This window comes from the organism of the source record quoted next, unplaced genomic scaffold (genome assembly GCF_019419815.1).
Source record: "Pyrus x bretschneideri cultivar Hongxiangsu unplaced genomic scaffold, Pyrus_bretschneideri_v1 Contig152, whole genome shotgun sequence".
NCBI classification, from domain to species: Eukaryota; Viridiplantae; Streptophyta; class Magnoliopsida; order Rosales; family Rosaceae; genus Pyrus; species Pyrus x bretschneideri.
In genome coordinates this window covers 72569-144657 of record NW_025999449.1, presented here as the reverse complement: position 1 = coordinate 144657, position 72089 = coordinate 72569, and the positions used below count along the sequence as shown (strand labels likewise).

Here is a 72089-nt window from a genome sequence, read left to right as displayed (position 1 = left end):
TCTACTAATTAGTCTTTAGGTTTATGTAACGAATGAGATTTTAAAAATATGAATGCTAATTATGCTGTTGTTTAGTCTTTAGGTTTATGTAACAAATGAGATTTTAAAAATATGAATGCTAATTATGCTGTTGTTTAGTCTTTAGGTTTATGTCACGAATAAGATTAGTTGTCGCTAGAAAACCAGATTCCTTTCCATCAAAAAAATACGAAGTAACCGTACTATATCCTTACATTTTTATACAATATAAATTTGTTCATGTCAAAATTCATTGCAGGTATTTTAATAATAATTTTTTTCCCCTTGCCTAGTCTGTTTTCTTGGCAATGAGAAATTTTTGGTGTTCCAGAGAACAACTTTTGTCATCTTTTATTAATGCGAATGTAGACTGTATCCATCAAATCTTTTGTATGTAAAAATAACTTTTTCAATAATAACTTTTTTTTTATATCTTTCAACACAATCTTTCATACAATGTTTAATCTTGCAGCAACGTGCATGCACCAATTTCTAGTAAATACTAAATAGGATATTTTGGTCTAACCATTTAAGCAGTAATATATGTGGGACTCGCTGTTCAACGAGTCCAGCTAGCACTCCTCTCTTATTCTCAATTTACCTGCAAATATAACAGATTACATATATGATATATTTAAACAAGAAGATCTGACTTCCGTGTCAACTCAAACAATGTCAAATGCAATTTAAATCTTAATGAGTTGTTCAAGCGTGATGTTTGGTCCTCCAGTGGAAGCTGCAGTTTGAAATGATAACGACTGAGAAACCATGTGCATTGTTGGCCTCGACTGCGGTTGCGAGTGCCTGCATGCAATTGCTACCCTTGCAATGGTTGTCAGTTCATCTTCAACTTCAGGTGTAGGAGGTGAAAGTCGTTGGTCCAATACATCCTTCAGCAACTTGTTTTCACAATCGGATGGAGACGAAATGGACGAGATTAAATCGCCTAGTCGCTTTCCCATGATCACTTCGAGTGCCAGCACTCCGAAGCTATAAACGTCACATTTCTCAGTTACCTTCCTTGTGTAGGCCAACTCTGCATAAAAATTAAGGGAAGGCAAGCCATTAGCATACGTTTAACTTTATATCACCAAATTCAACATTATATATTTTAACTGTTTTACTTTACCTGGTGCTACATATCCATATGTGCCTGCAAGGCAGCTCCAATTCGATGAGTCTGGATTCAAAAGCTTAGCAGTGCCAAAGTCTGAAACACAAGGCTCGTAGTCGTAATCCAGCAAAATGTTGCTGCTTGATATGTCTCGGTGTACAATTGGCGGCACGCAATCATGATGCAGGTAAGACAGTGCATGAGCTACGCCTTTTACAATTCTCACCCTCTTACTCCAATCCAATTCTTTTGCTTCGTCTTCTTTCCTCAAGATTGAAGCCAGACTACCCTTTTCTAGATATTCATAGACCAGAAAGGAGTGCTGTGAATTTGAGCAAAAGCCACAAAATTTCACAATGTTTCGATGTCGTATATTGATTAGTGCACTTATTTCATTGTGGAACTCCTTCAGCGATGTCTCCTCCTCGTCAAGTTTTTGATGGAGTTTCTTCACTGCAACTATGCTGCCTGATGGTAGCTTTGCCTTGTAGACACTTCCAGATCCTCCCTTCCCAATGCAAAATATGGAGTCAAAACCATTGGTTGCTCTTATGATCTCCAAATACATTTTTTTTCCATCAAAAGGAGAGATTGAAAAAACTTCATCATGGATATCACTCTTTTTTGTTTCCGGCTCTCTCTTTCTTCTTGTTTTGATGAAGAAAATTGCAAGGAAAGCAAGTAAAACTGCTCCCAAGATAGGGAAAACAATTGCAAACACGAGTTTTCTATTGTTTTTTCTTTTTGAGACGTGCTTATTGCAGGATTCTAGTCCTACAACATTTCCGCACAATCCTACATTCCCTTCAAAGCTGTGAGCATCTTGAAATGCTTTGTTGTTGGGGATGGGACCCTGCAAGTGATTGTAGGATACGTCTATGTACAACAAGCTGCGCATTCTATCAAACGTTGCTGGAATGAGACCGGAAAGAGTATTGTGGGAAAGATTCAGCTGCTCCAAGCTCTGCATTTTGCTAATTTCTGATGGTATCTTGCCGTCAAGTGAGTTATGACTCAAATCTAACTGTGACAGGTGAAATAACTCGCCCAACTGAAGTGGAATTTCTTGACTGAAATTGTTGTTGCTCAAATTCAAGTAATATAAATGGACCAATTCGCCAAAAATGCTTGGAATTGAGCCATTCAACTTGTTGGTGGACACGTCAAGATATTCGAGTTCAGTGAATGCTCCAAATCCCGAGGGTATAGAACCAATAAGTTGATTGCCATTCAACTTTAGATCCACCATAGAAGTCAATCTCCCCAAATCCCTGGGAACCACCCCAACCAGATGATTCGAAGAAAAATCGAGTTCTTGAATTTTAGTTGCATTGACAATCTTAGATGGTATGCTCCCAGTAAGGTTGTTCCCTGCAATCCGAAGGGTTGTTAAGTTTGGACACTGTCCCCAGATGTCTGAGATTTCGCCATCTAAGTTGTTGTGGCTTAGGTCTACAAACTCAAGATTCGGATAGACACCAAAGTCTTCAGATATATTATTGCTTGTAAATTGGTTCCGTTGGAGACTGACTCTGACTAAGCTCTTGCAACCTTTCAAGCTTTTCGGGATTGGACCTGTAAATTCGTTCTCTTGTGCAGTTAACCTTTGTAGGAGTCCACCTCTACAAATATCTCGAGGCAAATAACCAGAAAATCGGTTAGTAGCCAAGACAAGTATGGTCAACTTCATTAGATTCTCCATCTCTTGGGGGATTGATCCAGATAGCTGGTTGCCGCGGAGGTATAGGTTTTCTAGGCTGCTCAAGTTGCCGAATGAAGAGGGAACGGTTCCATTAAGCAGATTGTTGGCCAAGTCTAGAGTCACAACAAATTTCAAGTTTCCAATATCTTCAGGAATAGTGCCGGAAAGTTTATTATCGTAGAGAGAGAGAGAAACAAGGTTTGTCAAATTGCTCAAAGAAGTTGGGATCGAACCAGAAAGGGTATTGTTGTACAACGTCATGATGGTTAGATTTTTCAAGTTTCCAAAACTCAGAGGGATTGGGCCTGATAAATAGTTGTTAAACAGGTAAAGTTTAACCAATTTTGAAAGGTTTCCTATTTCGGGAGGGATGGAACCCGAAAGTTGGTTTCCGGAGAGAATCAAAGAAGTCAATTGGCTCAAATTACCCACAGAAGCAGGAATTGAACCCTCTAAATTGTTTAAGTTTAGAGCTAGCTCATAGACAAATTTAAGTTGGCCTATTTCTTGAGGAATTGAGCCATTGAACTTATTTGCATCTAGGTGAAGGACCTGAAGATTTGTTAAAAGACCGATTTTGGGTGGGATTTTTCCAGACATTTGATTATAAGATACGTCAAAGTAGACGAGTTTGGTGAGGGAACTTATCTCAAGTGGGATTTGATCAAAAAGTTCATTGAAGCTTAGATCAACATATGCAAGATTGGGCAAGGACATGAATGGAAATTGAAGTAAAGTACCTTGTATACCAGAATTGCTGAGGTTTAATCTGTTGACCCTTCCAGCTGAGTTGCATGAAACTCCAACCCATGTACTGCATGGGGTTTCATTTGCATCAATCCATGAGGTCAGGTTGTTTTGGGTTTGGTTTTGAAAGCTAGCTTTCCATTTGAGAAGTGCTTCTGCTTCAGTGGAATTGGCAGAAGCAAAAGCACTTTTTGGTGATGAAGCTAGCTGAAGATATAAGAAAAGGCAGGCTAGAAAGCGTACTTTATCACAATAAGTTGAAAATCTCACCATGGTTTGTGTATACTTTTTTTAAGCAACTCAGGGCGTTATTTATAGTGAGATGCATTATTAATTTGCATATCCTTAATTTGTTTTTGTTATCTTTGACTTTTGATCCAAATGTTGTATTAAGATATAAATTGTATTTTTTGATACTTTTATGGTCTTTTTCTGCGAAGACTTTGAATTTTGTTACACTTTTATGGTTTTTGTCTGATAAGATTTTGAATTTTGTTACACTTACGGCGTGTTTACCAACCGGGGTTGGAATGAAATGAAAATGAATCATTCCCGATTGAAAGGATTCTAGTGTTTACTAAAATTTTAGGGAATCAAACACACATGGGGTCATCTAAAATCTGGAATCACACTCCGGAAATTCTCGGATTTGGATTCTTAGGAGAGACCTGGTATTTGGATTCCTGGAGAAACTCTTCATCTGGATTCTAACTTTTATACCGAAACGACCCTCATGATTTTTGGCTAATCCGAAAGTACCCCAACAACTTCACCTTTCCAGTCCATCACAGAGTCCTGGAATTTCATCTTTATCAACTCACGGTGAGCTTCAACGACGATCTCGATGCAAACAAATACAAAACCACATACAATGATACAAATCAAAACAATCATGAGAATCAAGTTTCTAACAAAACCCAGAATGATAGAGAGATATGGGTTCCTTCGCACGTCTGTTTTGAGAACCAAAGAGGACGGAGAACATTTTTTTTTTCCCTGAATACGGAGACCGTCCTGTTTTGAGAACCAAAGAGGGCTCTGACCTCTTTTCTTCTCACTACTTATTGCAATTTATTTTTCTCTTTAATAAATTATTTTATGAAATGTTTTGTTTATTCTTAAAATCAAATAGAGATAGATGTGCTTCTACAGGGTACTAAAATGTAAAAATATTTGTTAAATGTTTGCTCTTTGATCTTAACTCCTAATTAAAATGTTATTAAAAATAAATATAGGATAAAATAAAACAAAAAACAATAAGGGCATTTCAATAATCTTATTGATTTATATTCCGATTCATCTAAATTAGTAAACAACTTATATAAACTAAAGATCATTCATACTCCGATTCCAGAACATTTAGGTAAACAGTTTCAACAGTAATCCGATTCTGACTCCTCCTCAATCCAATTCCTCCTCAATTCAATTCCTCTTCAATCCAATTCCTCCATTTTGATTATGGTTACGTAAACGCGCCATTAGTGTTGAAGTCCTTGTCTCTTTAAAATAGTAATTGGAAAGTTTGCAGTGTGAACTTATATTATATTCCTAATAAGGGCTCTGTGAGTAGTGTTGGAACTAAATTTGTGCATTGCTGCGATGGTGAATGCACTAACTCAAGCTATCTGCAAAACAGAGAATAATTGTGATCAAACCTAAGACTGGGGTGGAGGGGTGTGTGTTGGCCAAAGACTCTTTGACAATCAAGTCAATAAGTAGTTTCAGACTCAAGCAATTTTAGAATCAAGTTGTCTTTGCTGCCCTCTTTTCTTTTTGGTCATGTAAAGGTACAAATCTATATTAAAAAAAAAAAAGAGAGAATAAAAAAATAGAAATATGTGGTAAACAATTGAAACTGCATTATTTTATAATCTAGACTATCTGTTAATAAAATTTTCTTTGTCAACTAAAAAAGAGTGAAAAAAATAATTTGGTTCTTTATTTACAATTCAATAAAAATATCACAAATAAAATCCTGAGCAGAAATATAAATTGGGAAAAAATTGTTGGTTTTTCTTCCCTTATCCACATGTGACCATAATTTTACTCTTCCACTTTCTCTCTCGCACTTCCTACTTTTTACCCTTTTTACTTTATTTTTCATTGAATTAAAACTATTTTATTTTTTTTAAACACAAATAGTATGTGACTTTTTATCACGAAAGGAGCTATGTGACTTTTATCACGAAAGAACCTACACCACATATCTAACCCCATTTTATCTGCCCAATTTTTATTAATACTTATTTGACATTGAACCGATTATTGCATGTTATTGTTAGTTCAAGGCAATAGGTAAAGTTATCAAAATGTAAATTTGTGGAAATATCGATAATATTGATATTGGTATCGGTTATTTTCGATGGAAATTATGAAAATTTGAAATAAAGCTTTAAGGAATGTCAAACACTGGTTTAGAGGAAATACAAGAATTTCTCTGATGTTTAACCGATATGTGAGAAATATTGACGAAATCTAAGTATTTTAGCTAAAATTCAAGAGTTTCTTCGATGTGGGGTAAATGTTTGACTTGACTCTCATTTCGATGTCTTTCTCTAACTTACAGATATTTTTACAAAAATATGAATCGTATTGAATAAATTTCAAACGTTGATTCAAGGTTCATGCATGGCCATTAAGTCATCTATGAGCGCCCCACTCAGATTTATGTCCAAACGACTTTTCACTTGCACCACATAATTTCGAGCTAACAAAAATGTCAAAATCACGTATTGATGAATTTATGGAAATTTCTTCTTGTTATTATGATTAAGGTTTTCAATGTCGAAATGTCCAATATGGAATTAAGCATGGAAGAAAATAAAACTAAAGTCTGCAAATTGGACCGAAAAATAGAATCCTGTCAATGTTATACTTTGAATCTTCCAAACCCCCAACTAACTCATTAGTCATTACTAATGCTCCATCTCAAGAAATGATTTTTCTTTAACAACTATATAGTTGTTAAATTGTAAAGTGGTTGAGAGTGCATAAAAAAGCCATACTTTGAGATAGTCTTTTTCAACATTTCTCTACTAATGATGTATAAATTGTAGGGTAATCTCAGTTTACTATCCTGAAGTTTATTAGTTTTCAACATTTGGTGCATCAAGTTTTTTTCGTTCCAGTTTGGTACCTAAAATCATAATTCTGGGACACTTTCATACCTCTGTTAATTTTTCTGTCAGAAGCCCTATTAACTAATGACGTAGCATCCACGTGAACAATGATGGGATGTCACGTGTCAATATAGGCCACGTAGATATTAAAAAAAAAATTTAAATGAAACAAATTGTAAAATAAGAAAAAATTTTAAATAACAAAAATCTAAAAAAAAAAAAAATTCTTGGCCGTCTCCTACCCCACCTCCCCCTCCCTTCTTCCTCCTTTCTCTCCTCTGCACCCACCCAACCCTCTTCTCCACTTCACTTCCCGCACATCCACCCTTTCTCTCCCTCTTCAACTCCACCCACCCACCCAAACCTCTTCTCCTCTTCGAGTCCCCGCACTCCGAACGCGACACCGTCTCCGTCCACACCTTCTCCCAATCTGACACCGACGAGATCGAAGCCTAATCAACGCCAACGTCCAATCGGGCCCCAGCACTATCCTCCCCGCTGTCGTCGATTTCGACCTTCTCTGCTTGACGGTGGCGTTGCAAACCCAGGGAAAGCTGGCGGCCAAGCTCTCGAGCTTCCACGGCGGAGAGGAAGACGGAGACGCTGGAGACTTGGGTGGCGACTTCAGGATGCGGGAAGGTGAAATCTGGGATTTGGGTATCCTTCTCTCCCTCTTTTCCTGTTTGGATTCCCGGAAAATCCAGACCAAAATCTGGGATTTAAGGGAGGATGTGCGGGGGAAGAGGAGAGGGAACGCGCAAGATTTTTTTTTTTAAATTAACTTTTATTAATTTTTTAATATCTACATGGGTCTATATCCCATAGATACCATGTCATCAGTTAACAGATCTTTTGACGGAAAACTTAATTGATATATGAAATTATTCCAGAATTATGACTTTATGAAGACTAAAAAACTTGATGTATCAAATGTTAAAAATAAAAAAACTTCAAATAATAAACTGATATTAACCCAAATTATAATTAGGAAATTTTGTTTACAAAATTATTTTTAGACACATCTCATTTCTTTGGCCATCCATATCCTAATTTTGAATTTATTTGGACACCCAACCAGTTTATGAATAAACAAAAATTAACTTTTAAAATTAAACTATCTACAAACAGATAAATTATAGTGACAGTAAATTACTCATGCGTCTCCTGATTACTCATGCGTCTTTTTGTCTTTGGAAGAACCAAAACATGCAAGAAACGAAAGCAACCCATGATTTCGATCTCTCTTTCTTTCCCTCCTCTGGGTCTCTCAAAGATTGTGTCTTTCTGCAAAACATGATCCAAACTTCAGTTTGGCAAACAATTATTCTCCGCTGGGCTTTCCCCTGACCTCTGTACTTGCCCATATTTGGTAAAAAACCAGGGTTCTGTTCACCTACTCACTCATAGACTGTGTCATTTCGCAACCCATGATTACGATTTGCTGGGTTTTGCCATAGAAGGAGGCGCGGAGAAACTGGGATTCGACCCAGAGGAGGGAGGGAGCGAGAGAGAGATCTCGAAATCATGTTCACCTGTTGGTTCTTTTAAGGGGTTTTTGAAATGGATCTAAAATAACTAAAAATTTGATCTATTTTAAAAGTTAAAAGCAAAAATCACTAAAAATTGGACATATTTCAAGAGGTAGTCTATAAAATTAGACCTATTTCAAATTTTCCTTTCTTTTAATTATATTCTACTTTAAAGATTCAAAACTTATTATTATTTATTTTTAATATTTAAGAGTTGTGTTTTATTTGAAAAGTCATAATCCTTTTCTAAAAAGGGTATGAGAAGTTCTTTAAAGGGACATGCTATACACACACCTAATTTTATTTCTTATACATCATTTGATAATTTATGTATGTTGATCTTCTTCAATTCATCTGATCTGAGGGCTGAAAATTAAAAAAATGTGTGAGAAGTAAAATAGGATGTGTGGATATCACACCCCTCTTTAAATAAGAAACCTCAGACAAAAAACATAAAACGTCAAAAAATTTTCTGTCTCCCTTAGTTTTCATATCTCAATTTACATTCCTACTTTACAATTCTTGGGCAATTGATCACTACTTGGCAATCCCGTCTATCATTGGGGTGCATAATGGATCAGACATCTTGTGAGGCTTTGGGTTGTATCTTGGAGTTATAGGCACTGCCATAACCTACATGTAGGGAGGTGTCTACGGCTTTAGTGTGACAACCTATCCCGAATTATTTGTACTGTAGATGTGAAATGACGTTTTTACCCCTAGTGGATATTTGTCATTTGTGTGGTTGTTTTGGGGGTTTGGCTGGTTCCATCTGGGCCACACAATTCATCCTCGTCTCCATCACCTTCTCCCGTATACCTTCGCTGTCCCGAAGAACCTCTTTCTTTCCCTCTTCTTCCTCTTTCGTACAGACAAGTACCAAAACCCTTGCAAACGTTGCAGATCTAGGTGGAAAGTTATACTTTTGTGTTCGTGAGGACCATACGAGTTCAACCATACCAATTTCTGGTAAGGAATCATTTGATTTCACGTTGAACCAGGGAACCCTGATTTTGGTCACTGTTCATGCACATGTGAAGTGTTGTATTTCAGGGAATTTGAAGCTTATAGTAAGCTTAGTGAGGTCCTTAGGAAGCTCGAGGTGGTTCGTTTGAAGGTTTTAGACGTCGGGATCATGAGTTGCAGGTTTGGCCGGATTTTGTGAAGTTTCTCTAACGAGATTCCGTGAATTTCAGTGCTTGAAAGTGGTAAGGTTTTGTTCTACTTGTTTTAAGCTTCATTTTGGTACCAATTTCATGGAATTTGATTGAAAAACGAGTGAGAAATGAAGGTTTGAAAATTTTTCAATTTTCCGGCGACGACAACGGCACCGGAGGTGTGCCGGAGAAGAAGACGAAATATTCCATCAGTTTGGATGGAATATTCTTAACGGCGTCAAGTTAACTTTAATGGAATCTGTTAGTTTTAACGGAATATTCTTGACGGCGTTAACTGACGCCGTCAATGTACCTGGCATGTAGCTACGCGTGGGGGGCGCATCTGGCCGTGCCTTGGCCGGAGTGTGGGGGCGTGTGAGTCGTCAGAAAATTATTTTAAAAATATGGGGATGTTCGTGAGGTTGAGTAGATCACGTTGGTGTATTCACGCACCTCATTTGAGCATTATATGAGATGTTATTGCCTAGTTTTGGTTATGTGCTTTAAATTAAAGTTTTTATAGTTGTTTCGTATATAGGTGAGACCTATCCTGAGGACGAGCGTAGTCACTCGAGACAAGGGGGTTACGACCCTTCCACATACCAGTGAGTGGGCTTTTGGTTTTCCATATATACCCATATACTTGTGGGTTTCCCAGAAAATGATATGGAATTTTTGAATGTTTTAAATGCCATGCATAGCGTTTGCCTATTTATTTATGCATTAGTAGTTGCATATATGTATGTTTGGTGCTGCGGACTCACATGTAAGTGCTAGGTAAGTTTATGGTTTATGATTGCGAATTAGTGGCTATATGAGATGCATATAGAGCTCATAACCTGCACCCCCGGTGTTAGTGCTCCCGCCCAGAGTAGGGCATAGTCCTTCAAGTGATGTTCACCTCCAGCACCACACACTCATCTTGGATCCAAGTTAGGTGCACAGTCCTGTCATACAGACCACTATAGGTGGTTCCGACTCGTAGGTGATCCGCAATTATTCGCCCAATCTTCACGTGATCATAGCACTTGAGCGTATTTATTTACACTCGGTCCTGTCGTACAGATCACCTTAGGTGGTTCCGACTCGTGTGCAGGTATAGTTAGTGAGTTGGGAATTTGAGCTCTAGATTCAGCCGTACAGGTCACGTTAGGTGACCCAGGCTGACACGTTATTTGAATTGATTGGCATTACCTGGTTTAATTACATGTTATGTGGAGGCATTCGACATGGCATATTTCTGAGCATGTTTTCGATAAATGTGCATATTTTATTTTCTGGGAACTATACAGGTTTTACGGCGAGGGGTTAGAACTTTTGTTAAAGAAATGATTTTGAAAAGTTTTGTTTTTGCCCACTCACACTTTCTGTTTTGCACCCTTCTATGTTCTAGTTGGGTTGCTCTTTTGGTGGCTTACGAGGAATCCACGACATATCTGACAGATTATCACCAGTATAGGACCACCTCTGGGTGTGTTTAGTTAGTGTTGATTCCTCTAGACTGTACTAGGCTCTCGGTGCTCTGAATATTATTTTGCACACTTATGCTTGCACTTGTATGTTAACTATTCTGTGTGTAGTTTGGTTTTTTTATTTATTCGTACTTTTATTATTATTTTTGCTTCCACACTGTGCACATGGCTACGTCACCCTCTTGTGACGGCCAACACGTCCTAATTTCGGTCGGGGTGTGTCATTTAGGGCAGGAACATCGCGTCTCTCTTTGATTCACAGGCTAGATATTCTTATTCCTTTTCTCCTAATTTAATTTTTCTTAATGATTATACATTTAATTTGATATATTTGATCATATAAATAATTGGTATATTTCTCCAATATATTTCACAATCTAAAATTGTACAAGTGTGATAATATAATTGCAAACTTTACAATCTGTTTTTACAATACCTTGAAAGCCCTAAGAAATTAAGAATTGTAGTTTTTCCTGTGTTGAAAGTGGAATTTTCATTCGGGTACTGTCGTTGCTTTTGGACTCTGTGCATTTGTTTTATTCGAGTCCTCGTCATTGATTTTCTGAGAAGGCAAACCTTGCCCTTCATTCATTACGTCCTGTCATTGAATTGTCTGCTTTTTTGACTCTTTGCATTCTCTTTATTTTATTTAGTACCAAAACATTTTAATATTGCAAATCTGTCAACTATTGTCTGGGGTTGATAATCTTCGTAAACTACAATTAATAATTAAATATTACTTGTATACTGCATACTGAATACTGATACTAGTAAACTGCAATTATCTAATATTGCTCGTAAACTGCAATTAATTATTAAATATTACTTGTAAACTGCAATTGTTTAATATTGCTTATCTGTCAAGTGATTTGACTACAATTGCATCAGTGCGTGATTATTACAATTTGTGTGTGATTATTCAGTACCAAGCACTTTGCATCTTCTATGCTTGAATTAAATTAAATCTGTGCTTGATTATTACAATTTGACTACAATTGCATACTCATATTTGTTAATTGTTTTAAGCTTTAATTAAATCTGTGAATGATATCATTATTAATTGATCTGTGGTTATTATATAGCAGTATAGTTTATCCTATACTTGTTAAAATTTTTGAGTGACAATTTGTTTTAATCTCTACAATATTATAGCAATCTTATATATCTCTCACTTGTTATTAGTCAGTATTACATAACAAATGGCAAGCCTAAAAGAAGCCAATAGTGTTAAGCCTGAAAATTTTAGTGGCCATAATTTCCGTAGGTGGCAAAAACAAGTGAAATATTGGTTAACTATCTTAGGACTTGTATCCGCACTTGAAGAAACTCAATCAAACAAAGATTCCTCTTCTAAAGAGTCATCTTCTAGATTAACCCCTGAACTAATAAAGTACCATTGTCACAACAAGTGCTCTTTCTGATCACCTCTGTGATGTGTATCATGCTACTATGTCCACCACCAAAGAACTTTGGGAAACTTTAGAAGCGGAATATGGAATTGTAGATGCTGGGATGGATAGGTTCACAGTCTCAAACTTTAATGATTATAAGATGGTTAATAATAAGTCTGTGGGGGAACAAATACATGAGTATCAAGAGCTATTAAGAGGTGTTGAAAAGAAATGAACGAAGTTCAGTGAGGACTTTAAAGTCTCTTGCCTTATTGATAAACTGCCTCAATCTTGGAATGACTTTTCTAGAACCTTAAAGCATAAACAAGGAGAACTTACTTTGGTTCAAGTCATAAATTCAATTAGGATTGAAGAGAAACATAGGTTAAGCCAAAAGAAGGAAACCGAAAAGTAAACAACTATGAACTTAGTTAAGAATGACACCAACAAAATTGGGAAAAACAAAAACAAGTTCTCCATAAATAATAAGAAGAATTTCAAACCTAGAAGAACAAATTTTAAATTCAAATCACGCAACTAAAATAAGAACTTCCACAAGACTAAGGATCAAGGGAAAGATAAGGGGTTTGCTTCATTTGCGGAAGAACCTATCACAAGGCTAAGGATTGCTTCTACAAGAAGACTAAGGATCAAGGAAGAGATAAGGGGTTTGCTTCATTTGCAGAAGAACGTATCATAAGGCTAAGGATTGCTTCTACAAGAAGACTAAGGAGGACAAGTATAAGTCAAATCATAATGGTCCAAAAGCCCAAGTGAATATGTTGATGGAGCAACAATCTTCTCAAACACATTTTAAGTATGATTCCTTTGTCAATTTTACTTATGAAAATAAGGATCGGTGGGTAGATTCTGGAGCTAACGTACATGTTTGTTTTGATCGTGAATTTTTTAAAATCTATCAGAAATCAGATGGAGGATGTGTAACTCTAGGAAATTACTCACTATCACAAGTTCTTGGAATTGGAGACATAGATCTAAAGATGACATCTGGAAAGGTCTTAATTTTGAAGGACGTGTGACATGTACCTGATATTAGAAGAAATTTAATTAGTGGATCATGCTTAGTAAAGCAAGGCTATAAAATTGTAATGGAATCAAATAAGGTTGTAATAACTAAGAATAATGTATTTATTGGAAAATGTTTTATCAGTGAAGGATTATTTAAGTTAAGTGTTTCTTCCGAGTGCAATAATATTCAAGAAGTTCTCAATATTGAATCTAGTAATGTTTGGCATGGACGTTTGGGACATGTAAACTTGCTCAAAATTAAGAAAATGATGGATTTGGACCTAGTGCCAAAGTCAAATATGAATCTTAAGCATAAGTGTGAAATTTTTGTACAAGTAAAACAACCGTGGAAAGGAATACCCAAATTTTAGAACTTATACATAGTGATGCTTGTGACTCAAATAGATTACCTACTAGAGCTGGTAATAAGTATTTTGTCACATTTATAGATGATTGTTCGAAGTATTGTTATATTTATTTGATAAAGACCAAGGATGAAGTATTTGGCAAATTGAAGATTTGCAAGACAGAAGTGCAAAATCAATTAGAGAAAGGGATAAAGAGACTTAGGTCTGATAGAGGTGGTGAATACACTCTTACCGATCTTAGTGTTTTTTGTGAGGAGCATGGTATTATACATGAAGTAATAGCACCATATTCTCCACAATCAAATGAAGTTGCAGAAAGGAAGAATATGACCTTATTGGACATGGTGAATGCAATGCTTTTAAGTTCTGGATTACCAGAAAATTTGTGGGGGGAAGCAATTTTGACTGCATGTTTTGTACTAAATAGAGTAATCATTAAAGACAACACTACTACTCCATATGAAATTTGGAAAAAGAGAACTTAGAATCCTCATAGCATTAGCTTCTATACACAATTTAGTAGTTCATCAAATGGATGTTAAAACAACATTTTTGAATGGAGACTTAGATGAAGAAATTTACATGGAGCAACCCAAAGGATTTATAGTGAAAGGCCAAGAACATAAAGTGTGTAAGTTGGTTAAATCGTTATATGGACTCAAGCAAGCTCCTAAGTAATGACATGAGAAGTTTGATAAAGTCATTTTAGAATATGATTTTGAAATTAATGAGCATGAAAAATGTGTCTACTATGATGAATGCAATGGACAGTGTGTTATTTTATGTCTTTACGTTGATGATATACTATTATTTGGAACAAGTCTGGAAATTGTGAAAGATGTTAAATCTTATCTATCAAAGAGATTTGACATGAAAGATCTAGGAGAAGCCAATATTATTTTGGGAATGAAAGTTGAAAGAACACAAGCATGTTTTATTATAAACCAAGCTAGTTCAATTGAGAAAATGCTTAAGAAGTTCAATTTTTTTAATTACAATCATGTCTCGACACCATATGAACCAAATGTGTGCTTACTTAAAAATAGTGGTGAACCCGTGTGTCAACTCGAGTATTCTCAAATGATTGGGTCTTTGATGTATATAGCAAAAAAAACTAGACCTGATATAGCTTATGTGGTTGGAAGGCTAAGTAGATGTACTCATAATCTAAGTAAAGAACACCGGAGTGCTTTAAGGAATGCTTTAAGGCGAGTGTTTAAGTATCTAAGAGGAACTATGGATTATTCTATACACTATAAAGGATTTCCTTATGTAGTAGAAGGGTACAGTGATGTAAATTGGATCACTGATAGCTCTGAAGTGAAATCTACTTCAGGTTATGTATTTTTATTGGGAGGAGCAGCTATATCTTGGGGATCTAAGAAACAAACAATAATTTCTAGAAGTACAATGGAATCTGAACTCATAACTCTTGATACTGTATGTATAAAGGCTGAATGGATTAAGAATTTTTTGCTTGATATCCCATTGGTGAGCAAGCTTATACCTGCCATCTTCATACATTGTGATATTAAGGCTGTGATAGATTTAGTGAGGCAGACACATACAAATAAGAAATTAAATAGACATATTAATGTTAGATACAAATTTGTGAGAAGCTTGTTAAATAAAGAAGTTGTTTCTTTGGACCATGTGAAGTCGGAAAAGAACATTGCTAATCAATTGACCAAAGGTCTATCTAGGAATGGAGTCCTAGATTTGTCGAGGGGGATGGACTTAAACCCATAAGGAAGTCACCTAGGGAAGAAACCCAACCTTTGTGATTGGAGATCCCATGAAGAATGTTCAATGGGTAGAAACAATCCATATTGCGTGACTTATATTCCAGCATTCTAAAATAGGAGATTTGAAATAAAATCCCTTGCTCATCCTTATGGCATTTGTGCTGATGATATGTGATGTTAAGGAAGGACATTGTCCTGAATGAGTTCCAAGGCGGGCAATCTCCCGCAAAGTATAGGTCACATGTACTCTTGGAGGACTCACCTAAGTGAGAGTAGTCATGAGGCCGTGACTGTGAGAATTTGGTTGTTCTCTAAAAACACTCATGAGAATCAAGTTGAGCACATGGCCATTAATAACGCTAACCCGCGCCAAGTTTTTGATCAATACTATGTGTGTCATATGTTGTAATCTGAATTAGAGGAGTCTAGTTCAAGACTTAGTTCACTACCCTTTAGATGAAAATTATGCATGGTATACAAATTGCCCAAACTTCCGTTTCTTCAATTGTGTCTATTTTATTCCTCATAGAGTTTTGAATCTTGTGGGGGATTGTTGGTTATTTTAATTATATTGTATTTTAAAGATTCAAAACTTATTATTATTTATTTTATTTATTTTTAATATTTAAGAGTCGTGTTTTATTTCTAAAAAAAAAAAACCTCAGACAGAAAACATAAGACGCCAACAACTTTTCTGTTTCCCTCAGTTTTCACATCTCTATTTACATTCTTACTTTACAATTCTTGGGCAATTGATTCTTACTTGGCAATCCCGTCTATCATTGGCGTGCATAACGGATCAGACATCATGTGAGGCTTTGGGTTGTATCTTGGAGTTGTAGGCATCGCCATAACCTGCACGTAGGGAGGCGTCTACTGCTTTAGGGTAGCGACATCGCACCTCTCTTTGGTTCATAGGCCATGTATTCTTATTAATTTTCTCCTATTTTAATCTTTTATGAGTCTGATAGTGATTATACATTTGATTTGATATATTTGATCATATAAATAATTGGTATATTTCTGCATTATATTTCACATCTCCCACGTCTGATTATCACTAAGGCCTTGTTTGGCAGCTCGGATTGTACTGACTATTTCTGTCGGTTAGGATAAATAGCCACCGGATAGTACTGACTAAATTAGTCGGGTGTTTGGTGCAGTATCAGACTAGTGACTGTATTATTTATACTGTGTTTGATATTATACTAGATAGGAGGAATCAAACTTAAATTTTTTTTTTTTTTTTAAAAAGTGAAATCATTTTTTTGTTCCCAAATCTCTCTGCACCCCCCAAACACCCTTCCTCTATCTCCCTTCTTCTTCCGTGACTGCAGAAGAATCCCAAATAATTGTTCCCCAGCTCTCTCTGCCACACCCCCCAAACTCTCTCACTTTCTTATTCTTCTTCCCCGACTAAATAATCCTGGCGTTTTGGTTGGTTTTATTAAGCGGGTGTATACTGTGTATCCCATTCGACCGGTTAAATTAATCCGGCGCTTATTTAGTACGAGTGAACGCCAAACACCCGAGTCCGTATAACTAATCCTATCCGATCTACCAAACAGGGCCTAAAGCTAGTAATCTGAACCATCCTTCCTGATTATGACCAGCACCATCGCTCCATCCAAATGCAAGAAGGAGATCGTCTGATCTCCTTTGGTTTTTTTTCTTTTATATTTAATTTATTTAAAAAGCAAAAATAATATTAAATTCCAACAGTCTAAAAATAATAGCAAATGTGAATGAAAGTATCACGGACGACGTGGTATTACAGTACTACCTGATAATTTCTCATATTAACAAGGAGTAATGCTATTCATACCATATTTTTATACCATCTTAGATGATATCTGAGGTAAATGGCCACATCATTTAAAAAATTTGCAAAACCCAAGATGATATGAAAATGTGGTACAAAAACATGATATGAATAATATTACTTATTAACAAGCCACTTATCTACAACATGACTTTGACCTAGTCTAGTGATATTTCTCCCAATAATTTCTCGTATTTTCTAATATTCCTCAAGCCCTGCAAATCTCTATCCCTCTAAATTTATACTACAGCAAAGTTGAATTTAAAGTGTTTTTCTTTAAAGTGTTAAGTTACTAAACACTTGCATGTAAAAAGCCTCGCAAAATTTAGCTACACCATGCCTAACATTGTTAACAAGAACAACTTTTTTGCTTAACTTTTTTTGCCGCATTCTGTTTTTTCCCACAAAGATTATAGCAGCTAGGTAACAACTCTTATTTTGGATTTACCTTTACTTATTTGGCTTTTCAACTTTCAACTAGTATTAAGGATTCGCTGGAGACTTTGGCTCAATTTGATATTGTTTTTTTTTTAATTAAAAATTACTTCATTTTAAAGTTAAATAGTAAAAAAATATTTGGTAAAAATAAAATATATTACTTGTTTTAAAAGCAATCGCTTGCAGCCTATAGGTTGTTTTTAAAAATCGCTTTAACAGAGTTGAGCCTTTAGAATATTTCTAATTCATAAGCTCATTACCTTTAAACAATTACATTATTTATCCTTCTAGACATTACTTTTACATTGCTTTTCATATCCACAACATTTTAAAAGATGTTTATCAAACTCAACTAATTTATTTTGCAGCTAATTCTTCTTAAAATACAATAGAAACAATTTATTAAAAAAATATAGCAATCTTAAACCCTACAAGAAACACTTTATTTATTTTTTATTTATTTTTAATTTTTAATAAACACTTATTTAAAAGTATGCTATTATAAACATGTAGAAAAATTTACTACAAACAAAGATACTAATCTTCTTGGAGAGATTCGCCCAACTACTTAACAAACTAAACACCGTTCCGTTAAGCTTGTTGATGTGACACTGCTAGCCAGTACAACAGGGATATATGTCACAATAGCTACTTTCACGATCCAGACGGTTTGTCACCTGGTGATACCATCGCACGAGGAGTTGGGAATCTTCCAAGTTTCCGTGCCAGAATCACCTCCATTTGCATTGGCGACATACTGAAAACCATCTTCCTTGCATCTTCTGAATTAACAAGAAGAAACTTTCATCATTATAGATGACTAGATGTTAAAGCTCATTCAACAACCATTCAATTTACAAATTTTAAACCGAAATCAAAGCATTATATTGAAAACACACTCACAAAAATAACTTTTAGCTTTTTATTTTTTATTTTAAATTAAAATTTAAATAGGTATCAAACAGCCAAAACAATCATTTAATGTCTACGAGAGAGAGAGAGAGAGAGAGAGAGAGAGACTGTGTATTTGATCTTGTGAAATATTGGCAAACACTAATTTTGATGATAACAATAGCAATACAAGGAAGGGAACCATTTTCATTAGTAGAGGTAAAGTTTGGCTCCTTCATTCCCCTAGCTAAGCAAGTAAGCTATATATATATACATACATACATACATACATACATACATACAGACACACACACACACACGCACGCGACCCACACACATATCTAAACGCGTTTTAGGTAGCCAAATGTTATTGCCAGGTCAAGGTTTCTGTGTGCCCATTAAGTCATCCATATAACTTCCACAGATACATATATATGGGACCCACACGCATATCTAAACGCGTTTTAGGTAGCCAAATGTTATTGTTAGGTCAAGGTTTCTGTATGCCCATTTAGTAATCCATATAACTTCCACAGAATTTCGAGATAATAAAACTGTCAAGACCACATGTAGGGATGGGTAACGGTTATGATAGGCAGGTAACCGTAATTATTTATCTATAACTGTTAATGCTTATATCCGTATAACCGTTTACCCGTTGGGTATTTGCCTAAAAGGTTATAACTATACCCATAACCGTTTATAAATGATTAAGCATACTCATAACCGCGTACCCATTTAACCGTAACCGTTTACCTATTTACCCTTTTTTAACCCGTTTATTCTTTCTTTTTTACCGTTTACCTTTTTTTTCATCTGTCTACATGTTTTTTTAACAACTTAAAAATTAACAAAGAAAAATTTGTCATTTGACAATCGAGGAGTCTACATGTTTTTTCAACACAAATATAATATGTTCCACTTTGCTGCAGAAAATCTCATCTAACTGTTATTTTGGCATATGGATCTAATGGATCATACCCATCTGCATCATATATTAATTGTCACCAAAATTTGAACAACTGAATTAAACAAAAATCTTAGAGAGAGAAAGGGAGGGATAGCTTGTCGCTTACATGATAATCCGAAGGAGTTGATGAGAGAGAAGATGAAAAGCAAGAGCAAGTTCATCTTTTCTCCAAATTAAAAATTTTCAATTGCACTGCAGCACTAGCATATATCCAGACACATGCAGTGAGATGATATATTCTCAAACTGGGACAGAGATCCGAGCCGGATCTCTCCCACCAAGTCTTAAGGATCCGAAGATCTGAACTCTTGAAATTTGATATAATGGCTACAAGTCCGTCAAATTGTGTTGAGTCTATATCATATTAACTACAGAAACCATGCATTATAGTCAATATCATTGATTTAAGTTTTGTCTGATAGGGAACATAGTTTGTGTTAATTTTATATATGTAAAATAAACGGGTAAATGGTTATCCGTTTATAATTAGGGTTAATACCCATAACCACCTATTTAAATTTCACGGGTAAACGGTTATACCCATAACAGTTTATTTATCTAAACGGTTACCCATAACTTTAACTATGCAATTTAAATGGGCTGATAAACTACCCACCCATTTAAATTTTACGATTACGGTTATGGGTAACCGGCGATTACCCATAACTGATGGGTATTTACCCATCCCTAACTACATGTTTTGAAATTAACGAATTTTCTTCTTGTTATTATGGTTGAGGTTTTCAATGTCGAAATGTCCAATATGAAATTAAGCATGGAAGAAAATAAAACTGAAGTCTGCAAATTGGACCGAAAAATAGAAGCCTGTCAATGTAATACTTTGAATCTTCCAAACCCCCGACTAAATCATTAGTCATTACTAATGCTCCTTCTCGATAAAGTTTTTTTGTAAGTATGGGTATTCAAGCAATACTCGGCATGTCACAATACGACTAAAGAAAATAAAATATTTTTTAATGTCTTTTCAATTTTTTTATAATATGTAAAGTACCTGCTTGAATATTGGATACTCGAAAAAATTTCTCCTTACTTAGAAAGTTCAACGATTAATATTATGTACTAATTATGAGTTGAGCATCTCTCATGTATAGAAAATACATTTGCAAGCATGGTAGGTCAAGTATTCAGAGATGATTTTCGCAATAATTTTTATCTTCCACATATTCCTTTTTTTATATTTAATAAATCAAAGATTAATAATGAGAAAACAACAGTGCGAAATTATCTTTATTGTAATTAGGGGCGGTTCGAGTCGGGCTCGACTCCATCGCGCACGATATTGTCCGCTTTGGGCCCCTACCACACCCTCACGGTTTTATTTCTGGGAACTCACACGAGAACTTCCCAGTGGGTCACCCATCATGGGAGTGCTCTCGCATGCTACTCGCTTAACTTCGGAGTTCCGATGAACTCCGAAGCCAGTGAGCTCCTAAAAGGCCTCGTGTTAGGTAGAGATGGGAATATACATATAAGGATCACTCCCCTGGGTGATGTGGGATCTAACATTTTATCCTCTTAAAAATGAGAGTAAAACCATTATAAAACACATTAAAAAAAAATATATCAAAAAATTTAAAAATCCAAACATATTAAAAATTATAATAATTAATTTACAATTGCGAAAAAAAGTGAAAAAAATATGCAAAAGCTCGTGATTGCATCACCTAAGCATTGAGATGGGTACATCATCGTTTGAATTTTTAAAACCCTACAAACCCTCATGAATAGTACTTTTAGGGGAGTTCAAAACAAATAAAAATTCATAATAACTAATGCAAGTGTAAAAAATGAGAAAGAATATATAAATGCTTGTGATTGTATCCATCAACCTTAGACAATAGTTCCAACTTCATTTAGATTTTTAAAACCCTCCAAACCCTCATGAATAATGTTTTTTGTTTTATTGCAAAATTAATAAAAAGTTCATAATAATTATTGTAGAAGTGTGAAAAATGTAAAAAAAAAAAAAATCAACATTCACTCGTAATGACAAGCTTTACAACTTTCATAAATATGTTAACTTTGAAATGCAACACCATAATCCATAAACTTTAGATTTATATTTAACCATCAATTGTCGTTTACGCTTTTATTCTTCTTATCGAATTTTGCTTTTCAAATTTTGTTTTTTTTTAAAGCATGACCTTTTGCAAAAGTAAAATGGAAATCTCTTTTCTTAAAAGCCCCCTATATATATATATATATAATGCGACGTACACCACATATCTAATTGCATTTTATTTTTATTAATACTTATTTGACATGGAACTGATTATGCATGCCCATTTAGTCATCCATAAACGCCCCCACGCAAATTTATATCAAAAACGACTTGCACATAATTTCGAGGGAAAAAAATAAAACTGTCAAAGTCACCTGCTGACAAAATTATGCAAAACGAAATATCTTCTTTATTATTATGTGTGAGGTTTTCAATGTCGAAATGTCTAAAGTGATCACTAATGCCAATGTCTGCTATAGCATGGAAGAAAATAAACGTATGATTGGACCAGAAAATAGAAGCATGTCAATGTCATGATTTGAATCTTCCAAACCCAACTAACTCATTCTTAGTGAATGTTGTTCAATGAATCCGGATCTTCGCCGAATTTTCTTTGTGAGAAACCCAATAATTCATGAATCGTGTTTGTATATCGTACATCGTGTGATAAAAAATTATTTTAAATATTTTTATTTAAAATTAAACACAAACAGTACCTAATAAAAACTGACCGCAAGATGTACACTGAACGGACACAATTCACGAATCCTCAAGATCCTCATCAAAAAGATCTAGAGATGATCCTGTTGGCTGTTCAATAACTTATTCAAGCGATTAGCTGTCATGATACAAGTACAGAAATAATATATTTTTAGTGTCCTTTTACTTACTTTATAACTGTAGAGCAACTGCTTGAATACTGGATGCTTAACTTACAAAGTTTAAAGATTAATATCATATACTAGTTTCTAGTCGCACATATCTCACTAGTAGAAAGTACAATTACAAGTTTGGTAGATTACTTATTTAGAGGTGATTTTCAATTTTGGGAACCATCTTGATGGTGAAGATCAATTTCAGGAACCTTTTTTTTTTATAAAAACTCTAAATGTTTTATCCTCTTAAAAATGAGAGAAAAAACATTGTAAAACACATTAAAAAAAAATGAAAATATCAAAAAATTTAAAAATCCAAACACATTAAAAAATTATAATAATTAATTTACAATTGCAAAAAAAAGTGAAAATTATGCAAAAGCTCGTGATTGCATCACCTAAGCTTTGAGATGGGTACATCATCGTTTGAATTTTTAAGACCCTACAAACCCTCATGAATAGTAATTTTAGGGGAGTTCAAAACAAATAAAAATTTATAATAACTAATGCACAAGTGTAAAAAATGAGAATGAATACATAAATGCTCGTGATTGTATCCTCCAAGCTTAGACAATAGTTCTAACTTCATTTAGATTTTTAAAACCCTCCAAACCCTCATGAATCATGTTTTTTGTTTCAATGCAAAATTAATAAAAAGTTCATAATAATTTTTGTATAAGTGTGAAAAATGTTAAAGAAAATCTACAATCACTCGTAATGACAAACTTTACAACTTTCATAAAGAGGTCAACTTCGAAATGCGACACCATAATCCATAAACCTTAGATTTATATTTAATCGTCAATTGTCATTTACATTTTATTCTTCTCGTCGAATTTTGTTTTTGAAAACATTATCTTTTGCAAAAGTAAAAAATGGAAGTCTCTTTTCTTAAAACCCCCCTCTACATATATATATATATATATATATATATATAATGCGACGTACACCACATATCTAATTGCATTTTATTTTTATTAATACTTTCTTGACATGGAGCTGATTATGCATGTTATGGTTTGGTCAGATTTCTGCATGCCCTTTAGTCATCCATAAACGCCCCCACGCAAATTTATAACGAAAACGACTTGCACATAATTTCGAGGGAAAAAAATAAAATTGTCAAAGTCACCTACCAACAAAATTATGCAAAACGAAATATCTTCATTGTTATTATGTGTGAGGTTTTAATGTCGAAATGTCTAAAGTGATCACTAATGCCAATGTCTGCTATAGCAAGGAAGAAAATAAACGTATGATTGGACCAGAAAATAAAAGCATGTCAATGTCATACTTTGAATCTTCCAAACCCAACTAACTCATTCCTAGTGAATGCCGTTCAATGAATCCGGATATTTTACGAATCTTCTTTGTGAGGAACTCAATAATTCATGAATTGTGTTTATATATTATACATCGTACGATCATAAATTAGTTTAAATGTCTTTATTTAAAATTAAACACAAATAGTACTTGGTAAAAACTAACCGCAAGATGTACACTGAGCGGACACAATTCACGAATCGTCAAGATCCTCACCAAAAGGATCCGAAGATGATCCTGTTGGATGTTTAATAACTTATTCAAGCGATTAGCTGTCATGATACAAGTAGAGAAATAATATATTTTTCATGTCCTTTTACTTTCTTTATAACCATAATGCAATTGCTTGAATGCTGGATGCTTAACTTACAAAGTTTAAGGATTAATATCATATACTAGTTTCTAGTTGCACATTTCTCACCAGTAGAAAATACAATTACAAGTTTGGTAGATTACTTATTTAGAGGTGATTTTTGCATTAACTTATCTCTTTAACATACTCCTCCGTTTTGTAATCTTTTATATATTGAGTGGCATTCCTCTTTATTTAAGTGACTTTTTTTTTTTCAAAAGAAAAAAAAAAAAAAAAACCCTCCTCGATAAATATAATACACACACACACACACACACTATTATTAAGAGGACCCTCTTTGTCAACTTTTTGCCACTTTTTTTTCCTATTTTGCCCTCACTTTTAATACACATTATTGACAAAAGGAGGACAAAATAGTAATTTTATACCTTTTGACAAAATGACAATCATATCCTTATTTTTCCTATTTTACCATCATTTTATACTTATTTTTTCAATTTTGCCCTCACATTTGATACACAATATTTAGATAAGGAGGACAAAACAGTAATTATGTAATATTAAGAGAAAATGTTCACACACAAAGTATGTGCTCTCTGCTAGTATTTGTATAATTTAATGCGACCTACACTATATATCTAAACGTGTTTTATTTTTATGGGTAAATTACACTTTCATACCTCAGGTTTTGGGTCTATTTCAATTCCTTACAACATCTTCAAAATGTTTCACTTTCATACCTTAAGTACTATTTTATTTCAAAATAATACATCCGTTACTTTTTCCATCCATTGATCCATTAAGCGCTGACATGGCTAACCTGCAACCTAGAAGAAGAAGAAGAAGTAGGAGAAAAAAAAAAAAAAAACCATCTTCATCTTCCCCGACCCCCCTTCCTTGCAACCCACCCCTTTCTTCCCCCTCCCGTCTTCCCCAAACCCACCACACCCATCCTCCACGTCCTCCTCCGCACCTCGCACCCACCATTGCACCTCACCTTCTTCCCTCTGCTACACACCCCACTCCTTAAATCCACGCCCATTGGGGAAGACATGATCTAGGTTCAAGGAAAGGGAGATGGCGTTTTTTCCCTTCTTCTTTTCTGGGTTGCAGATGGGAAACATGAATTGGGGGCTGCGCCCGGGGGGGGGGGGTGATGGGATCTGTAAGTTTTTTTTTTCGTTGAAGATTCAAATGGGGTTTTGGCTGGGGGGGGGGGTGATAGGATTTGGGTTTCCTAGGTTTTTTGTTTATTTATTTATTTTTGTGTTGAAGATTCAGGTTTTAAAAAAAAAATTTAAAAAAAATCTTTTTTTTTGCCACGTGGCACACATTTGGCAGTCACTTGGTACAAACGTGGCAGCCACGTCCAATGCTTAACGGATTAATAGATAGAAAATGTAACGGAGGTATTATTTTGAAATAAAATAGTACTTAAGGTATGAAAGTGAAATGTTTTGAAGATATTGTAAGGAATTAAAATAGAGTCTAAAACCTGAGGTATGAAAATGTAATTTATCCTATATTTTTATTGATACTTATTTGACATCGAACTGATTATGCATGTTAGGGGTAGGTCAAGATTTCTGCATGCCCATTTAGTCATCCATAAATGACCCTTCTCAAATTTATATCAAAGCGACTTGAACACAATTTCGAGATGATAAAATAAAACTGTCAAAGTCACTTGCTGACGAAATTATGCAAAACGAAATATCTTCTTTGTTATTATGTGTGAGGTTTTCAATGTTGAAATGTTTAAAGCGATCAGTATGTCAATGTCTGCTATAGCATGGAAGAAACGGAAAGTATGATTGGACCAGAAAATAAGAACCTGTCAATGTCATACTTTGAATCTTCCAAACCCCAACTTACCCATTCCTAATGAATGATGTTCAATAGTTTATTCGAGTGGTACTCTACATGTAACAGTACAACTAGAGAAAATAATATATTTTTTATATCATTCTATTTATTTTATAATAATGAAGTAACTACTTGAATACTGAACACTACTTACAAAGTTTGAAGATTAATATTATATACTAATTTCAAGTCGCACATCTCTCATTTATAGAAAATACACTTACAAGCTTGGTAGATTACTTATTAAAGGAGGTGATTTTCGCATTCACTTATCTCTTTCACATACTACTCCATTTTGTAGTCTTTTACATATTTAATAAATCAATCTCCTTGTTGTAAAGTCAAATATTCAGCAGCTGTCTTTTTTCTTTTTTATGTGGTCATGTAAAGGTACAAACCTGTATTAAAAAAAGAAAAAGAAAAAAAAAATTATGTGGTAAGCAATTGAAATTGCATTATTTCGTAACCTAAAACTATTTATTAATGAAAAAATCTTGTTAATTAAAAGAGAATGAAAAGATAATTTGGTTATTTATTTACAATTCAATAAAAATAAAACAAAATAAAATCATGAACAGTAATATAAATTCGGAAAAAAAAAAATTTGTTGTTTTTTTCTTTCACATATAAACATAATTTTTCTCTTCCATTGTCTCTCCCCCATTTCCTACTCATTACCTTTTTATTTTATTTTTCATTCAATTAAAACTGTATTTAATTCCAATTTTTTTTTTTTTAAACACACCGATAGTGTGTGATATTTATCACGAACATATATAATGAGACCTACACCACATATCTTTGTGCATTTTATCCAATTTTTATTAATATTTATTTGACATGGAATTGATTATTGCATGGTATTGTTAGTTCAAGATAGTGTTCAAAATATCCGCATAGGTAATATCGCATGGTATTGTTATTTTGTTTCTTCTGACCAGCGGGCCCGCCACTCCCCCTTCATGCGTTGTTGCAACTTGTTGTCCCCCTCGGCCCACTTGCCTTTCTTATCCATTCGGCGTGCATGCAAGATCCAAATATACACTCAAACCCAAATTCCTACTTTTCCCACCTCCTAAATACATCCTTTGGAGATAATTTGGACCAAAAACTTAGGTTTTATCCATAAATGTCCCACTCAAATTTATGTCAAAACAACTTGCACTTGCACCACATAATTTCGAGATGGACGGTATTTGGCTGTTGAAAAATCAATATAATTCGAGATAGATGGTAGTTGGCTGCTGAAAAATCAGCAGTTCTTACGGCTAGCCAATCACAAATGAACACGTGTTTATTTTGTAATTAAAAAAATTAATTACTCAGACGCATATCTGTGATAGACAGCAAAAGAATTTACTGTTGATTTTTCAACAGCCAAATTATGTTCCTTCGAGATAACAAAACAGTCAAAATCACGTGTTAATGAAATTGTGGAAATTTCTTCTTGTTATTATGCTGAGGTTTCCAATGTCGACATGTCCATATATGGAGTTAAGCATGGAATAAAACAAAACTAAAGTCTGCAGATTGCACCAGAAAATAGAAGCCTGTCCATGTCATACTTTGAATCTTCCAAACCCCCAACGAACTCATTACTAATGCATGCTCCTTGCATTATTTGTGAGGATGTGAGGAATGTCTTAGTGAGAGATTTCTTTAAAGGGATAAGATTAGGGAGATCAAAATTTTAAATCAAATGATGTGGTGGTGGATGATTGGATTATTACTTAAATATTTTTTACAAATGATAGTATCTATACTAAGAGGGTGGGGAGTGGATTAAGCCTCACAATGGACTTGCAATAATGTGATTCAAATTCGTTTTTTACGAGAATCAAATCTAAAACCTCTTATTTACCAGTGAAGTGGAATGTCATGACGATTATTACTTAACCGTTGATTAACGTGCTTATTTTCTATTAGTGACATCATTTGGTTTGCAAGTTGGGTTTAAAAATTTGGTCTTTCTAGCATTATCATCTTTTAAGTATAGGATATTTAAGCAATACTCTGCATGCCATAATACAAGTGAGGCAAATGATATATTTTTTGTGTCCTTATTTTATAACACATGGAGTACTACTTAAATATCGGATAATCAAAAAGACTTCTCTTAACTATGAAAGTTCAAAGCTTAACATCAAGTACTAATTTTAAGTCGCGCATTTGTCACTTATAGATAATACATTTGCAAGCGTAGTAGACTAATGATTAAGAGGTGATTTCCTCATTAACCTTTATCTTCCACGTACTCCCTTTTTTTATAGTCTTTTATATATTTAATAAATCAAATCAACGAAAGAAAACGGCAGTGCAAATATATACTTGTAATTAGGGGTGGTTTGGTTTAGGATAACGAACAGAAATGGTCTGTTAAAAAACTGAACCGAAATTGTTCGGAAAAAGAGGGCGAAAAACCGAAACCAAACCAATATTTCGGTTTTCTCAAAATTCGGTAATATCAAAATAGTTTCTGCTTTTTAGGCTCTAGAATGGGCCTTCAGGTCAAATTTTTTGGGCTTCTAATTTCAAGACCAACAAAACCCAATTTTGCCCAACTTTTTGAGCCCCAAATGTTAAGCTATGGGCCTATGCTCAAGTACTCTATTCCTCTACATTTCCTAAGCAAAAGTACTCTGATTATTAGAATTACATCAATTTAATGAAAAAGTTTGTATCGTACAACGATCACATCAATTCAAAAATTTCTATAGAAAGGAAACGAATTGCTGCAATTGCATTAGTACACCATTACAGTACAGACCTCAACAATCCATAATCTCAATAATCCCCTCAACCATTACACGAAAGGTCTGATCTCAACAATCTTCTAATCTCAAATCAAAATTCGAAACCCAAATAGGAACTCTAATCCCCATTTCAAAATCGCAAATCCAAATCCTAATTTAAATATGACGAATTAAAGGGAAAATTTCTTACGTTGAGTAAGACTTGATCGAGAGAGAGAGAGAGAGTCGAAGAGGAGTCGAGAGAGAGACATGTGGTGTTGTGGGTGTGATGTATTGGAGTTGAGATCGACTGAAAGAGAGAGTCGGGGGAGGTGAAACACAAAGAGAGGTCGAGAGAGAGGGTGGATGGGGCTAGAGTCGAGATCAGGTGGTTTGGGCTCAAGTGGGCTGAGTCGAGAGGGACAAAAATGGGGTTACTGGGGTAAGGAAGAAGAGAAGATGAATTGAAGAGAAGAGTCTAGAGAGAGAAAAATCGAGAGACAAAGAAAGGAGTTTCAAAAGAGAGAGTTGTGGAGGTCATTGTGATGTGGCGTGGGTGGCCAAAGTGGGAAATCGGGCGACGGAGTTAGGGGAGGAGGAGAGCTCGGGGAGCCGAGGTTCAAAGTTGGGAGGAAGAGTCGAGAGAGAGTGATCTGAGTGAGATGAGGTCGAGAGAAAAAGGTTGGTTTTGAGTGAACGGTTGAGATAATATATTTAGGTTCGGTCTGGTCGTATTGAACTAATCCCAATTTCAAGCCAAATTTTTTTATTTCGGTTCAGTTTCGGGTACCAAATTTTTGGTATTGTCCATTCGGTTCAGTTCGGTTTCGATAGGTTCGGTTTTTTTGGTATTTTATTCCAACCCTAGTTGTAACATCACAGATTCAGCGGCTGTCTTCTCTCTCCCCTTTCTTTTTGGTCATGTGCCTACAAACTTATATTAAAAAAAAAAAAACTATGCGGTAAACAATTGAAACCGCATTATTTAATAATAAGTCCCAATGAAAACTACTAACAAACATAAATAATTCCCAATGAAAACTAGTAACAAACACAACCCCAGGCAGATGGAAGCTCTCATGGCAACCAACAAAATGCCAGAGAACCGTTTGAGACCAAAACTTCCGCTGCTCAGAAAGACCCAGTAGCAGTTTGACAGGCTCGCCCTTGTTACTCATGCTAAATTGACGATATCAGATGCAACATGGAACACGGAAGAGTTCCCAATTCCCCAAGACAGCAGTCACCAGCAGGAATGAGAAAAGCTGAAAAGATATAACCATCAAAACGATTTCTTCTCGTAAGAAACCAGACCATGAACGTCACCTTCTACTTGTGCTGCTCCTGTTCTTACCTGCATAGTAAAATACATTGTCAACTGATTGAGAAACCATATTAGTTCTTGATACGACCATCATTACATCTCAGATTCCTTGAGCAATAACAAGGTAATCGTGGAGTGCGCTTTTACTTGAGGTAATATGGGGATGGAAAACTATCTAAGAAGTAAGCGGGGTTTGTTACAGGTTTCTTTTTTGTAAGTAAATAACTGTCTGAATATGAGTGACACAGAATGGCAATACTCTGGGTTAATAGGTTTCTTCCCCACTCCTTTCGGTAGTTTAACCTAAGATTGTTGAACAAGAATACAACATGGCATGGAACAGACTACGAAAGAGTAAGAAGTAAGTTATCGAACGAAACATTGGCTACAATATCAATTCTCATTTAAAGCATAAAACTAAAATGACATCCTTAATAACGATGTTATGAGTATCACAACGATGTCTACAAAATGGTCTACTTATCTGTAGCCTTAAAACGCTTGATTTTAAGAGGTCATGGGCGGACTGCAATGAAAAAGCACCAAGATCTTGGAAACCTTGTTTCACAGCTTGCATTGTGTATGGTATGAACTTCAAAGCAGAACCTTTGTCTGCAACCGCCCCAACTACCCCCGTGCAATTTTCAGCTTAGCTATCACCCAAGTACCTCTGATCACTCCCATATGTCATTGCTTCAAGAGATCCCATGCCTCGATATTTTTTGACTCGGCAGCCATTCTAATAGAAAACATGAAATCATTTATATCAAACTGTTTCCTTAACAGAGGTTAAGCAAACAGAAATCTAATTAACAATGACAAAGAACTAACAAACAGCATGTTGCTTATAAATGACAAGTATACTGAAAATCTAGTGCAATTTATATAGACAACTTTTGCTTTTGGTTCAGAAATAAAGCAAGATACATCATTTGGGTCGTAGGATAGATTAGCAAAGACCCTCTGTTCAAATTGGTTAATAAGCTAATTACCATAAAAAAATAAAAAAAGGAAAAGACACAGAAATGAAATCCTATGTCCAATACAGTTCCGCATAATTTTAGCTTTGACATGCATCCATGAAAAACCCAATCACAATTTCAGGGAACTGGACCCTTATTTAGCCTAATCCTAACCCATTTTGCCACTTACTCTCACCACTTGGGTTAACCCCTTACTGTATGTGGGCTTCAAACATACCAATGGCACTCCTAATGATGTATAAGCATTAAATTTTGATGGCAAACCATGACACATCAATGACTGATCTGTCGAATGGTATTGATGCAGTCCAAAAAGGATGAGAAATAACTCAGGATGTATAACAAACTTAGAAACACATATCTTCTTGGTAAGTTTCTTTACCAATCACATCTGCAATTCAGTATTCATAAATCTGCCTAATAAACTCCTAAAACCGCTCAAAAAGTTGTCAAAGAACTAGAAAAGACATATGTAGTAAACACTCATACAAACGAGAAGAAATGTTCAAGTAGATTTAATATCTTATGGTATGAGCAGTATACCTGTTCCAGCAATAAAAACATGCGTAAGTCCCAGACATACCTGATACACAAAAACCCCGGGAGCCTCAGTGCTTCCAGCTAAGAAGCTTCCCATCATGATGGTAGAAGCCCCAAGGACCAAAGCCTTGACAATGTGTCCAGAATTGGAAATTCCACCGTCAGCAATCACAGGCACACCACTTTGTGAAGGAAGAGATGCAACCTTGTAAACAGCAGTTGCCTGAAACATATCACCAAAACCAAGACAACTTTGGTCATAAAATGGTATAGCATTCAGCAACCTGTAGAACAAAACGTCAAACAAAGTCTTCAAAAAGTTCCAAAATGTAATTATATATTTTTCATGCAACAAACTACACTGTTTTACTCCATCAAAGGGTTGTCACTGCCAGAAGCTAAAGTCGAACCTTTGTTTTCTACGTTCGGACTAATAACTAAATAGTAAAACACCCATCAAAACAACGATTGTTAGGCACAATGTCATTGATTAACAAATCCTTAATTAAATATTTTTCATCCACAAAGAATTCAAGAAATTAAACCGATCACTACAAATATCATAATTTTCAACACCTCCAGGTTCTACAAATCCTTAAATTAGCCGCCAACAATGAGAACACAAACTAAAGCATCAATCACAAAAGCAACAACTAACAAAAAGAAGGCATCTTTATACCTGCCTGCAACTGACAGCGCAAACCTCTTGAGTGGTACAAATTGAGCCAGACCCCATTCCAACCCTCAACCCGTCAACACCAGCCTGATTCAAATTCTGCGCCTGACTCACTGTCACCACATTCCCGCCAACTACATCCAAACTCTAGTACATTTTCTTCACATACTTTATCATCTCAATCTGATAAATGGAGTTCCCCTGAGAGCTATCCAACACCACTGCATCCACCCCTGCCTTCACCAACTCCTCCAATCTCTACTTATCCGACTCCCTTGTGCCGATCGCCGCCCCGACCCGCCACTTCCCGTCCGGGCCCACCGTCCCAACCCCCAACTTGGGGTACCCTTTGATCCTCTCCACTTCCTCCTTCGCCACCACATCCATAACCTCATTGTCCCTCACAGTCGCAACCACATCTAGCTTTTTCTCCTCCATGTACTCCCCAATCGCCCCCCAAATCGTAACTCCACGGCACCGTGAAGTCCGTACAGTTCACCATGTAATCGTAAATCTTCACCTCCTTGTCCCCCAATTTCACCCAATCCTTGCCCGCCACGTACCCCAAAAGCTTCGAATTGGGGCTGCCACTCTCAGTAACCAGGACATAGGGATTCGAAGCGTCGAAAGCGCCGTCAGATTGGATTCGATCGCTTGGGGATTTGAAGAAGGGGTTCGAAAGAAGCGGGACCCGACGTGACTTGACGGACCGGACCATGTGGGCTTGCTCGGACGACGTCAAGTTGGAGTGGATGATGCCTATGCCGCCGAGTGCGGCCATCGAAATGGCCATGTGGGACTCGGTGACAGTGTCCATCGGGGACGAGACGCAGGGAATCGAGAGAGCGACGCGGCGGCTGAGGTTGGAGGCTAGATGGACGGAGTCGGTGGAGAAGTCGATGTAGTGAGGGAGGAAGATGACGTCATCGTATGTGTCGGAGTAGCACTGGTTGAAGAGCCGATCGGAGGAGAAGCCGTCTTCGAAGATTTAGGCCGACATTACGGTGGCTGTAGTGGGCGCTGAGGGTGGCGGCGCCACCTAGAGAGAGAGAAATGGTTGGGAGGGAGGCGATGGGTTCAGGGTTTTTGCGTGAGTTGTTTTGCTTGCTTCGGAGTTTGGAAAGGAAGCAGAGTAGTGGACTTCTGCCAGTGAGCGAGCCGGGTAATGTGGAGGGAAACGTCCAAATTTGTTGGCTGGGTGTGGGCGGGTGCATGAGACTTAGCCCTGTTGCTTCTTTCTTTTACTCTCTTTTAGAGCAGATCCACCCCACATTTTTTTGCCCAGCACCCTGTCCAATTAGCAGCCCAGCACCCTGTCCAAACCCTCCAGCCCGTGAAACAGCCTGGCACCCAGCCCATGTCAGGCAGCAGGCCAGCCCATTTCGGACAGACCCAGAAGCCGGTCCATTTCCCTGGCGCGTGCACAACACTCGCGACTGGGCGCGAGTAGCCGACATCGCTGTAGCGCGCGGGCCCCGCGTGTCAGCGCAAGTGGGTTCGAACCGGTGAGGGCCACGTGGCCCTCCTCAGAGTCGTTGGATTTCCAATGGCTAGTTTTTGTAGGCCGTTGGATTTCCAACGGTAAAAAAAAATTAAATTTGACCTTTAAAATGGACCGTCCGATCACAGATCAGCGGTCCACGTTTTTTTCACCAAAAAAAAAAAAAAAAAGGCCCAACGGTCAGAATTTTGACCGTTGGCCACGTGGCAGCTTATTGGCTGTTGGATTTGATTATTTTTCAAATCCAACGGTCCAGATTAATTACAACATTAAAATTTATTAAAAATTAATTAAAAATTGTGAAATTTTTTTAAAAAATACAGAAAATTTTAAATTTTTTTTTTCTATAAATACCTAACCCTCATCTTCCACCTTACACCACATTTCAATATTTTCTACACGTTCTACACTTTCTACATTTGAATATTTTGTACACTTTGAGAGAAAAAAATGACTTCGTGGAAGCTTAGTGAAGATGTTACGTTGTGTGAATGTTGGGTTCGCACTACTCATAACCCGATTACGGGTAATGAGATGGATAAGCGAGAAATGTGGAGTAAAATTACGAAAGCGTTTTGCGATGTACATGGAAAAGATGCCAGATCTAGTCAAGGTCTTCAAGGTCGTTGGAAAAAACTCAACGCATCCTTTACTTGTTGGAAAAACGCCATCTCTCATGCTTCTGGTAATCTGCGTAGTGGGACAAGTTTAGCGGATGAGGTAACAATATTTTTATTTATTTATATGCATTCCACCCACATCAATATTTTAATTTATTTAATTTCTTATGTAATTTCTATGTAATATGCATTCTACGCCCATCAATATTGTAATTTATTTATTTGTGTTACACCCACATCAATATTTTAATTTATTTAATTTCTTATGTAATTTCTATGTAATATGCATTTCACGCCCGTCAATATTGTAATTTATTTATTTGTGTTACACCCACATCAATATTTTAATTTATTTAATTTCTTATGTAATTTATATGCATTCCACGTCCATCAATATTTTAATTTATTTATTTGTGTTACACCCGTATTTTTTAATACTATCTTATCCCACATTTTTATAGACACTACAAGCACAAGCAGTCTACAATGCAAAGAACCATAACAAATCATTCAACAAATGGGAATGTTGGCAAATTGTCAAAGATTGCCCTAGACACAAAATTGTGGCAACCGGTCCAGAAGTTGTCATGCACGGTATAGGTCTACACAGTTCGCCAGAAGCAGACACAGCCGAACAAGAAGCCAACACATTTGAAGACACGGAAGGGACGCCTGAACAAGTGCCAGAAACCCAACCAACTCGACAGTCCCTCAGGCCTCAAGGTAAAAAGGCATCAAAGAAAAAAGGTAGTTCTTCCAAAAATGACTACAATGAATATATGGAGGAACTTACTCGTCAAGGTGAACGGAACATGGCATGGGAAAAGGTTAGAGATGAGGAAAAAACTATTGCTATGGCATCAATAATAGCAGCTACTGAGGCTCGTGATGCGGCGGCTGAGAGACAAAGAGAAATAGTTAATCGAGAGAACGAGATGATTAGAGAAGCACTTTATCGAGAGAATGAGATGCTTAAAGAAGAAAGGATGGCTCAAACAGATCGTGACACTATGAACAAGTCTCTAGTAGGATTGTCTCCAAATTCAAAATATTTTTGGACATCAGAAAAAAGAGATGTCGTGCGAAGAAGGCGCGCAAGAGATGTCGAAACAAGTCAAGGGGGTTCCAGCTACAGAAATCTTAGCAACCAAGATCTTAGCACCACATATCCTAACTCCACAGACTTTGTATAATTTCGCATTTATTTGTACTACTGTATGTAATTTCTTATTTATTTTTAGAACTTTATTTAATTTCTTAATGTAATTTCTTATTTACTTTTACAACTTTATTTAATTTCTTATTTATTTTTAGAACTTTATTTAATTTCTATTTCTTATTTATGTTTAGAACTTTATTTAAAATTACACCAAATAACATTACATAACCTCACCATTTAAACTTAAAAAAAAAAAAAAAAAAAACACACCAAATAACATTACAATACACTTTATTCTTCAACCACAAGCCTTATTTTAATTATCTTCGCCTTCGTGCAATCTCTACTGATGGTCAATCAAGTCATTCTGGCGGGTTATGTGCCAGTATGGCTCTTGCAATGAAGTGTACCGTTGAACGATCAATTCATTGTAATGTCCATCCCGTTCCAACGGCTCGTGTTGCACGGGATCTTCGGTTCGGTCATGAGCATAGTAGATTTGTGTTCTTGAGTTGTTCATCGGATCCGGCTCGTATTCATCGACGGCATCATAATCATACTCGTCTTCAACAATCATGTTGTGGAGAATAATACACGTCATCATGATGGATCGAAGAGCCTCGACATCAAACATTCTAGCTGCAGCCCTGACAATGGCCCAACGAGCTTGCAGGATACCAAAACAACGCTCAACATCCTTTCTACACCCTTCTTGACACTTTGCGAAGTGTTTCTCTTTTTCACTCTGCGGATGTGGCACTATTTTGACAAATGTTGACCACCTTGGGTAAATACCATCTGCAAGGTAGTATGGTCCCTCGTATTTATTACCATTAACCCAATATGTGCATCTCAGCCCATTTCCTTGTAGCAGTTCGTCAAACACTGGAGATTGTGCAAGGACATTTAGGTCATTCTGAGCTCCTGGAACACCAAAAAAAGCATGCCAAATCTATGTATCAAAAGAAGCCACCGCTTCCAAAATGATGCTTTTGGCTCATTTTCTGTCGCCATAAGCTCCTTGCCACGCACTTGGACAGTTTTTCCATGTCCAGTGCATGCAGTCGATGCTTCCAATCATGTCAGGGAAGCCTCGCATCTGACCCTTCCTCAGAAGCCTTCGCATGTCCCTTGGCGTGGGTTGCCGAAGGTACTCATTGGTGTAGAGGGCTTCAATTGCAGAGCAAAACCGCATCAGGGACTCTAGAACTGTTGTTTTTCTCATCCTTGCGATCTCATCCACTTGATCTGCAGATGCTCCATATGCAAGCATTCGCAAGGCAGCCGTAATTTTTTGCTCAGGAATAAGACCTAGAACATGAAAAACATCCTCTTTTTGCACAAAATATGGATCATGGTTGCAAACATCACTCATGATTTTATCGAACAAACTTCGTTGCATTCTAAAATGACGTCTAAAAACATGATCAGGGAAAACGCTGTTGGGAATAAAATAATCTTCCAATAGATCTTTACCTCGTCTTTCCCTTCTTTTATCGATGTTTGCCGCACGTCTAGGTTTGGCTATCTGACCCATAGCTTCCATGATACAGCGGGAATGTGAGGCCCTCCGCCTTCTATGGTGATCATCCTCATCCTCCTCCATTGCGAAGGCCTCATCTCCACCTCCACCTTGGTCAAGATTGACCAATTCTTCCTGTTGTGCCAACAACCTTTTTTGCTGCTCTTGCAACTGTTTATACGCTTTCCTTGAAGAAGACATTGTAAGAACTCAAGATTTGAAAACGATAAAGAAGAATTTTGAGCTAAAAAAAAAGGATTGAGTTTAGTGTGAGGATGGATGTAGGGATGTAGGGTTTATATAGACAAAAAAAAAAAAAGATGAGGTTCTGGACAATGCCACGTGGCACTACGTGATTGGTTGAAAATCTTATCGAAATCTTGGCTAAATTATTGTAAATAGGAAGTGATACGTGGCGTGTCGGGATTGGTTGAAAATCTTATAAAAAATCTATCTACAAAATAGTATGTTTGGATAATGACACGTGGTGTGACAAGATTGGTTAAAAATCTTATCGAAATCTTGCCTAAATTATTGTAAACAGGAAGTGACACGTGGGTTGTCGGGATTGGTTGAAAATCTTAGCGGAAATCTATTAAAAAAATAGTACGTTCGGATAATGACACGTGGCGTGACGAGATTGGTTAAAAATCCTATCCGAAATTAAAACTATTTTTTTTTATTATTTTATAAAAAAATTATTTAATATTTAAAATGGACTGGGTGCCAGCGCATTTTGTAGGGGTGGAGATCGTTTGTGACAGCGCATTTTTAGACTGGGTGCCATCACATTTTTTATGGGGTGGAGATGCTTTGGCCTATTACTGTTCATTGGGTCTATGACTGTTCAATTAAGTGGATAAATGGGCTGGGTGCTGGCGCAAAGTCTTTAGGGGTGGAGTTGCTCTTATCCTCTTTGTTTTCTGGTTTTTATCGGTTTTCATATTTTCTTATGCATTTTTCAATTTCTTTAGTATTATTTTTTTATATTCTAATTCTGAATTTATAATTAGTTTCAAACATTTATAAATAATACAAATTTTTTATTATTTTTTTGTCCACTTGGCAAAAATTTGGCCTCCACATCAATAAGGAGTAGGTTCCGTAGCTGTGATGTCAACATTTAACAAAAAAGTTAACATATGTCGTAATGAATTTGTAAATTAGGGTATGATATTATTGCTAGATCAATAACTAAGGTAATTTTATGTAATTTATCTAATTTTTTATTATAATTGGTTAAGGAGTGAGTTCCGCTTCTGTTATGTCATTATTTAAGAGTCAAGTCAACAGAAAATTTAACGGATGGCTGACATTGCAATGAATTCATAAGTTAAGGTATGATATTACAATGTTTAAAACATGAGATTATGGTTTGACCCATAATTGAGGTTGTTTTTTTATAATTTACCCTTTCAAATATTTCGTCTGTTTGCCTTGCTGTCAAATGCAGCAGCATTCTTCTCGACACTTTGCTAGACAGTTCATACAGATCATCCCGACACTTCCATTTGCTAGGCAGTTCATCCAAATCATCACCCACTCTCGACTTCTCTCAAGAATTGCGCTACAACACCAGTCGACATTTCAGAGCCTGCGCCTTGAACTCTCTCTCACGGAACCATGATGTGGTAGAAACTAACACATAAATTAAACCCTATAAATTATGCAATTGTAGTATGAGTAAGTATGGATCGTTCTATTCTGGGGATTATAAGGGATGCTAATCAACACAAATTAAACTTATAAAACTGAAAACTAAGTTAAACTAACAACAAAACAATGAAGGGGGAGATTTTGGATGAATTTGACTACAACAAAATTAAATGGCAACAAGTAAATTAAGTTGTGAATGAAATATGGATGAAAGGATAGCTCAAGGATTCTTCTCCACACATGAAACATATGCATACAAATCAATTTCCAGTTATTCTTCCTATAAACGATGAATGACAATGTCTCAAATTAATTGTGAACAACACTAATTAAATCTTAGATTTTCTTAATTTTATTGAATTAGACTCAGCGACGCAACCAAATTATTCTTCTCAAGTTCCTTAACTATGAAAAGCATGATAGAGATACATCTCAAAGATCATTAAGTTCAGTGAAAATCATAAGCATTGACAAAACATTCGTAACTATGAAAAACATGATACTCCTACCCAAAATTTACTTAACTCAATCATGACTAGTGACTTTTACTACTTACAAATATAAGTTCATAACGATTAGGTGAAATTCCTTTATATTCTAGCATCAAATCAATGCATGCAAACTAAGTGTGCACCCTTAATAAACATACAAGAATAAGTTCTCTATAAAGTAGATAAGTAAATCGCATTCATGTTTCATGAAACAATAACTGGATGTAATCAATTTATGTAAAACATATGATCATGACTTCGAATTCACCTCTAACTAAAAAGAAACTTAGTTACACATGTTCAACATAACTGAAAAACAATCTAAAATAAACATTGACACTTAAAAAAAGATAGAAAGAACTCTGAAAATTCCAACAACTTCAATGGATGAATGGTAGACATGACACACTCTAAATCATCGCAGGAATTTCATATATATAGGGGGAACGGCTGAATCCAAGAAGGAAAAGGTTTTGGCATTTTGAATTATTTTAGGACTCTAAAAATTAGGTAGAAAGTGTTGGAATGTGATTAAGATTTCTCTTTGCAGCTGGATATAAGAGAAGATAAGATAAGATAAGATTGGATAAGATAAGGTAAGATAAGGTTGGATAAGATAAAGTTCCTTTCCAACTAGGATTCCTCTTTCTTGTGTAATACCTTGTCTTCCAAGCCTCAATTTTATTCTCACCAGATTTTAGCACGTATCTAGCACCATTTAAACACCAAAAACATCAGCCCATATGCTATCCAAGCCTGCTGTCCAATCCAAGTCCAAAACTGCTCCAAATTGCTCCATTTTTGCCATTTATTGTCATCTTTACCAATTGGGCCTACAATAATACGAAAATAACATAAATTACCAAAATAAATGGAAATTAACGAAGAAAATTCAACGAAATAAGATAACAAAGTCGCATAAATATGCTTCTATCAAATTTCTCCACATTTAGCTTTTGCTAGTCCCCGAGCAAAACAAAGAAAACAAAACAAAAGCTAAACCTTCCAACAATTGCCTCAGGGATTTCCAATGAAACATGACATGTTAAAAATCATTACTTATATAGATTTTAGCAATCCTTACTCTTGAGCTTTTACTTAACCGCAGTAACCACTCACTAGCTCGCATTTAATCAATTAAAACAACATTTGAAAGTAGTAACATGTCTTAGAGAATTCACTCAATTCCTCACCGGATATACTCTTTATTTTCACACAGATTTTCTGACTACGCGCCCTAAACTAAGTATATGTGAGAAGATTGATGTAAACATTTAGACTTGCACTCACATGTTATAACAAAGAAAACACTTTCTGGAATTATTAATACAAACATGTATATGATTTCATGAACGAAATGCCACTACTTAGAAGTGAGAACCAGGGATTCCATATGCTCGGACCAATTTCAAACTTCACATATTGAATCACATAACAATCAAGATAAAAGTCTAAGGGTTGTAATGGGGCTAAGGTATTGGCTAACAAAGAAAGGTTAAGGATAAACAAAGGTTCTTAAAGCGATAGTAAACAAAGTAATGAAATCAACACTTAGAATTCAACTTTTGATTACAGCACCCAACTTTAAACACAAAAGGGAGATTCGTACAACTTTAGGGTCAGATTCACTTTTTTGGACCTTTCTTCAACAACCAACACTTATGAACTCATTCTAATTTCTTTTCAACCTCTTTTTTTCTTTTCTCAACTTTTTTATTTTATTTTATTTTATTTTTGCTTTCAACATAAAACATGTGCACTACTTCACCGGATTCAAAAGAACAAATTCTTCCCCCACACTTGTTTTTCTGCAATTCATAGATCAAAAGGAATTCCCAACAAGTCATGCTTAGAACAAGGGTATGGATATTTCTACACTAGGCTAGGTAGGGATAATGCATGCTAACAAAAATAGGCTAAATATATAAATGATTATGGTGTGTTTAAATTTCTTTCATTAATTACTACATATTTTCTACACTCACAATGTTTGCCTGCTCGCTATATAATTCACTTAAATCAGTTAAATCCATCATGCAATGCATTTTCTTCCAATTTTTTGTGATAAACTAAAAGATAATTGACTAAATAAACATCCTGCAAAGTTTCAATAAAAATTTCCAAATTTTTTTTACAATTTTCGTGGTTTTTATTCAATTTTTATCGATATCGATAATATCCCGATATTTCCATCGAAATTTCCGTGTTTTTGGACTACCGATATGTCCGATATCATCGATATTTTAGACCTTGGTTTGGGCTCAAGTGAGCCGAGTCGAAAAAGACAAAAATCGGGTTATTGGATTAAGGAAGAAGAGAAGACAAACTGAAGAGAAGAGAGTCAAGAGAGAGAAACAAACCGAGAGACAAAGAGAGGAGTTTCAAAAGAGAGAGATAGTTGTAGAGGTCATTGTGATGTGGCGTGGATGGCCAGAGTGGGAAATCGGGCGACAGAGTTAGGGGAGGACGAGAGCTTGGGGAGTTGAGGTTCAAAGTTAAGAGGAAGAGTCGAGAGAGAGTGATCTGAGTGAGAAGAGGTCAAGAGAAAAAGGTTGGTTTTGACTTTTGAGTGAACGTTTGAGATAAATTCGATGACTATAAAAAATTAATATTACAAATTAAAACAATATATCGGTTCGATTTGATTTGATCTTATCGAACTAATCAAATTAATATTACAAATTAAAACTATATATATAGGTTCGATTTGGTCTTATCGAACTAATCTAAATTTCATGCCAAATCTCTTACGGAATTTTTCAATTTCGGTCTAGCTTTGGGTACAAAATTTTCTATATTGTCCATTCGGTTCAGTTCGGCTTTGGTAGGTTTGGTTTTTTTGGTATTTTATTCCACCCCTATTTGTAACATCAAATATTCAGCGGCTATCTCTGCTTTTCTCTCCCTTTTCTTTTTGGTCATGTGCCTACAAACTTACATTAAAAAAACAAACAACTATGTGGTAAACAATTGAAACCGCATTATTTAATAATAATTCGTAATGAAAACTAGTAACAAACATAACTAAATAAATTCTAAATAGTCATATGTCACATTTTAAATGCATTGTCAAACAAATGCAGGCAGATGGAAGCTCTAATGGCAACCAACAAAATGCCAGAGAACCGTTTGAAACCAAAACTTTCACTGCTTAGAAAGACCCTGTAGCAGTTTGACAGGCTCGCCCTTGTTACTCATGCTAAATTAGCGATATCAGATGCAGAACGGAGCACAAAAGAGTTCCCAATTCCCCAAGACAGCAGTCACCAGCAGGAATGAGAAAAGCTGAAAAGATATAACCATCAAAACGATTTCTTCTCGTAAGAAACCACACCATGAACGCCACCTTCTACTTGTGCTGCTCCTGTTCTTACCTGCATAGTAAAATAAATTGTCAACTGATTGAGAAACCATATTAGTTCTTGATACGACCATCATTATATCTCAGATTCCTTGAGCAATAACAAGGTAATCGTGGAGTGCGCTTTTCCTTGAGGTAATATATGGGGATGGAAAACTATCTAAGAAGTAAGCGGGGTCAGGGAAAACCTTGAGAGGTTACAGGTTTCTTTTCTGTAAGTAAATAAGTGTCTGAATATGAGTGACACAGAATGGCAATTCTCTAGATTAATAGGTTTCTTCCCCACTCCTTTCTGTAGTTTAACCTAAGATTGTTGAACAAGTATGGAACAGACTACGGAAGAGTAAGAAGTAAGTTATCGAAAGAAACATTGGCTACAATATCAATTCTCATTTAAAGCATAAAACTAAAATGACATCCTTAATAACGATGTAATGAGTATCACAACAATGTCTGCAAAATGGTCGACTTACCTCTAGCCTTTAAACGCTTGATTTTAAGAGGTCATGAGCGGACTGCAATGAAGAAGAACCAAGATCTTGGAAACCTTGTTTCACAGCTTGCATTGTGTATGGTATGAACTTCAAAACAGAACCTTTGTCTGCAACCGCCCCAACTACCCCCTGTGCAATTTTCAGCTTAGCTGTATTGCCCAAGTACCTCTGATCACTCCCTTTTGTCATTGCTTCAAGAGATCCCATGCCTCGATATTTTTTGACGCGGCAACCATTCTAATAGAAAACATGAAACCACTTATATCAAACTGTTTCCTTAATAGAGGGTTAAGCACGCAGAAATCTAATTAACAATGACAAAGAAATAACAAACAGCATGTTGCTTATAAAAGACAAGTATACTGAAAATCTAGTGCAATTTATATAGACAACTTTTGCTTTTAGTTCAGAAATAAAGCAAGATACATCATTTGGGTCGTAGGTTAGAATAGCAAAGACCCTCTGTTCAAATTGCTTAATAGCTAATTACCATAAAAAATAAAAAAAGGGAAAGACACAGAAATCAAATATTATGTCCAATACAGTTTAGCCTAATCCTAACCCAATCACAATTTCAGAGAACTGGACCCTTATTTAGCCTAATCCTAACCCATTTTGCCACTCACTCTCACCACTTGGGCTAACCCCTTACTGTATGTGGGCTTCAAACTTACTCAGTTCAGGCCATCAGAGAGAGAGTCCATGCAAACATATCAATGGCATTCCTAATGATGTAAAAGAATTAAAGATTGATGGCAAACCATAATACATCAATGACTGATCCATCGAACGGCATTGATGCAGTCCAAAAAGGATGAGAAATAACTCAGGATGTATAACAAACTTAGAAACACATATCTTCTAGGTAAGTTTCTTTACCAATCACATCTGCAATTCAGTATTCATAAATCTGCCTAATAAACTCCTTAAACCGCTCAAAAAGTTGTCAAAGAACTAGAAAAGACATGTAGTAAACACTCATACAAACGAGAAGAAATGTCAAGTAGATTTAATATCTGATGGTATGAGCAGTATACCTGTTCCAGCAATAAAAAAATAAGTAAGTCCCAGACATACCTGATACACAAAAACCCCGGGAGCCTCAGTGCTTCCAACTAAGAAGCTTCCCATCATGACAGTAGAAGCCCCAAGGACCAAAGCCTTGACAACGTGTCCAGAATTGGAAATTCCACCATCAGCAATCACAGGCACACCACTTTGTGAAGCAATAGACGCAACCTTGTAAACAGCAGTTGCCTGAAATGTATCACCAAAACCAAAACAACTTTGGTCATAAAATGGTATAGCATTCAGCAACTTGTAGAACAAAACGTCAAACAACGTCTTCAAAAAGTTCCAAAATGTAATTATATATTTTTTCAAGCCACAAACTACACTGTTTTAGACCATCAAAGGGTTGTCACTGCCAGAAGCTAAAGTCGAACCCTTGTTTTCTACGTTCGGACTAATAACTAAATAGTACAACACCCATCAAAACAACGATTGTTAGGCACAATGTCATTGATTAACAAATCCTTAATCAAATATTTTTCATCCACAAAGAATTCAAGAAATTAAACCAATCACTACAAATATCATAACTTTCAACACCTCCAGATTCTACAAACCCTTAAATTAGCCGCCAACGATGAGAAGACACACTAAAGCATCAATCATAAAAGCAACAACTAACAAAAACAAGCCATCTTTATACCTGCCCGACCAGCGCAAACCTCTTGAGTGGTACAAATTGAGCCAGACCCCATTCCAACCCTCAACCCGTCAACACCAGCCTGATTCAAATTCTGCGCCTGACTCACTGTCACCACATTCCCGCCAACTACATCCAAACTCTAGTACATTTTCTTCACATACTTTATCATCTCAATCTGATAAATGGAGTTCCCCTGAGAGCTATCCAACACCACTACATCCACCCCTGCCTTCACCAACTCCTCCAATCTCTCCTTATCCGACTCCCTTGTGCCGATCGCCGCCCCGACCCGCCACGTCCCGTCCGGACCCACCGTCCCAGCCCCCAACTTGGGGTACCCTTTGATCCTCTCCACCTCCTCCTTCGCCACCACATCCACAACCTCATTGTCCCTCACAGTCGCCACCACATCTTGCTTTTTCTCCTCCATGTACTCCCCAATCGCCCCCAAATCGTAACCCCACGGCACCGTGAAATCCGTACAGTTCACCATGTAATCGTAAATCTTCACCTCTTTGTCCCCCAATTTCACCCAATCCTCGCCCGCCACGTACCCCAAAAGCTTCGAATTGGGGCTGCCACTCTCAGTAACCAGGACATAGGGATTCGAAGCGTCGAAAACGTCGTCAGATTGGATTCGATCGCTTGGGGATTTGAAGACGGGGTTCGAAAGAAGCGGGAACCGGCGGGACTTGATGGACCTGACCATCTGGGCTTGCTCGGACGACGTCAAGTTGGAGTGGATGATGCCTATACCGCCGAGTGCGGCCATCGAAATGGCCATGTGGGACTCGGTGACAGTGTCCATCGGGGACGAGACGCAGGGAATCGAGAGAGGGACGCGGCGACTAAGGTTGGAGGCTAGATGGACGGAGTCGGTAGGGAAGTCGATGTAGTGAGGGAGGAAGATGACGTCATCGTATGTGTAGGAGTAGCCCTGGTTGAAGAGTCGGAGGAGAAGCCGTCTTCGAAGATTGAGGCCGACATTACGGTGGCTGTTGTGGGCATTGAGGGTGGCGGCGCCGCCTAGAGAGAGAGAAATGGTTTTTGCGTGAGTCGTTTTGCTTGCTTCGGAGTTTGGGAAGGAAGCGGGGTAGTGGACTTCTGCCAGTGAGTAGGCGGGTAATGTGGAGGGAAACGGCCAAATTTATTGTTTGGGTGCATGAGACCTAGCCCTATTGCTTCTTTCTTTTACCCTCTTTTATCCTCTTTTGGTTTCTGGTTTTTATCGGTTTTTGTTGAGTTCTTAACTAAATTTAGTATGATACTTATAAGACACAAACAAGTTCTCTAAAGATATTCAATGAGTACAAGGCCCGGTGGTGATCATCAAGTGTTTGATAAAATGTCTGATCGGCAAATGTAGGTAGGGATTGACAAGTTATGCCCAACAAGTTTCGTTAGATATCAATAAACTCACTAAATATTCGACAAAATGCTTCACTGATAGAAGTATGCATTAAATCAACTGAAGTCAAACAATTTGCACGCCAAACATTGTTTTTATCGTGAAAAGTTTTGAACTTTACATTAAGAACTCATAAGATGTGATTTCTAAATATGCTGCTAACCCGACTTTGTCTTAATTATCTGTTTTGGTTTCACCATGTCAAATTTTATTAGTTGAAGTTTTTCTTTTTATTAAGTGGTGGCCATAGATATGGATAAAGGAGTATACAATTCCAAACATAGGGAGTCATATCCTAGTAGATCAACAAATTAGAACATTATCATAATGCTAAAAGATGTTTCCAAATCTTAGGATAATAATCCATGTTAATTAATAAGTGGATTGCAGCTGTTTGGCACTAACAAAAGCACATTTGTCATGATCAGTTGAGTCATTGGCTTTGAACCAAACAAAGTTTGCATAGAATATATATATATATATATATATATATATATATATAAACAATTTATAACATGAGAAATTATTGAAGTTTGTATTCATGATTGAACAAGAAGTTATCTCTACATTGTACTTACAAAATTCTTGTTCAAATTAGGGTTACATACATTGAAATTTTGTACTTTTCTTGTCGAAAAGTTTAAAAGAAAAAGAAAAAGAAAGAAAAAAAGGATCTGAATTGCCATTATGATCGAGTTTATTTTGATATCAATAATAAACAAATTGACACCCATCATAACTTAAGACATCACCAAGATAATGGATCTGTTTTCTATATAAACTAAAATGCAATATGGAAAAGTATTGGGACTAAACAAGAAATGAGTGTTAGTGAAATTATTGAAAAATGTACTCTCTTACTTGGATATACAGTAACTAGCATAGACAAGTGCCACCAGCAACCTTCCTTTGCCAGTAATGGGAAGCATGACCCATTGGGTTGGATGGAAGCACAATCCGCTCCCAACCCACAAGCGTAATTCATAGCTTCTTGGATGATGGGGTCGGGCACAGATGGCCTAGCCACGCACCACAGGGCCACCGTCGGGCCTCGTCTTGGACTCGGTGACGTAGTGGGCGGAGGGAACACAATGGGAGGTAGGAACACCGGCGGGCTTGGTTGATGGAACCGAAGAATGCAGGCTTGGAACAAGACAGGGCGGGCTAGGCTCAAAATAAGGTGGGCTTGGGATGTAGATATTAGGACTAGGTATAAAGCCCGGCGGGCTTGGAATGCTTTCGGGCAGGCTTGGGACACTTTCGGGCGGGTTGGGTGTGGGGATGAATGGTGGTGTGCCGGGCACCAAGCCCGTTGGGCTTCGAACGGTTTCGGTGGATTAGGAAGGGTTGGGGGAACGTAAACGAAGGGTGATGAGGGACTTGGTGGTGATAACACAATAGGTGTTGGGGCAAGGCCGGTCCAAACATTTTGGATGCCCTGGGCAAAAACGAAAAAGGGCCCATAAACCTACAATACGCGCAAGAACATTTATGTTTTCATGTGATTTTTTTCTCCTTTTCGATTAGGTATTTGAAGGTTTTTAAATAATTTGAATAAGTATTTTTCTTTATCGGACAATAAGTTCGTCATACATAAAAAAAAAAAGTTACACCATAATACTTGGTCAATTGGTCATAAAGAAAAGAACATTGTCATATGGTAAAAAGGACTAGTCTCTCTATTAGTTCGTGTGATCGTCATTTCGCGTCTCTAAAATAAGGTATAAATAAATTATATTCTTCATCCTTAATATTATTTCCAAATTATTTGCTAAGACTATTTTATGTGTGAGTAGCTTTTTCTTTCTCTTCCTTCACACAAAAAGACAAAAGCAAACCAGAAATCCAAGAAGGCCAAACATATAGAAGCCAAAAATAAACAAGCCACATAATAGACGTGTATCTGCATCGTTCTCTTCTTGTCTGCTTCTTATTTTTCTTCGGCATCTTCGTCTTCTTCCTCTGCCTCTATTAGTTGTGGTGTTCAAGTTTTGAATCACTTAGGAGTAATCTACCTCGAGAAATACTAAACTCAATCGAGCAATACTTGACATCTAAAAGGGGCGTTTGTTTGCCCTCACTAAGTTGGACTGGACTGGATTGGACTAGCTATTAGTCCAATACTGTGTTTGTTCCATGCTGGGACTAACATTAATGAGACTAAATGGGACTAGCATGGACAAAACCCTTCACTAAGAGGTCTTAGCGAGACCCCCCAATAACCATGGGACTAGCTAAGACTATATTCTCTTTCTCGTCCTCGTCATGCTCAACGACCACTCTCGACAGACTCCTTGTCATCTCCGGTCACCTAGATCAATCATTAACTTTCTGACTCCCTTTCAGATCCATTTCACAACCAACTTTCATATAAAATATACCAAATTGAAGCTGGGAGTGACAAGATTACGATTTTACCTGAATAGAGGCCAAAATGTGGTCCAATGTGGCCGGAAAATGGCCTGGAAGTCTCGGCCTGTTTGGGCTTGTTCAAATCCATGACAGATTCGAGCATTCAAAGCTAAGATCTCGGTCTAGGGATGGTGATGAATTTTTTGGTGGTGCTAACTTCATCCAATTTAACGAGGGTTGGTCGGAAAACATATCGGGAAACCTGCAACTCGTCGGGAAAATTGGAGCCGTGAGGTTCCATTCGAACAACACATAGCTAGAGAGGGAGGGAGGACAGAGAAATAGACACTGGAATCAATAAGGAGTTTGACCAGGAATGAGAAAGAGACATGAATTGAGAGGTCTAAGAGGAAAAAAAGAGGGAGATGTTGGGACGATGAGAGAAGAGGAAAAGAGTGGGACGAAAATGATAGGAAAAGATGAAGAAAAAGATAAGATCATAATAAAATATTAATAACTTATATATTAAATAATATAATATTAGAATTTGTTATTATCCAGCTTCTTAGTCCAATACTGCACCAAACGCTTCACTAAGTTAGTTTAGTTTAGTCTAGTCTAAGCCAGTCCAGCTTAGTCCTTCAAGCTAATCCAGTCTGAGATAGTCCGGCGCAACAAACGCCCCCAAAGTGTCTTAGCACAAGACTTTGACAATGCAATTTTTTGAGCAAAAGCCTTGTAGATTTGGTAGAGAAAGTTCCAATTTTTGCAGCTGTCTAAAAGTGATCTTATTTTTTGAATAATCTCTATACTTGCCAAATTAAATTGGTAAAGACATACATATATTATTTTGTTGAAGGTTAAAGTTGAATTGGAATGAATATCAAAAACCTGCGCCGTTAGTTAACCTTCTTGACCAATAAACTAAATTTTAATAGTCTTAATCAAAGGTAAAAGAAATTAATCATCAAACACAAAATAGTAAAAAAATTGGAAAGAAAAAGGCGGAGGGACTAGCTCAAACACGGGACCTCATTATTACTGGCAACAAAGGAACCAACGTCTCCAGTTAACCTCCTTGATGAACCAACCAAATTCTAGTTATCATAATCAGATAAAAGAAATTAACAATCTAACAAAGTAAAAAAATTGAAAATAAAAAGACGTCGATAACAGTTCGACCACAGTATTACTAGAAAATAACACCACTAGCACCTCTATTTAACATTGTTGATTAATTAACCAAACTTTTTAATTTATATGCTTATAGAATCATATATGAATACAGTACTATAATAATTTTTGTGCCCCATTTTTAGGGCCCAACGGTCACCCAGTTGGCACTGGGTCAGGACTAGCCCTGATAATTTGGTTTTAAAAATAGGAATGTCAATTATGCTACTGATAAGTCTTTAGATTCATGTTATGGAACTAAATTAGTTGTTATTCCATTATTCAGTAAGATTATTGATCACACCTCTTTTGCAAAATCATTAAAACTTACGTATTCTAACTTAAATCATGTCTTTCTCACAAACATACTTGATCAGAATTCCGGTTGTACATTTTACACTGCACAAACTTTTTTTCTTTTGAAAGCATGAACTATTTGTTGTGATAGGAAGGAAGGTGGGTACAAAGTGATCAAATTGCTGAAAAAAGGTCCTCTCCAACTGATAGAAAACCAAATTCCTTTCCACCAATAAAACGCGAAGTAACCATACTTTATAATTATTTTTTATATAATATAAATTTGTTGAAGTCAAAATTCATTGCAAGTATTTTAGTAATTAATTGTTTTCCTTGCCTAGGCTGTTTTCTTGGCAATGAGAGTACTGCTGGGAAATTTTTGGTGTTCCAGTGAACAACTTTTGTTTTATTAATGTAAATGAAACAATATTCCTTAATATTTCTGTTATATAAATAGCCCCAACGTTTCATAGTCTTTTGTATATCTCCATCTAATCTTTTTTTGCATGTAGATAGAAAAAAATCTATGATCTTCTGTATGTAGACTGTATAATCTTTTGTATGTAAAAATCTTTATAACTTTTTCAATATAAATAGTATTAAATGACATAATTTTTATTATATCTTTCAACATAATCTTTCATACAATTTTTAGCCCCGCAGCAATGCGCGTGCACCAATTTCTAGTAAATACCAAATAAGAAATTTTGGTCTAACCATTTAAGTGGTAATACATGTGGGACTTACTGTTGAGCGAGTCCAGCTAGCACTCCTCTCTTATTCTCAATTTAACTACAAATATAACAGAGTACATATATGATATATTTAAACAAGACGATCTTAATTTCGTGCCAACTCAAACAATATCAAATGCAATTTAAATCTTAATGAGTTGTTCAAGTGTGATGTCTGGTCCTCCAGTGGAAGCTGTAGTTTGGAATGATAACGACTGAGAAACCATGTGCATTGTTGGCCTCGATTGCAGTTGCGAATCCCTGCATGTGATTGCTACCCTTGCAATGGTTGTCAGTTCATCTTCAACTTCAAGTGTAGGAGGTGGAAGCCATTGGTCCAATACGTCCTTCAGCAATTTGTTTTCATAAGCAGATGGAGACGAAAAGGATGAGATTAAATCACCTAGTCTTTTTCCCGTGATCACTTCCAATGTCAGCACTCCGAAGCTATAAACATCACATTTCTCAGTTACCTTCCTTGTATAGGCTAATTCTGCATAAAAATTAAGGGAGAGCAAGCCGTTAGTATATGTTTAAATTTATATTATTAAATTTCAACATTTTATATTTTAACTGTTTTACTTTACCTGGTGCTACATATCCATATGTGCCTGCAAGTGAGCTCCAATTCGATGAGTCTGGATTCAAAAGCTTAGCAGTACCGAAGTCTGAAACACAAGGCTCGTAGTCATAATCTAGCAAAATGTTGCTGCTTGATAAGTCTCGGTGTACAATTGGCGGCACGCAATCCTGATGCAGGTAAGACAGTGCATGAGCTACGCCTTTTACAATTCTCACCCTCCTACTCCAATCCAATTCTTTTGCTTCGTCTTCTTTGCTCCAGATTAAAGCCAAACTACCCTTTTCTAGGTATTCATAGACCAGAAATGAGTGCTGCGAATTCGAACAAAAACCACAAAGTTTCACAATGTTTCGATGTCGTCTATTAATTAGTGCACTTATTTCATTATGGAACTCCTGCGATGTCTCCTCGCCGTCAAGTTTTTGATGGAGTTCCTTCACTGCAACTATGCTGCCTGATGGTAGCTTTGCCTTGTAGACACTTCCAGATCCTCCCTTCCCAATGCAAAATATGGAGTCAAAACCATTGGTTGCTCTTATGATCTCCCAATACAATTTTTTTTTTTCCATCAAAATGAGAGATTGAAAAAATTTCATCATGGATATCACTCTTTTTTGTTCCCGGCTCTTTCTTTCTTCTTGTTTTGATGAAGACAATTGCAAGGAGAGCAAGTAAAACTGTTCCCAAGATAGGGAAAACGATTGCAAACACGATTTTTCTTTTTGAGACATGCTTATTGCAGGATTCTAGACCTACATGTTAGATTATGAGTATGATTCACACGGTTTAGTTATTTCAGATTAGTGTCAAGCAATAAAGTCTCAGTTTGTTTATAAGAATGAATCCAATTTTGTTTTGGATTAGAATTCTTTTTCGGACTTGAGTTTAGTACTCATGACTGTACAAGGATTTAGTTTCATATTCCTTGTGGGATTGTTATAGGTGATCCGAAACTTGTAGTATAAAATCACAAGGCCCTGCTCTCGCAAAGATACGCTCTTATTTTGTTCCAATTGCCTATAATCTGGAGAACATTGAGTTTTGCAGAGAGGAGAAGGTTTTGTGCAGATTTTCATGGCATCTTCATCTATGAACATGTCTGCAGGTATGTGCTGGTGTATTTGCTTCTGTTCTTATATTCACATTACATACATGATCAAAGGGTTGTGATTTAGTTGATTAATCCTTATGTTCTTGGCTAATGAGTTAATCTATAAGTATATATGTTTTTCTTACACTACAACATTTCCACACAATCTTCAAAGCTATGAGCATCTTGAAATGCTTTGTTGTTGGGGATGGGACCCTGCAAGTGATTGTAGGATACGTCTATGTTCAACAAGCCACGCATTCCATCAAACGTTGCTAGAATGAGACCGGAAAGATTATAGTGAGAAAGATTCAGCTGCTCTAAGCTCTGCATATTGCTAATTTCTGATGGTATCGTGCCGTCAAGTGAGTTACGACTTAAATCTAACTGTGACAGGTGAAATAACTTCCTCAACTGAAATGGAATTTCTTGACTGAAATTGTTGTTGTTCAAATTCAAGCAGTGTAAGCTGACCAATTCGTCGAAAGTGTTTGGAATTGAGCCATTCAACTTGTTGGTGGACAAGTCAAGATATTCGAGTTGAGTGAATGCTCCAAATTCTGAGGGTATAGAACCCAAAAGTTGATTGCCTTTTAACTTTAGATTCACCAAAGTAGTCAATCTCCCCAAATTCTTGGGAACCACCCCAACCAGATGATTCGAAGAAAAATCGAGTTCTTGAATTTTAGTTGCATTGGCAATCTCAGATGGTATACTACCAGTAAGGTTGTTCCCCGCAAAACGTAGGGTTGTTAAGTTTGGAGACTGTCCCTAGACGTCTGAGATTTCACCATATAAGTTGTTGCTTAGTTCTACAAACTGAAGATTCAGATAGACACCAAAGTCTTCAGATATGTTGCTTTTGAGTTGGTTCCCTTGAAGACGGACTCTGACTAAGCTCTTGCAACCTTTCAAGCTTTTCGGTATTGGACCTGTAAATTCATTATTTTCTACAGTAAACCTTTGTAGCAGTCCACCTCTACAAATATCTCGAGGCAAATAACCAGAAAATCGGTTAGCAGTCAGGCGTACATCCTCAACAAATTTCAAGTTTCCAATCTCTTCAGGAGTATTTCCGGAAACTTTATTACCGTAGACAGAGAGAGAAACAAGGTTTGTAAAATTGCCAAAAGAAGTTGGGATAGAACCAGAAAGGGTATTGTTGTACAACATCATGATGGTTAGATTTTTCAAGTTTCCGAAACTCAGAGGGATTAGACCTAATACATAGGTGTCAAACAGGTAAAGTTTAACCAAGTTCGAAAGGTTTCCTATTTCGGTAGGAATAGAACCAAAAAGTTGGTTTCCGAAGAGAATTACAGAAGTCAATTGGCTTAAATTACCCACAGAAGGTGGAATTGAACCCTCTAAATTGTTTAAGTTTAGAGCTAGCTCATAGACAAATTTAAGTTGGCCTATTTCTTGAGGAATTGTGCCATTGAACTTATTTGCATTCAGGTGAAGGACCTGAAGATTTGTTAGAAGACCGATTTCGGATGGGATTTTTCCAGACATTTGATTGTAAGATGCATCAAAATAGATGAGTTTGGTGAGGGAACCAATCTGAGGTGGGATTTGATCAAAAAGTTCATTGAGGCTTAGATCAACATATGCAAGATTTGGCAAAGATATGAATGGAAATTCAAGTAGAGTACCTTGTATACCAGAATTGGTGAGGTTTAATCTGTTGACGCATCCAGCTGAGTTGCATGAAACACCAATCCAAGTATTGCATGAGGCTTCATTTGCATTAATCCATGAGGTCAGGTTGTTTTGGGTTTGGTTTTGAAAGCTAGCTTTCCATTTGAGAAGTACTTCTGCTTCAGTAGAATTGGCAGAAGCAAAAGCACTTTCTTGTGATGAAGCTAGCCGAAGATACAAGATAAGGCAAGCTAGAAAGCATAGTTTATCACAATAAGTTGAAACTCTAGTCATGGTTTTTGCGTATACCTTTTTCTTAAGCAAATTCAGGGCTTTTACTTATAGTGAGATGTATTACTAATTTGCATATCATCTATTTGTTTTTCTTATCTTTGACTTTTCATCCAAATGGTTAATTAAAAATGAGACATGATTCTCGCCAGATCTTCTTTGTAAAGATCCCGAAGATCCCTTTAATTCTGTCTTTTGATCGTACATCGTACGGTTAGGAATCATTTTAAATTGTATTATTTAAAATTGAACACAAACAATACCTGACGAAAACTGACTGCATGATGTACGATGAATAGACAAGATTAAAAGATCCCCGGGATCCTCACATGATGGGATCATCACAAAGAAGATCCAGGGAGGATCCTATCTCATTAAACAGAGAAACCTTGAACTTTCTAGTCATTTTTTAAGTTTTTTTTATTTTTATTTTTTATTTTTAAAAAGAATGTCAAATTTTAAGATAAAACCTACCATCATGCAAATTAAAAAAGAATTAATTACAGTTTACTATGATGAAGTTTCTTCATTTTCAACATTTGGTACAACAATTTTTTCATCGCAGAGTGGTACATGAAATCATAATTTTATGACACTTTTATACATCATTAAGATTACTATCAAATTAGCCGTCAACTGATGACGTTGACGCTTGCATGGACAATTAGTGAGGCCAACTTCCTATCCACGATCGTCCACCTAGCCTTTCTTGATTTCTACACCATCCCCTTCTCAGTAACTCTCACAATTCCTACTATCGCCATCATGACTGTTTTTAGAATCCTTCCTTCCTTTTTCTTCTCATCTCTCTCCATGCACTCGGGTTTATCACCATAACGCATATTACGGATTCTAGATTGGCCAAATGGCACTGTACTTGGCGACCAAGTCGGGCCTGGCTTCCTTCTTTCATGGGTACTAAGCCTCACAATTTCTAACACGACTTATTAACCCGACATAACACGACACGACACAATATGAAATGAACAGGTTTTCTGAACGACACGATAATGAATCAGATCATTATTGTGAAACCCCGAAATTATTATGTGTTTCAAAGTAGTAGTTATTTTAGATGCATAAGATACTGGAAAAAAAAATATTAGTTTCTTTTGATTGAGATCAGTTAATACGAAAGTAATAGTATCTTTCAGGATAATTTTCAGAGTTTAGAGGATGAATAAATGGGTGACATGTTGCAGCCACAAAGGGTTGAGCTAGCCATGTGGCAAATTGATAGCTAGCTGACTAAGGGTGTTAGTCTTGTTTGTGGTTGAAATGTGGTCACACATGTAGAATTTTGATTGGACCACAAAGAAAAAGGAAAAAAGAAAAAAAAGAAGGAAAGCATGCATTCCCATTGTTTCCCTAGTCCGGAGACCCGAAGAAAAAGAGGGGAAAAATAAAAACAAAGAAAGGAAACGGAGGGAACTCTGCAGCCTTCCAAATTTTTCATTGTATGTTCATAACTTGAGTTAAGTCAGATTACAGTAAAATTTTCACCTCAGTGATCACGAAGTCGAATCCAAGTATATGAGGGTGCAGATCAATTTGGAGAAGGGATTCGTGAGATGCACGTGAAGTTCAATGGTGATTTTGGAGCCAAGCATATTTGACTCGCATATTTAATAAGTCGATTTCAATTCATTCCCGGCCTACCATCCTATTTATCCTTCCACATCATTTTGAAAGAACTATTTGTCAAACTTGTTTGAGTTTCTTTTTATTTATTTTAGTTTTATTCATGCACTAGGCGTGGAATCAAACATTTCCGCGATTCCGGGTCCGGGGCATAACAAAATGGTATCAGAGCAAACGATTCTACTCTACAATATACTATATTCTCGAGTTCTTCATTGAGTAGCTACTCAAAAAATAGAAAATAGCTGTTCTTAAAACCATGTTTGTAACTTTGGTGAAAATTTTTGATTGACGAATCGTTTTCAGCTACAAAGTATGGTAATCGTTTTCACTTAAAAAGTTGTGGAGCTGAGCTTTACAATTCAAGGTAAATTTTAAAAGTATTTTATAGATTGTGAGATTATTTGTGGCTTTGGGAATCCAGGAATTTATCTTTTCTTACATGAATTGCTAGATTGATTGAATCATTGGTTATTATGGGTAGCTTGGTAGATGATTAAGAACTCGATTTTGAGCAAATTTTCATGTTCTCCATGTTGATGAAACCTCTAGTTAGAATATGATCACAAGGATTTTCTGTTTAGTTCTTATGTGTGTTAAAATTTTGATTTCTCAGGACATTTTTTTTCCCTTTTATTAAGTTGTTGTTTGACAAGGATTGTATATGGGACTAATAACATATTTCATGTGGATTGTGGTTAACAAATAATATCATTTATATATCCATAATTTTGGGGCTAATTGTGGAGTGAATTGGGAATTTGCATATAGTAGTAGCTAGTGTTGTGTGTTAGTCTGTGTATGATAGTCTTTCTCTCTCAACTCTAACTAAATTTCCTATTCTGTTTTGTTGGCATGAAATGCATGGATATATAACCATTTCATGAGTCCTATGATGAAGGTGCATTCATGTAAAATAATAATAATAATAATAATTGTTAATCTCTCACTTTCGGGAGAGTGAGTGTGGCTTTCATAGATTATTTCGATGACCTGAGAATGAAAGGGATTGTGTGATTCCCCTGGGTTTTGATCCCCTAAACCGTCAGATGGTGATATGCTAATGGATGAATCCTGGGGGATCGTCTATGTGGTATAGCTGGAGAAATGGACACCCCTAAATTGAGAAGAACCAATGATGTTTATATGTATTGCCAATGATTACTGCTGGAGATTCCAATATTTACAAAGACCATGATCATTTTTTTTTCGAACAGAGAATGAAATCATAGAGTGAGGTGTTGATTTGTTTAAAATAAATAAGGTTTAGGGGGTTCGAATGTGAAACATCTTTCACTATTTAATAGTCGAAAATCTCGAGGACGAGATTTATTTTAAGAGGGGTAGAATGTGAAACCTCGAAATTATTAAGTGTTTCAAAATAGTATTTATTTTGGATGCCTAAGATACTAGAAAAAAAATTAGTGTATTTTGATTAAGATCAATTAATACGAAAGTAATAGTATCTTTCAGAATAATTTTCAGAGTTTAGAAGACGAATAAATGGGTGACATGCTGCAGTCACAAAAGGTTGAGCTAGCCACCTGGCAAATTGATAGCTAGCCAACTAAGGGTGTTAGTCTTGTTTGTGGTTGACATGTGGTCACACATGTAAAATTTTGATTAGACCACAAAGAAAAAAGGAAAAGAAAAGAAAAAGAAAAAAAAAACAGAAAAAAAAAGAAAGAAAGAGGAAAGCACCCATTCCCATTGTTTCTCTAGTATGGACACCCGAAGAAAAAGAGGAGAAAAATAAAAAGAAAGAAAGGAAACGGAGGGAACTCTGCAACCTTCCAACTTTTTCACTGTATGTTCATAACTTGAGTTAAGTTAGATTACAGTAAAACTTTCACCTTAGTGATCAGGAAGTCAAATCCAAGTATATGAGGGTGCAGATCAATTTAGAGAAGGGATTTGTGAGATGTATGTGAAGTCGAATGGTGATTTTGGAGCCAAGCATATTTGACTTGCATATTTAATAAGTCGCTTTCGATTCATTCCTAGCCTACCATCATATTCATCCTTCCACATCATTTTCAAAGAACTATTTGTCAAACTCCTTTGAGTTTCTTTTTATTTATTTTAGTTTTATTCATGCACTGGGTGAGGAATCAAACCTTTCCACGATTCCAGGTCCGAGGCATGACAGTTATCGAGTAACTCGATAAGCACCTGTTAAGATAACGAGTTGGTTCATGTATTAGGTAACCCATTATACGATTAAAAATATTAATTTAATAATTTTATCCACTAAAAAGAAATACTATAATTACAACAGTAGGATTTAATCCCAACTGAATTGAAAATTAAAAAAATATATATATATATATATATATATTATATTTAGAAAATTGATGACCGTTGGACCAGCTGAGATTTAATCTCGGTTGTCCAATGTTTTTCTCAACCCTAAATCAGACTCTCTCTCATTCTCGAAGGCTTGTATCGAAGTAGCTGCTCTCTCTCTTGAATTGAACCCTTGAATCTCATTCTCGAACCTCAACTCTGGCCACCCATGAGTCCAACCACCCTCTTGAGTCTCCCTCCACCACACCACTGTCACTGCATACAACCTAGTAACCCAACACCAGTCAATCTTCTACTTTTGTCTTTGATTCTCTCTCTTTCTCTAGATCGAGCGAATCTCGAGCCCTAATCGAGGTAATTGTTATTTCTTTCCAATTACTTTCAAAATATAGGGTTTTGCTTCAAATTAGTTTTCGAATTAAGATTGGTTTTGTTTCTTCAATTTGGTTTTTTTTTTTTTTTTTTTTTTTTCCGTTTCGAACTAATATTTATGTGGCAATGTGGTATGTGCAAATTTAGAAGAAATTTTTTTTTTCTTAACGGGTCATAACAGATCGGGTCATTTTACCTATTGGGTAAAATGATTCGACATGTAAAGAACCCGTTAAGATAATGAGTGTGACACCACAACCCATTAAGATAACAGATGTTACATGAAAACAACACGAACACGACAAACACGACCCCTTTACCAAGCCTACTGGGTATCGTTGTGGTCTTCAAAATTGTGATGTTGTCAATAATGAATCGATGGTGGGAAGGCTGAATTGAAATGTGGGTTAAAAAATTGGAGGTGAATTGGGGATTGAGAAAATTAGGGTTTGGGAGGAATGTTCAGAGGTGGTTTGCCGGAGAGAGAGAGAGAGAGAGAGAGAGAGAGTGAAGTCAAAGAGGGAGGAGGAAGGGTGGGAGTAGGGGTTGAGGTAGGAAAGGCCCAATTTTTTTTTTAAATCTTTTAATTTTTTAATATTCACATGACTCATATTGATACGTGACATTCAATTATTATCCACGTAAGCGTCATGTTAGTAGTTAATGACTGATTTAACAACAATCTTAACAGAAGTATGAAAATGTTTCAAAAGTACGACTTCAAATACCATTATGAAATTTGATGTATCAAATGGTGAAAACTAAAAAAGTTTAGAATAATAACTGATATTATCTGTAAAAGTAATTAGAAAAATAGGGGCTTATTCAATGGTCAACGAGGACAACAATCTAGAAACCAGCCATTGAATTCACATACCATATGGTACAAGTTGATAACATCAGAAAATCAAACCAGAAACTTAAGGAATTCAAGAAGTTTGAGAAAGAAAGGTTTTTAGAGAGAAAGAAGATAGCAGCGGAAAAATGAAGAGGCAACTGAACATTAGAATTGTAAAAGTTTGTACAGTGGCTTTTATAACACTCCTCTAACTGATTTGCCTATGTGGCACTCCCCTACATTATATCCTAACCAATCACTCTAACTGATTTGCCTATGTGGCACTCCTCTACATTATATCCTAACCAATCAATACTCAACACTTGTACATCCGTTATTATCCCCCCTCAATCGCAGCCAGGAACTCCAAGGCTGAGATTGATGCAGTGCTTAACAAACACAGGACTGTGAAGTCCCTTAGTAAGAACGTCTGCAACTTGATTGTCTGTAGAGATATAGTGCACCACGATATCTTTCTTCTGAACCCGTTCACGAACAAAATGATAATCAATATCAAGATGTTTAATCCTGGAATGGAAGACAGGGTTGGTGCTAAGAGATAAGGCTGAAATACTATCACAGTGTAAATCAGGAGGAGCAGGTAAAAACTGATGGAGATCTTTCATAAGGGACCGTATCTAACACACATCAGCTGCACAATTAGCTAGAGCTTTATACTCCGCTTCTGTGGAGCTACGAGACACAGAAGATTGCTTCTTGGATTGCCATGAAACAGGATTAGAACCAAGGAAGACTACATAACCAGTAACTGACCTCCTGGTATTAATATCAGAAGCCCAATCAGCATCAGAATAGGCAGAAATGTGAATATCAGGATCTGAACGATAAGTAATTCCACACAGTAGAGTCCCTTGAAGGTATCTGAGTATCCGTTTGACAAGGAACATGTGTGCATTAGTTGGAGTTGTCATATATTGGCACACAACATTGACAGAATGAGCAATATCAGGCCTGGTGAAGGTCAAATACTGAAGTGCTCCAACAATACTGCGATAGAGACTTGGATCAGACAAAGGTTGCCCTGCAGATAAAAGTAACTGAGTATGAGGCTTTGAAGGTGTTGGTGCAGGCCTACAATTCTCCATTCCTGCTCTTTTGATAAGCTCCTGTGCATATTTAGTCTGACTAAGAAACATATCTCCATTGATTTTATACTGAATATGCAGCCCTAAGAAGTATGTGAGCTTGCCCATGTCTTTTAAATCAAATATTTCACTTAGAGCAGTAATCACACCCTGAACTTTGATGACATTCGAACCTGTAAGTATTATATCATCTACATACAGAAGTAACACAATAATATCCTCACCATCTGTCTTAACAAAGAGGCTTGTGTCAGACTGAGAAACAGTGAATCCCATCGAACGTAAGACTCCTGTGAACTTAGCATTCCAGGCTCGCGCAGCCTGTTTAAGTCCATACAAGGATTTAACAAGTTTGCAGACATGGTTAGGTACTCTGGAATCGATAAACCCCTGCGGTTGTTGCATGTATATTTCTTCCTGCAACTCACCATGCAGAAATGCATTTTTGATGTCCAGTTGGCGAAGTTCCCATTTGTGACTTGTAGCAAGTGCAAGAATTAAACGCACTGTAGTGTGTCGCACTACTGGACTAAACGTCTCAGAGTAATCCAGACCATGTTCCTGTGTATAACCTTGAGCCACCAAACGTGCCTTGTATCGAGATATACTACCATAAGGGTTTCTTTTCAATTTGTACACCCATTTGCTCCCAATAATAGTTCTGTGATGAGGAGGAGGTACAAGAACCCAAGTCCCTTGCCCTTTAAGAGCATCAAACTCATCTTGCATAGCTTGCTGCCAATTAGAATTCGTAGCTGCAACTGTAAAAGTCTTTGGTTCTTCACACTCAACACTCTCAGCCAGAAAAGAGAATCCATCAGAACACATAGATCCATTATCAACTCCTAATGACTGCAATTCAGGGAAACTAGCACAAAAAGCAGTATAATCTTTCCTCTGAATGGCTCCAGTTTGAAGTCTTGTTGTCATAGAATGTGTGTTAGTCGTATTAGCAGGAATGGAACTAGAGGATTGATTCCAATCACTCACAGAGATAGGAGGTAATACCTAAGGATGTGCTAGACTTAGGACAGGTGACAAAGGTTGCTGGAGATCTTGTATAGGAGATGAGCTTAATGACCCAGATTCCTGTGTTCCAGATCCCTGCCTTTGTAACTGAACTGGCTCTGGAGACACACTGTCATGTTCACTTGAAGCTCTGAAGGGAACCAGAATTGGAATAGAGGTGACCGAGAGGGGAATAGATTGACTACTCAACATCACAGACGGTTTACATTTTGCAGGAAACACAGACTCATCATGAATAACATGCCTAGATAAAACCAACTTCTGTGTCTGCAAGTTATAACAGATAGCCCCTTTGTAACCTGAAGCATATCTTAAGAATATACACATGGAAGATCTAGGTTGAAGTTTACTGTCATTATAATGTCTCAAGTATGGAAACACAGCTGAGCCATATATTTTCAAATCCTTCATAGATGGATGTCTAGCATACAAACCAAAATAAGGTGAATTCATTTGTAATGACTTAGAAGCCATTCTGTTTATTAAGTACACAACATGTGCACAAGACAGATACCAAAACTCCTATGACAACCTAGCAGCATTCATCAAAGTTATTGCTGTTTCAACTACATGTCTGTGCCTTCTTTCAACCAATCCATTTTGTTGTGGAGTGTATGGGCAGGAAATTCTATGAATCATTCCTTTGGACTACATAAACTCTTTAAACAAATGACTAACAAACTCACCACCTCCATCTGATTGGAAGGACTTTATTTGGGCTCCAAATTGAACCTCAATATACTTATAAAACTTGACAAATATCAAAAACACCTCTGATTTATTATATAGGGGAAAAATCCACATGTATCTTGTACAATCATCAAAAAATACAACATAGAATCTATACCCTTCTATAGACTTAACTGAGGAGGGTCCCCAAACATCGGAATGGATTCTATCAAAAGGTAAAATACATCTAGATGACTAATTATCAAAAGGTTTGCGAGTAATCTTCCCATGAATACAATCTGTGCACATGGTATGCTTATTATCCATAGAGACTGGAATCTGAGACTTAGCTAACATAACTGCCATGACTTCATTTGTAGGATGCCCCAGCCGGTGATTCCAGAGAGAAAACTTGATCAATTGTCCAATAAAAGCCTTTGGAACTGTCCATGAAGACACATGAATCTGGAACAACTCATGAGGTTTACTCCTTCCTTTGTACAAGATCTCCCTTGTCACCTTGTCCTGCACAAAGAAATTTATGTCATCACAGATAAACCAGCATCTGTTATCTTTACATAGCTGCTTTACAGACATTAGATTCACAGCAAGAGATGGAACATGCAGCTAGGGGTGGAAAAAATTCCCGAAAATCCCAAACCGAACCGAAAAAATCCCGATCCCAAACCAAAAATTTCCCAAACCGAAATTCCCGAAATTTTCGGGATGCTATCCCGAACCGATCCCGAAATTTTGGTATGGGATTTGGGATTGACTTCTCAATATTTCGGAAATCCCATATCAAACTGAAATTATATATTATTAATTTATATATATATTATATATTATTCTTTTATAATTGATGCTACTAGTTTCTAATTCATGCTCTGCAACCTGGAATGCCTTACACCTTGCATATTTTTCATGTTCTGTTTGATATTCATTTGGATTTTATTATTGCTACTGTCATGGCTAATGATTTCAGAAGGTTTGATTCTTTTGTCTCTTAACAGATTGTCAAAAGGGTTTAATTAATTTGAATTTTGACTTTGATAAAAACAATCAAGCATGCCAATATTTGATTAAATGGTAGTGTGAATGAAATGACATTCCTAGTTCATGAATGTGTTCTTAAATTATATATTTGAAGAATAATTCATAATTTCATATTTTAATTTGGGATTCCCGATTTGTCCCGAAATCCCGAAAATATTTCGGGATTCTCGAAATTTGGGATTCCCGAAATTTTGGTTTGGGATTGGTCTTCAAATTCCCGTCCCAAAAAATTTCGGTTTGGGATTTGGGATACTACTTTTGGTTCGGTATCCCATACCGAACCACCCCTACATGCAGCACATTTTTCATTATAATAGAATGATAAGGTGTTTTAATAATTACAGAACTAATATTCTGAATCGGCAAACCTTGACCATTGCCAATTTTAATTTTGTCTGAACCTTCAAAAGAAGAAACTTGCTGTAAGCTAGCAAGATCAGATGTCATGTGGTGTGATGCTCTTGTATCCACAATCCAATTTGCAGAATTGGAATATGATGGTGAACTTTGAACATTCATTGCTTGCACTGCAGGTTGGACTTGATATGGAAGATCAGATTCATGTATGTTCTGTGGACCAGTCATCCCTTGCATAGACGGTGCATGCCCCTGATATGAATAATGAGCAGCAAAACTCGGAGGCTGTGGAACAGTACCCTGTGATGGAGGGATCATTGAGGAATGACCAGGAAATGAAGGTCCAAGAAAAGCAGGAGGCCCAGAAGGTTGATAGGAGTAATTTCCCCTGTGATAACATTCCAGAGCACTATGTCCCCTTTTTTCCACAAATCTAACATTCAGTATTGAAATGTGGTGAAGTACTCTGCGCAGTTCTATAAAAACAATTCGGAGCAGTATGCTCTCTTCTCTGACAGATTTGACACCCTGGATGTAATGTAGTTCTAAACTCAACATTTCCATTCCAACCACTATTATTCCTGTAATTCGACCCTTTACCTTTGAAGCCTGATCGATAAGTATTATTTCCCCTTGACTGTCCTCCATTGTAAAACCTTTGTTGAGATCCAGAAAACTACGCTGAAGATTGATGCTACCTTGAATTATCTTGTGGATGCTGCTCCAAGGGACCAACACACCCACCACCTGATCCGTAAGAACTTTGATGAGAACCATACACAGGTTGCATCATTTGAGACTGTGGAAAGAATGACATTTGTTGTGGTAGTGGAGCAGCAGTAAGAACACCTCCAGTACTAGATGGTTCATTTGCAGACGAATTGGAACTGGATGCACCATTAGTATACGAAGCAGAACTGGTACCATTAGTATACAAACCAGCCATATTATGAGTCAATGAATTCATGACCACATCATTTTCCCTTTCAACACCAATTAACAGTGCCCTAAACTCCTTCATAGTGACATTAGAGTCCCTCGCAAGTATAATCGTCCTAATAGTAGTAAACTCTCTGGGTAACCCAGCAAGAGCAGCAATCATCACATCATTATCTGATACATATTCCCCTGCAGCCATCAATTGATCCCTGATCGTCTTGATTCGTAACAGATATTTATCCATTGAATCCCCACCTTTTTGAACTGTATGTAATTCTGTTTTCAAGTGATTAATACCTGTCCTAGACACAGACGCAAACCTTTCTTCAAGATTTGTCCAAGCTTCAGCAGCAGTCTTACACCCGATAACATATTCTATCGCATCATCAGTCAACGTTGCTATCAACAAACTTAATAAAGATAAATCCGTGGTCTCCCAATCTTGAAAAGCATCTGTCAATTCTTTGGTAACCCCACTTTCTGTACTAACCACAAACTTCGACGGACAAGGAACTGAACCATCAAAATGATCAAACAGTTTGTACCCCTTTAACACAGACTTGAATTGAAATGACCATTTGGTGTAATTGTGCTCACCAAGACGAATAGTGAGCATGCCCAACAATCCCTCAATTTTCACAGAGGGAGCCATACCAAATATAGTTCAAGACTCAACCGTTTAACAATCCTTTGAATAATTCTCAAACAAACACAACAATTTTCTTGACCTAGACCCCTGACAACTCAACTTTCTTGAATCAATGGCATTGGCCTTTTTAACTACCCAGTGCTCAACAACTAATATAACAATGGCTTTGGCCTCTACAATTTCATCTTCGCAAATCAAACAAACTAACAAAACACAAACTACTAAAAGAAAAACACCAGAATCGCCCACAAAACCATTTCAAGAGAATGAGAACAACAAAGAAACACTACACAGCACCTGAAATTCCTGCTTCGCCCTGATTGCAGCCCCAAATCGCCAAGAAAAATACTCCAAATCACGAGACAGATTGCAGATCATCACACTTCCATTACTGACTTCGACGAGCACACACCCACGCACGATCATTGGCTCTTGATACCATGATAACATCAGAAAATCAAACCAGAAACTTAAGGAATTCAAGAAGTTTGAGAAAGAAAGGTTTTTAGAGAGAAAGAAGATAACAGCAGAAAAATGAAGAGGCAACTGAACATTAGAATTGTAAACGTTTGTACAGTGGCTTTTATAACACTCCTCTAACTGATTCGCCTATGTGGCACTCCCCTACATTATATCCTAACCAATCACTCTAACTGATTTGCCTACGTGGCACTCCTCTACGTTATATCCTAACCAATCAATACTCAACACTTGTACATCCGTTATTACAAGTGAGGAAGCCATTGAAGACTGATTGCAATGCTTTACGCATGGGGAGCGGAGCTGGTAAGGAAATTGGCTTGGTTTTTGTGTTCGAAACTTCGGAGGTTATCTTCCTAAACTTTTTTTGGTATTTTTTACCTTTTTTTTTTTTTAATATATTTTAATGTCCACATGGGCACAAATCGGAAAACGATCCTCGTCAGATTCTTTTTCTGGTGATCTTGTGATCGTGGTCGTTCATCGTACATTATACGGTAAAAAATTATTTGAAATTGAAAATTTAACATTAAATATAAATAGTACCTAAAGAAAACTGACCGCACGATGTACGATGAACGACCACGATCACATGATCCTCAAGAAAAGGATTTGGGGAAGATCCTTTTCCGCACAAATTGACATGTGGCGTCACATCATTGTCTATGTTGGTGTCACGTCATAGGTTAACGACTGTTTTAATAAAAAGTTTAACAAATACATGAAAGTGTTACAAAATTATCACTTTAGGTATTAAACTGAGATGAAAAAAATTAATGTATGAAATGTTGAAAATCAAGAAAATTCATAGTAGTAAATTGAAACTACCAAAATTTTGATACATGAGGTGGTGTCTTTGTCTGGGAAGACTGAATTTTCTTACACTTTGTGTGTCTTTGTCTCTTATCTTTAAAATTGAAATTGGAAAGATATTGTCAAAAAATGATAATGAAGCATTTGGTATCAATGGTATATTTAATCACACTGAAATCATGAAATAAAACAATATTATTCATATTGTCAAAATGATAATGAAGCATTTGGTATCAATGGTATATTTAATCACACTGAAATCATGAAATAAAACAATATTATTCATATTGTCAAAATGATAATGAAGTATTTGGTATCAACGGTATATATAATCGTATCAAAAATTATAAAATAATTCATGCAATCAAATGCAATAATTCAATACGTCATCAGCAAACTCAATTTGAAAATGCACATGAAGTTAATTTTGAAAATAAAACCTACATCTTCTTCCCCTTGTCTTCTTTTTTTGATTGCCGGCAACAAAATCCAAAAGCTAATTTGGCTACCAATTTCCAGCAGCCATCGTCACATACATATTGCTGCTCCCCAGTAACCTCACCTAAATAATTGCTAATTGATTTCTAAATTCTCTCAGTAAATGCTTTGTGGTTGGGGCGGTATCATTTCTCTAACTTCTTATTGCTTCTTCTCAGCCATGTCTTCAATGAAAGGAAAAGGGTAAATTATATTTTATCACCTCAACTTTGGATCACATAACATACTCATATCTCATTTTTGAATGTTATAATGTCATATATAAACTTACGAATTCGTTACAATGTCGGACTTCATTTAATCAGTTCATTTATTTGGCTATTAAGTGATGTCTTGGAATAAATTAAACCCCAATCTTTTCCTTATCCGGCGACTCAACCTCCAATCCCTTTGAAATTCATAAACTGGGTAATTTAGCTGCAATTCCATCGTCAACTCCAGTTTCCCCTCAGTTACCCCCTTCACAACTTATCCACAGCACACCCCTATAGTCCACTCCCCTCCCACTGCCAGCCCACCCCCTCAATCGCCATCAGACCTCACTCTAAACACACCCAAGAAAACTCAGAAGAGTTGAAGGTGGGCTTCGAATCAATTTGGTCTTCTAACTCGAGTCATTCATTGAATTCACCAGCGTCGTTTGTCGGATTTGTATTGTGTCGCATTAATGGATACAAGTCGCTAGTGGGAGAGAGAGAGAGAGAGAGAGAGAGAGAGAGAGAGAGAGAGAGAGAGAGAGTGAGCGAGCGAGCGAGTTCGTGGTTGGGGTCGAAGTCCGGGTGTTGACTTCGTAGATCCCGAATTTGAAGTCGGGGTGATTGACTTCGTGGCTTCCCATGTTGATGGCTCGAGAAGGAGAATAAGAGAGAGAAAGAGGAATATGAGAATTTTTTTCCGAGGAAACGGGGTTAGGAGAGCAGCTGGAAAACTTCAACGGCGGCGGAGGGTGGAGAGGGATGGGGTTTGGCCGAGAAATTTGGGGTTGGCAGGTTGAAGATGCGCTTCGAGCAAATTGGTACCCCGAAACGACGTCGTGGGAAAAAGGAGGGAGAGAGAGTTTTTTTTTTTTTTTTTTTTTTTTTTGCAATTAATTTAATTGTTAAATAAATAATAATTAATTTATTGTTGTAGTTGGTGAAAGAGTGGGCCCTGCTCCTACTGCTACGGATGAAATTGTGGTTCGATTTATAGTTGTGGTTGTTTTGTGTAATTTTTTTAAAAGAAAATTATATCTTGTTGCTAGGGATTCTTCATTTCGTTTATTCTTGTTAAAATACGTTACTTAATGGATCTCACAAAAATGTATATAAAAAGTTATGTAATGAATCCATATATATATATATATATATATGCTCACACATAAAGTGTGTGAAATTTTGTAGAGTGAAAGAGAATGTGTTAGTGAGGAGAGAGAGAGGGAAGGGAGAGAGGTTGTATTTTTTTTTTAGTTAGAGATAATAAACTTACATGTAGGTGAGGTTTAAAAAAAACAAAAAACTTTGTTTTGTGAAATTACTTTACTGTTTTTAACTTTTTTGTTGTGGCAGAAGATAAATATGTCTTTTCATCCTCTTTTGGTTAACAAAGATAGTTTCATTTATGTAGTTTTAGATATACTAATTGTTTATTATATACATACTAACTCTTTAGTCAAGTTTTTTTTTTTCATCCTAGTCTCATACCTAAAATTATGTTTTTTTTTTTTTTTTTTTTTTGCCAAATTTATACTTCTTTTAGGTTAACCATTAGCAACTCCATTAAAGTGTGATGTGGCTTCAAAGTGGACGATGACTAAGCATCCACGAGGACAATTAAAAAATTTTAAAAAAAAATTGGCATAATAAAAAATTAATTTTTTTTTCCAGTCATCTTCCGCCCATAGGAAATAAGTTTGATCCCGCCCCTCCCTCCCATCCTTTTCATCTTGCCTCCACGATTTCGACTTCGATTTCAACAAATGGCTCAAATTCACTCTCGATTTCCTCCCCTTCCACTCCCCGCACCCCGTCGCCTCTTCCCCCAACTTTAACCAATGGCTCAAATCAAATCTGTTTGATTTGGTCGCACAACAAACTCAACCCAGTGAAACACACCAACCTCATCTCCTCGAGCTTGTTCTGGATGGAGATGCAGATATTTGATTCAGTTGGAATCACATTTGACTCGAGTCGACTCGATGATGGAGTCGTTCTTATATCTGAGACTTTGTAAAGAAATGCAAAGTCTGAATTTCTTCTTGTTATGGATCGAACTAGGGTTACAATATTATGTAGAGTCACCAATCAATTCGGATCTTATAAACAAGGCAGTCAAATACAAAACAAGTAAATGAATAACTAATTAACTATTTACAATATTTACTTAATCAATCTAAGATTCATTCCTTAACACTCCCCCTCAAGTTGGAGTTTATGTTAATGACACCCAACTTGCTGAGTAGTGTTTCAAACTGTGTTGAACTCAATGGCTTGGTAAAGATGTCAGCTGGTTGATCAGATGTCCATATGTAGGTTGTACGAACCATTCCTCCTTGAATCTTCTCTCTTACTAGATAACAATCAATTTCCATATGTTTTGTCCGTTTATGAAACACCAGATTCGCAACAATATACATGGCTGCTTGATTGTCACAAAACAATGTGACTGGTTGTGGATGACTCACATTCAAATCCTTTAAAATGTTCTTCAACCAAGTAATCTCACAACATGTAGTGGCCATGGAATGGTATTCGGCCTCTGCACTGAAGCGAGATACAGTGGTTTGTTTCTTTGTTTTCCAAGAAATCGGTGCTTGACCAAGCTGAATGCAGTAACCAGTTATTGACCTCCTCGTATCTTTGCATCTAGCCCAGCCTAGTCAACATCACAAAATGCCTTTAATTGTAATGATCTTGTGGAAGGTAGAAAAATACCTTGTCCTGGTGCACTTTTGATATACTTGAGAACCTTGTGTGCTGCTTCAAGATGTGGTTGTCGAGACTTTTCCATGAATTGACTCAGCATGTGGACGACATAGGCTAGGTCCGGCCTCGTTATGGTCAAGTAGATTAATCTACCTACAAGCCTTCTGTATGGTGATGCATCAATTAGCAACTTTCCTTCTGTCTCCGTGAGAGAAATGTTCTGTTCCATAGGAAATCTTGAAGGTTTGGCACCTAAAAACCCCACATCATCTAATATATCCAATGTATACTTCCGTTGACACAAAGTTATGCCATGTTTGGACTGTGCAACCTCTATCCCTAAGAAATATTTAAGTTGGCCCAAGTCTTTCAATTTGAATTGTTGCTAGAGAAACCGCTTTGTATCTTCAATTTCTTGCAAATTATTTCCTGCCAGTATTACATCATCAACATAGACTAGCAAAACGATGAAGTTACCTTGACGACTTCGGACGAATAGTGAGTAATCAGACCATGATTGATGAAATCAGGCAGCCTTGAGAGCATTGGAGAGTTTAAGAAACCATTTCCTCGAAGCTTGTTTTAAGCCATATAAAGATTTATGTAACTTGCATACACGAGTCTCCCCCTTTTGGCTGACCAGGAAGTAAGTGCATGTAAACTTCCTCGTCGAGGTCACCATGTAAAAAGGCATTGTTAACGTCGAGTTGGTGCAAGTGCCACCCACGGATAGTAGCCACACTAAGTAGGACACGAACAGTGGTCAATTTGGCAACAAGAGCAAATGTTTCTTGGTAATCAACACCTTCAATTTGACTATAGCCCTTCGTAATTAACCGTGCTTTGTATCGCTCGATAGTCTCATCAGGTTTCAGTTTGACCTTATACACCCATTTACAATCAATGGGTTATTTGTGGTGTGGCAAAGGAACGAGGGACCAAGTGTTGTTGGCCTGAAGAGCCTCAATTTCGTGCTTCATGGCAGAACGCCAATTTGAATTTTGGATAGCCTGCACAGAAGTGGTAGGCTCTTGGATGGCTGTGACGTTAGTGACAAAAGCTTTATGGGTTGGAGATAGGCGGTGGTAAGATAAGTAGTGAGAGAGAAGGTGAGAAGTACCTGAGGACGTGACCATATTCATGGAAGAGGAATGATCAGGTCTTGACGGGAGAGAAGTCTCAACATGAAAATTCTGCAAAAAGGTGGAAATTTTGGTAGGCGTGTACCGCGACGTGGTGCCGATAGTGCATCAGCCACGGGGCAGTCTGGGGTAGGGTTTGGAGGTGATGTGGCTGATGACTGTGAGGTTGTGATGTTGTTGTCAAGAGGGTTAGATGAAGATGGCATATGATTTGAAGTTGAGTCGGTGAGAAGTGGTGTAGTGGTGGAAGGTGAATGGTGCATGGGAAGTGATGTATTAGTGGAAGTTGGATGTTGCATGAGAGCAAAGTGGGATTCGGTTGGATGTCATAAGAGGGAAAGATAGGAGACGTGTCAAAAGAGGAGGATGGAGGTGCAACATCCATGTTAAAGTCTGATAGTGAAGAAGTGAGATTGGGCAAGGAACTAGGGGCATCAGAAATATCTGAGGTGTGGTAGGGAAAATGGTCTTCAAAGAATGTTACATCCCGTGACACAAAAACCTTTTGAAGTGTGATATCAAACAACCTGTAACCCTTTTGTCCATAAGGATAACCAAGAAAGATACAACGACATGCACGAAGGTCAAATTTTGAAGGTTTTTGTGCATGGGTGGACACAAAACACAAACAGCCAAAAACACGTAGGTGTGTGTGTAAGTTGGTTCCTTGTGAAACAATTTTTGAAATGGTGTTTGCCCATGAAGGAGAGGTATGGGTGTGCGATTGATAAGATAGGCCGAAGTGAGGATGACATCCCCCCAAAACCGTTTAGGAAGATTGGCTTGAAATAGTAGGGCTTGAGCAACATTGAGCAAGTGTCGATGCTTGCATTCAGCAACACCATTTTGTTGTGGTGTGTTGATGCAACTAGTTTGGTGAAGGATACATTTGAGAGTATAAAAGTGTCAAGTTTGAACTCGGGACCATTGTCACTTCGAATCATTTTGACCTTAGTGTTGAATTGATTTTCTACTATGTGAATGAACTAAACAAGGAAACGTTTGGTATCAGATTTGTGTTTCATCAAATAAACCC

The 72089-nt window shown here is 36.6% G+C and overlaps 3 protein-coding genes, 1 long non-coding RNA gene and 2 pseudogenes across 4 annotated transcripts; all 6 read right to left on the bottom strand.

Annotated features, from left to right (window-relative positions):
- Positions 1 to 378: 378 nt before the first annotated feature.
- Positions 379 to 3879, bottom strand: LOC125475638 (MDIS1-interacting receptor like kinase 2-like). The gene is made up of 2 exons (XM_048580612.1): positions 1148 to 3879; positions 379 to 1054 (listed from the first exon to the last, which is right to left on the bottom strand). Exons 1-2 carry the CDS (start codon positions 3852 to 3854, stop codon positions 705 to 707), a joined length of 3057 nt encoding a protein of 1018 aa, XP_048436569.1. The 5' UTR covers positions 3855 to 3879; the 3' UTR covers positions 379 to 704.
- A 14201-nt stretch (positions 3880 to 18080) lies between these two features.
- On the bottom strand, positions 18081 to 18807 carry LOC125475639. The gene is made up of 2 exons (XR_007256970.1): positions 18672 to 18807; positions 18081 to 18433 (listed from the first exon to the last, which is right to left on the bottom strand). It is a non-coding gene; the product is annotated as an uncharacterized LOC125475639 (long non-coding RNA).
- Positions 18808 to 29837: 11030 nt separating this feature from the next.
- LOC103932280 lies at positions 29838 to 33167 on the bottom strand (annotated as a pseudogene).
- An 8914-nt stretch (positions 33168 to 42081) lies between these two features.
- Positions 42082 to 45798, bottom strand: LOC103932627 (annotated as a pseudogene).
- A 4994-nt stretch (positions 45799 to 50792) lies between these two features.
- LOC125475642 (MDIS1-interacting receptor like kinase 2-like) lies at positions 50793 to 51801 on the bottom strand. Its single transcript, XM_048580616.1, has 2 exons — positions 51237 to 51801; positions 50793 to 51142 (listed from the first exon to the last, which is right to left on the bottom strand). The coding sequence occupies exons 1-2, from the start codon at positions 51799 to 51801 to the stop codon at positions 50793 to 50795; spliced, it is 915 nt and encodes a 304-aa protein (XP_048436573.1).
- A 668-nt stretch (positions 51802 to 52469) lies between these two features.
- LOC125475641 (MDIS1-interacting receptor like kinase 2-like) lies at positions 52470 to 54257 on the bottom strand. Its single transcript, XM_048580615.1, has 2 exons — positions 53143 to 54257; positions 52470 to 53037 (listed from the first exon to the last, which is right to left on the bottom strand). The coding sequence occupies exons 1-2, from the start codon at positions 54255 to 54257 to the stop codon at positions 52470 to 52472; spliced, it is 1683 nt and encodes a 560-aa protein (XP_048436572.1).
- Between the last annotated feature and the right edge of the window lie 17832 nt (positions 54258 to 72089).

Coding starts and splice junctions, on each gene's coding strand:
- LOC125475638 (XM_048580612.1), bottom strand. CDS start 3,854: ATGGTGAGATTTTCAACTTATTGTGATAAAGTACGCTTTCTAGCCTGC. Junction 1,055..1,147: donor ATATGGATATGTAGCACCAG/GTAAAGTAAAAC, acceptor ATTTTTATGCAG/AGTTGGCCTACACAAGGAAG.
- LOC125475641 (XM_048580615.1), bottom strand. CDS start 54,257: ATGACTAGAGTTTCAACTTATTGTGATAAACTATGCTTTCTAGCTTGC. Junction 53,038..53,142: donor GGTGTCTATCTGAATCTTCA/GTTTGTAGAACT, acceptor CCTTACTGGTAG/TATACCATCTGAGATTGCCA.
- LOC125475642 (XM_048580616.1), bottom strand. CDS start 51,801: ATGGAAAAAAAAAAATTGTATTGGGAGATCATAAGAGCAACCAATGGT. Junction 51,143..51,236: donor ATATGGATATGTAGCACCAG/GTAAAGTAAAAC, acceptor ATTTTTATGCAG/AATTAGCCTATACAAGGAAG.